Source organism: Dipodomys merriami, unplaced genomic scaffold, assembly GCF_024711535.1.
Source record: "Dipodomys merriami isolate MVZ:Mamm:240054 unplaced genomic scaffold, mDipMer1.0.p SCAF_10, whole genome shotgun sequence".
In the NCBI taxonomy this organism is placed as follows: domain Eukaryota; kingdom Metazoa; phylum Chordata; class Mammalia; order Rodentia; family Heteromyidae; genus Dipodomys; species Dipodomys merriami.
Window position 1 is genome coordinate 21,047,076 of NW_027202271.1, and position 69,638 is coordinate 21,116,713.

General features: G+C 43.6%; 3 protein-coding genes across 13 annotated transcripts in view; 1 reads left to right on the plus strand and 2 right to left on the minus strand.

Annotated features, from left to right (window-relative positions):
• Nucleotides 1-3,119: 3,119 nt before the first annotated feature.
• On the minus strand, nucleotides 3,120-17,083 carry Naca (nascent polypeptide associated complex subunit alpha). Of its 6 annotated transcripts, none has more exons than XM_070043393.1 (8): nucleotides 16,985-17,083; nucleotides 16,221-16,292; nucleotides 6,005-6,090; nucleotides 5,628-5,705; nucleotides 4,720-4,866; nucleotides 4,302-4,430; nucleotides 3,544-3,666; nucleotides 3,120-3,253 (listed from the first exon to the last, which is right to left on the minus strand). In XM_070043393.1, exons 2-8 carry the CDS (start codon nucleotides 16,288-16,290, stop codon nucleotides 3,239-3,241), a joined length of 648 nt encoding a protein of 215 aa, XP_069899494.1. In that variant the 5' UTR covers nucleotides 16,291-16,292; nucleotides 16,985-17,083; the 3' UTR covers nucleotides 3,120-3,238. The 6 variants fall into 6 exon arrangements, with proteins under 6 accessions (XP_069899494.1, XP_069899498.1, XP_069899501.1 ...); XM_070043397.1 differs by having other exon boundaries at nucleotides 16,898-16,988; XM_070043400.1 differs by lacking the exon at nucleotides 16,985-17,083 and adding an exon at nucleotides 16,907-16,925.
• A 2,641-nt stretch (nucleotides 17,084-19,724) lies between these two features.
• Prim1 (DNA primase subunit 1) lies at nucleotides 19,725-40,122 on the minus strand. 2 transcript variants are annotated; one of them, XM_069986920.1, is made up of 13 exons: nucleotides 39,954-40,122; nucleotides 39,009-39,166; nucleotides 35,674-35,780; nucleotides 35,530-35,603; nucleotides 32,924-33,060; nucleotides 31,265-31,323; nucleotides 29,562-29,674; nucleotides 28,445-28,518; nucleotides 28,041-28,170; nucleotides 25,956-26,025; nucleotides 24,691-24,782; nucleotides 22,967-23,065; nucleotides 19,725-19,969 (listed from the first exon to the last, which is right to left on the minus strand). In XM_069986920.1, exons 1-13 carry the CDS (start codon nucleotides 40,054-40,056, stop codon nucleotides 19,950-19,952), a joined length of 1,236 nt encoding a protein of 411 aa, XP_069843021.1. In that variant the 5' UTR covers nucleotides 40,057-40,122; the 3' UTR covers nucleotides 19,725-19,949. The 2 variants fall into 2 exon arrangements, with proteins under 2 accessions (XP_069843021.1, XP_069843012.1); XM_069986911.1 differs by having other exon boundaries at nucleotides 28,445-28,521.
• Nucleotides 40,123-50,279: 10,157 nt separating this feature from the next.
• The window catches only part of Hsd17b6 (hydroxysteroid 17-beta dehydrogenase 6), a 22,198-nt gene continuing 2,839 nt past the window's right edge, over nucleotides 50,280-69,638 (plus strand). Inside the window, exons 1-7 of one of the 5 annotated variants that reach the window (XM_069986937.1) lie at nucleotides 50,281-50,362; nucleotides 50,628-50,715; nucleotides 58,063-58,111; nucleotides 58,436-58,626; nucleotides 62,736-63,062; nucleotides 65,736-65,994; nucleotides 67,634-67,797. In XM_069986937.1, the coding sequence (XP_069843038.1) occupies nucleotides 62,750-63,062; nucleotides 65,736-65,994; nucleotides 67,634-67,797 (736 nt within the window). In that variant the 5' untranslated portion in view covers nucleotides 50,281-50,362; nucleotides 50,628-50,715; nucleotides 58,063-58,111; nucleotides 58,436-58,626; nucleotides 62,736-62,749. Of the gene's footprint in view, nucleotides 50,363-50,627; nucleotides 50,716-51,433; nucleotides 51,735-58,062; nucleotides 58,112-58,361; nucleotides 58,627-62,735; nucleotides 63,063-65,735; nucleotides 65,995-67,633; nucleotides 67,798-69,638 lie in introns of those variants that run through there. The other 4 variants (XM_069986941.1, XM_069986930.1, XM_069986940.1 and 1 more) reach the window with 4 other exon arrangements.

Genomic DNA, 69,638 nt, shown 5'->3' on the forward strand with positions numbered 1-69,638 from the left:
ATTTTGAAGCCAGCCCTGGCCAAAAAGCCTGTGACTTTTTCTTTTTGCTGGTTATGGGGCTTGAATTCAGGGCACGGGTGCTGTCCCTGAGCTTTTTTTGCTCAAGTCACACTTTTTAATTTTTTGTCGGTTATAGGGCTTAAACTCTGGTCCTGGGTGCTGTTCCTGAGCTCTTTAGCTCAAGGTGAAGGCTCTACCACTTGAGCCACAGCGCCACTTCCAGGCTAGCACTTACAGTGATACTTCATTTTCTGGTGTAATTGAAGTCTCACAGACTTTCCTGCCATAGTTGGCTTTGAACCGTGATCCTCAGATCTCAGTCTCCTGAGTAGGTATGATTACAGGCGTGAGCCACAGGTGCCTGGGTTCCATGACACTTATCTCTAACAGTTAAAAGAGCCTGAAGTGGAGCTGTGGCAAGTGGTAGACTGCTAGCCATATGAATAAAAGCTCAGGGATAGTGCCCAGGACCAGAATTCAAGCCCCAGAACTGGCACCAAAAAGAAAATCAAGAAAATGAAACAAAAGCCTTATCTGAAGATTTGGCATTACAAACCTTCCCAGTCTTGAAAGTATGCTAGGACTAGTATAACACAGGATAGGCCTCTGAGAGCTTGAAGGCAACATCAAATGAAGGGAATGTAGCTAAGAGCAGTATTTGTTGTAGAACCCACAGAAATGTTCCCAAATGACAAAGTAGGTATATTTAGGTGCCTGCACAATGAAAATGGCAAGTGTCCCTATCCAATGGCTTGGTGAGATGGTACATTCACCAGGCAGAAAATACCGTGTGACGACTTAATGGATTCACTGTGGGGGCCTCTGGCCCTGCAATATCTGCAGGCACAGGCCCCTATAGATTGAGAAACGTTTGGTATCCAGATGTTGTGGTAGAATCAAATGTTCCTCAAAAAAGTCAAGGATAACTTGTCTAGTGAAGTCCAGGCAACAGGATCTTGAAGGCTAGGGATTGATTGATAGGGCTACTGAGAAGGCGCCAAGCTTGATATGCTGGAGAATCAGATACCCAAGGAGCCTGATAGGATATTGTATCTGTGAACTCTTGGGGCACATTAAAATCATAGTATCCAGTTTGTGTAGCATTACTACTGTTAACACAAGAGATTAAGATAGACTAGGAATATGGCTTAGTGGTAAAGTGCCTGCCTAGCATGCATGAAGCCCTGGATTCAAACTGTCAGTACCACATAAACAGCAAGAGCCTGAAGTGGGGTTGTGGCTCAAGTGGTAGAGTGCTAACCTTGAACAAAAAGCAGCTCCCGGACAGTATCCAAGCCTTGAGTTCAAGCCCTAGGACCGGCCCCCCCCCCAAAAAAAAAAGACATCAATGAAATACTTGCTTTTTGGTATTGGGGCTTAAATACAGCTGCCACTCAGGTTTTTTTGATCCTCGCTGGTGCTCTACCATTTGAGCCACAGCTCCGTTTCTGGCTTTTTCTGGCTAATTGGAGATAAAGAGTTTGGAGGATTTGCCTGCCAAGGTTGGCTTTGAACTTTCTCAGATCTCAGCCTCTGAGTATTTAGAATTACATGTGAGCCACAAGCACCTGGTCACTAAAATGCATGATGGAACACCCCACGTTTTGGTGGATTGATTTAGATCTGCTAAAGTAACTGTAGCAAAACAGCCTGGACAATGTTTTGAGACAAAACCAACTAGAATTAAGAATGGACTCTAGGTAGGTGACCTAAGACTCCAGGAGGACAAAGGGATAAACTTAGATCAAGTGGTAAAATCAACCTTTCCAGGAACCAAAGGCTTCCATGGACTAGTTGACCTAGGACTCCTGGAGGATAAAGGGATAAACTTGTAACAAGTGGTGAAATCAACCTCTCCAAAGGCACCAAAGGCTTTCTTCTGACAAGGCTCAGACCAACCTCAGACCACTGCCTAATTATTCATACTTCCTGCTCCCCCCACCCTTGCTTTGTCTCTTTATTTCACCTTAATATTGTTTCAAACAAGAAATGACTATTCAGCCGGGCGCTGGTGGCTCACGCCTGTAATCCTAGCTACTCAGGAGGCTGAGATCTGAGGATCGCGGTTCAAAGCCAGCCCGGGCAGGAGAGACCGTGAGACTCCTATCTCCAATAAACCACCAGAAAACCGGAAGTGGCGCTGTAGCTCAAGTGGTAGAGCGCTCGTCTTGAGCTGAAGAGCTGAGGGACAGCGCCCAGGCCCAGAGTTCAAGCCCCACGACCGACAAAAAAAAAAAAAAAAAAAAAAAAAAAGACTATTTATTCATGTCAATCTTCTTATAGAGGTAAGCATAGAGAAATAGGGTAGCCCAATATATATATATATATATATATTTTTTTTTTTCTTTTTTTTGTCGGTCATGGGGCTTGTACTCAGCCTGGGCCCTGTCCCTCAGCTCTTCAGCTCAAGGCTAGCACTCTACCACTTGATCCATAGGGCCACTTTCAGCTTTTTCTGCTTATGTGGTGCTGAGGAATTGAACCTAGGGCCTCATGAATGCAAGGCAAGCTCTCTACCACTGAGCCACCTTCCCAGCACCCCCAATAAAATTTAGAAATAAAATTGGTAGATAATGGCTAAGAGTAGTGGGAGGAGTTTAGGATACCAGGGATTTTATTTTCAGAGCTGGGGATTAAGGCCAGATCTTTGCATATGCTAATAAGCAGGATTGAATCACTGTGCCCAGCTGAATATATTCTTTCTAATCATTATTCCTTTTTTTTTTTGTTGGTCATGGGGCTTGAACTCTGGGCTTGGGCGCTGTTCTTGCGCTCTTCAGCTCAAGGCGAGCACTCTACTGCTTGAGCCACAGCGCCACTTCTGGTTTTCTAGTGGTTTATTATACTCAACCTCCTGAGTAGCTAGGATCACAGGAGTGAGCCACCAACGCCCAGCTTAACTTGCTTTTATATATCTATTTGAGCTGAGTGCTAGTGGCTCATGCCTATAATCCTATCTTCTCAAGAGTCTTGAGATCTGAGGGGCTTTTCCAGCAGGGGCAAGAAAAGTGAAAGTTTTAGCTCCATAAATCATGCTATTTGTACTATGGCCAAAAATCTCCCTTTCATGAGATAGCTTTTCATTGACTGTACTTTTTGGGAACAGACCAAACACCAGGTTCATCCAACAAGAAGCCATAACTTTATTAATGATAGAAACAGTACAAATTTCAAACCAAGCTTCAGTTACCCTCTTGAAACACAGACACACAAAAAAAGGGTCCTTGTTTTCATATGGTTACATTGTTAATTCCTGTAAAAGAAAAAACAGAAGTAGTTAAAGGCGAAGTACAAATTCTGGTCATTAAAACCTAAGGCTACTAAAAGTAGGCTTTGGAAAGAGGCTTTTAATTTAGGGTCTATCATACAGAGAAAAGTCATTATTAGCCAAGGCAGAAGCTATTTAGGCATAATAAACTGTGTTGGTGCATGTTTGTAATCCTAATACTTGAAGGCAGAGACAAGAAGATCCAATGTTAAATGCTACCTTAGGATACATACAGTTTTAGGATATTTGGGCTCAGACAGTAAACAAAAACTTACCATTATAGCATTTACAATATCATTACTATTATTCTTCAGGGCTCGGACTGCCTTTGCTCTTGACACATTTGCTTGTGACATGACCAATTCTATGTCCTTAACTTCCACACCTGTTTCATCAACCTAAAAGAGAGAAAAATCTTAATAAAAGGTAGTTCTTGGAAGAACTAGTTAATAAAGTAGCTTTTGGAAGACATCTTTTAAATTTAGTTCAAATAAACCAAAACCATGTAATTCTGGGGGAGTTTAAAAATTTTTTCGTGCAAGTACTGAGGGTTGAACTCAGGGCCTCTCTAAGCTTGGCTTTTCCGCTGCAGACTGGGGCTCTACCACTTGAGCTCCTACTTCCACCTCTGGCTTTTTGGTAGTTCATCAGAGCCAAGAGTCTCATGGACTTTCCTGACCAGGCTGCTTTGAACCACAATTTTCTTTCTTTTTTTTTTTTGGTCCGGTCGTGGGGCCTGAACTCTGGGCCTGGGTGCTGTCCCTCAGCTCTTTCAGCTCAAGGCTAGCACTCTACCACTTGAGCCATAGCGCCACTTCCAGCTTTTTTTTTTCCTGCTTATGTGGTGCTGAGGAATGGAACCCAGGGCCTCATGCATGCAAGGCAAGCGCTCTACCACTGAGCCAACTTCCTAGCCCTGAACCACAATTTTCATATCTCAGTGTCGTAAGTACACAGAATTTCAGGCATGAGCCACCAACTTTGAACTAAAACATTTTGCTATACAGAAAGGTTTTAAAAGTTCCTAGTATACCTCTTCTTCTTCACTCTCCTCTTGTACAGTTGGAGTCTGTGTGTTTTCTTGAATGTTTGAGACAGCTTCACCTTGAACTTTGAATTTCTCAGCAGCTGCTAACTGTGCTTGCTGAGATAAGTCTTCAATCTACAGGGAAAAGAATACATTCATGTGAGTAGATCAGTTTTCAATACATTAAAAGGAAATGTGTACCTTTCAAAAATCACTCAAAATTCATTTTAGGTATCTTGCAATGTACCTGTAAACCGCCCTCATTCAGAGTGTCACTATAGAAACAAGGATGATTTTATCCCCCAAGGGATATTTGGTAGTATCTGGAGATTTTTTGTAAATGAAGCTGCTAAATGCCCTTTTTCAAGATAATGTCAAATAGAGTTGGTTTGGATCAACACTTAAGAAAGTGTTACTCTTTTACCTTGGCTTCCCCAAAAACTATGTAGGTATCTGAAGCTGGGCTCTTGTAGACATCTGGTTTTGTGATGACAAAGAGAATATTCTTTGATTTCCGGATAGTGACTCTAGTAACTCCTGTTACTTGCCGAAGACCCAGTTTGGACATAGCCTACGAAATAGAACATCAAGTTTTTAATTTTAGAAGGAAGCTTTAGAAAGCAAGGAAAGTTAATAACTCAACATTTTTTTTTTTTTTTTTTGTCGGTCGTGGGGCTTGAACTCTGGGCCTGAACGCTGTCCCTCAGCTCTTCAGCTCAAGGCAAGTGCTCTACCACTTGAGCTACAGTGCCACTTCTGGTTTTCTGGTAGTTTATTGGAGATAGGAGTCTTACAGTCTCTCCTGCCCGGGCTGGCTTTGAACCTCGATCCTCAGATCTCAGCCTCCTGAGTAGCTAGGATTACAGACGTGAGCCACCAGTGCCCGGCACTCAACATTTCTAATATAGACCTTCTACTATAAAATTGCTTCATCATAACCTTTTTTTTTTTTTTTTGCTCAAGGCTGGTGCTTGAAACCACAGCTCTATTTTTGTCTTTTTGTTGTTTGTTTTTTTTGGGGGTCCGGTCAGGGGCCTGAACTCTGGGCCTGGGTGCTGTCCCTCAGCTCTTCAGATCAAGGCTAGCGTGCTACCACTTGAGCCATTGCACCACTTCCGGCTTTTTCCCCCCTGCTTATGTGGTGCTGAGGAATCGAACCCAAGGCCTCATGCATGCAAGGCAAACACTCTACCACTGAGCCACCTTCCCAGCCCTCTATTTTTATGGCTTTTTGCTGGTGAACTGGAGATCTTAAGATCTTAGCCTCCTGAGAAGTTAGCATTATAACAGACATGAGCCACCAACATCCAGTTTCTTTGTAATTTATCTTACCTTTCGTGCCTTCTTTTCACTCCGACTCTGTTTTGCTTTACTGACTGGTTCTTCATCAATTTCTGCTGCTGCTGCCAGCTAAGAAGATAGAAGCGTTTTAAGTTAAATGACACCTAACATCTGGACACCACAATCTTCCATATGGTTTTCCTTCATAAAGGTTCCAAATTCCAAATACAAAAGCTCTATCTGGCCAACCTTGGCTCTCTAGTTCTTCCTTTTGAGACACACAGTCTTTGCTATGGAGCCTATGCTGGCCTTGAACTTAAAATCCTCCTACTTCAGACTCCTGAGGTGTTGGAATATAGACCTGCATGACCCTATCTGGTGTTTCTAACATTTCTTTGATGCAATTACTAGAGTAAGAGAATACCTACTTGGGCTTGTTGTGTGGCTGCTTGTGTGGAGTCTTGTTCCTCGAGCTCTGGTACTGATTCATCACTGTCAGATTCTGTTCCAGACCCTAAAATGACAAGAATTTTCACTATTTTTATAGCAGAGGTTTTAAGGAGGAATTTAATTAATCTCACCCTGGTCTGCCTAAAGTAGAGCACACTGATTTCTGCTAGGCCTTACAAAGTTAACGTAAACGAAATGGCTTATATGAAGCCAGCTTGACAGTCTCCAACTTATAAACCAGCAATAAAGACCTACCCTCAGAAATGAGGGACAATCTTGAGACTTAGCCAAACAGCTTATGTATGTAACTGCTTTTCCCCCCCCCCAAGGTCTTCATTTCTTGGCACACATACCAAGCCCTCTTTTAATTCCAAATTTTACTCTATAGCATAAACCATCCCAGTAAAGTTCTGGCCAAAAGGTACCTCTACAAATTAATATCACAGTACAGAGGGAAAACAGGCAGTGGCACTTTTTCCTCATCTTTTAAACTGGGTCAGAGGTCAGAAGCAGTTGTATACATACTCTGGCCTTCTTTCATAGTCATACTAGCAATTGAATCACATCATCACTGAAAATTCTCAATTATGTCCAGTTCTATAGTCAGCTTCTCCACTAGTGACTCCCACAATTTCTTCCAAACATAATTTGTCTCACAATTGGAAGGCCAAGCATCAACAGATACTACTGGGGAAGGGGAGGGACATAAAGCATACACTGGCACCATTTTCAGGGAGAAAAACAGACCTCTACATTTTTAAGGGAAGGGAATCCCTGGGCAATTGGTCATTACTATGTTTAAGTAAAAAGGAATATAAGTATAGCTACAGATGTCCCAATATTTTAGTAAATCCCAGGCCCAGGGATAAGGTTAAGTTAGTGATAAGGATTAGAGCACATTAAAGATTTGGTAGATCTTGGCTTTCAAGTCAGATCACTTAGGTAAAAAGGATAGATCCAGAGGTTAGTCTGGACATTACAGAAGACACAAAATACTATCTGAGATGATGAAAACCAAGATTTAGTTTCACATTCCTAGAGCTTTTGAACTATCATTCTATGTACTATGTGCAAACTCAAGCAGATATATATACTGGACAAAGGGGCGCATCCTAAGGTTAGTACTGGTGGGTAGCCCCCCAAGAGGGGTGTGGGCAACACACCATGCACACGGCAAACCAAGGCAAATACCCTTGTTGTTCTTCAAAACAGGCTGCTTGGCAGAGGGGGTTGGGACAGGGATCCCAGCAGGTTTGGGGGTGGGCATGTTGACGAGGATCGGCTGGAAAGGCACTCCCCCAGAGACTGGTTCCGGGGGAATCAGAGGCGGCAGCTCATCCTCATCAGCAGGGGTTGGGGGCTTAGAGGGCAATTCCAGCACCAGTCCAGGTGAGGATGGAAGAAATGGCTGTTTAGGAAGCAGAGGGGGAACTGGGGAAGGAGCGAGAGACAGAGGGACTTGTGGAGTGGGTCCTGGAGAGACAGATGTTGACTCTGCTTTAGGAAGGACATTCTTAGGGGCAACTGATGCTGGAAGGGTAGATGTCTTAGAACTAGCAGACAAGGGTCCCTTTGGAGAATGCAAAGAATCTTTGCCTTTTGCAGGACATATAGGGTGGGTTTTTGCAGTCTTTGAAGTGTCTTTCTGCACTGGGATGGTCACTTGAGAGACTGGAGCCACTGTAGAAAGGGGTTCTTTAGTCTCATTCTTAGCTGGGGGATCTGAGCACTTAGGAGATGTAGAATTCTTGGCTCCTCCTGGGCCTTTCTGAGCAGGAGCAGTGATGTTTGGTGTACTTTCCCGAGCTGGGTCAACAGGTACTCCTCCTTTGAGAGACGTAGGACCTTTCTTTGTTAGAAGCCCTTCGAATGTCTGAGGGGTACTGGTACCCATGGTACAAGTGACCGACAGTGGGGGAATAGGGGAACCTTTGGGTAAGGGAGGAGCAATGGCTGAGAGAATGGAGGACTCTGAGGATGCAGCCTCTTTGTGAGAGGAGACAGTCTCAGCTGGGAGAGTTTTTGGAGGGGAAGGAGTGATGACTAATGGAGTGGGAACTACTTTGGAGGTTGAAGCTTCTGGGACTTCTTTGGGGGAAGGAGTCCCAGCTGGGACAGTGGGGGTACCTTTGGGAGATAGGGTTGCTGGAGCCTCTTTGGGGGAGGGCAGAGTCACAACTGGGGCAGTAGGAGTGCCTCTGAGAGATGCTGCTGTAGTTTCTTGGGGGGCTGCAGTTGCTCTGGCCTTTTGTTGGGAAGGAGTAATAATTGGGCCACTGTTGATCTCTTTGGGGGCTGCAGTTGCTGGGGCATTTTGGGGGGACATCTCAATGGGGACCCCTTTGGTGGATGGGGTGGCTGAGGCCTTTTGTGGGTAGGGAGGAATCTCAGGTGAGGAAATGGAGGCCTTTTTGGGAGTTGAAACTTCTGGGACTTCTTCGGGGACTGAAGTAGCTAGGATTTTTGGGGGGGAAGGGGTTCCTGAGTCCTGTTTGGAAGCTGAAGCTGCTGGGGCCCTTTTAGGGGGTGGGATTTCTTCTGCCTTTTTGGGGACTGCAGTGGCTGAAACCTTTTTAGGAGGTAGGATTTCTGGAGCCTCTTTGGGGGTTGTGGTCTTTTTAGAGGATGACATTTCTGATGCCTTTTTTGGGGATGAGGTTTCTGTCTCCATTTTGGGGGCTGCAGTGGCTGGAGCCTTTTTAGAGGGTGAGGCTTTTGTTTCTTTGGGAGCTGCAGTGGCAGGGGCCTTTATTTGCGGTGTGTTTTTTTGAGTGTCTTTTGGAACCACAGTGGTTGGAATCTTTTTGGGAGATGGTGTTTCTAGGAGCTCCTTGGTGGCTGCAGTGGCTGGGGGCCTTTTAGAGGGTGGGGTCTTTTTGAGCGATGGAGTTTCTGAGGCTTCTTTGGGGGCTGCAGTGGCAGGAACCTTTTTGGGAGATGGCGTTTCTGGGGCTTCTTTGGGAGTCAATGTTGCCGGGGTCTTTTTGGGGGACACATTTTCTGGGGAACCTAAAGGAGCTGCAATGGCTGGAACCTTTTGTGGTTGGGTCTTTTTGAGAGATGAGGTTTCTGGGGCTTCTTTGGGGGCTGCTGGGGGATTTTTGGGAGATGGAGTTTCTGGGGCTTCTTTGGGGGCTACAATGGTTAGGGCACTTTTTTGGAGTATGGTTTCTCTGGAAGCTTCAGTGGCAGAAGCCTTTTTAGGAGACAGAGATTTGGGGGCCTTTTTGGAGGATGGGGTTTCTGGGGCTTCTTTGGGAGCTGCAGTGGCTGGAGCTTTTTTGGGGAGTGGAGTTTCTGTGGCCTCTTTGGAGGCTGCAGCTGGAGCTTTTTTAGGGGGTGGGGTTTGTGGGGCCTCTTTGGGAGCTGCAGCAGCAGGAGCCTTTTTGGGTGACAAAGCTTTTGGGGCCTTTTTGGAGGATGAGATTTCTGGGGTCTCTTTAGGGGCTGCAGTGGCTGGTGTCTTTTTTTGGGGTGGAGTTGCTGGGGCCTCTTTGGTAGTTGTGGTCTTTTTAGAAGGTGAAGTTTCTGATGCCTCCTTGGAGGCTATAGTAGCTGGGTCATTCTTTGAGAGTGAGGTTTCTGGGGTCTCTTTGGGAGCTGTAGTAGCTGGGGCCCTTTTAGAGGGGTGAGTTTCTGGGGCCTCTTTGGGGGTTGTGGTAGCTGAAGCCTTATTTGGGAGTGGGATTTCTGGGGTCTCTTTAGGAGTTGTGGCTGGGACCTTTTTCTGGGGTGGGACTTCTGGAGCCCCTTTGGGGGATGTTACTTTGGCCTTTTTCTGAGGTGGGATTTCTGGGGCCTCTTTGGGGGTTGTATCTGGGGCCTTTTTATGGGATGTGGTTTCTGGGGCCTCTTTGGGGACTGCAGTAGCTGGGGCCTTTTTTTTGGATGAGGTTTCTGGGGCCTCTTTGGGGACTATAGTAGTTGGTGTCTTTTTGGGGGGTGAGGTTTCTGGGGCCTCTTTGGGGGCTACAGTAGCTGGTGCCTTTTTTTGGGGTGAGGTTTCTGGGGCCTCTTTGGGGACTACAGTAGTTGGAGCCTTTTTTGGGGGTGGGGTTTCTGGGGCCTCTTTGGGGGCTGCAGTAGCTGGTGCCTTTTTTGGGGGTGGGGTTTCTGGGGCCTCTTTGGGGACTACAGTAGCTGGAGCCTTTTTTGGGGGTGGGATTTCTGGGGCCTCTTTGGGGGCTGCAGTGGCTGGTACCCTTTTCTGGGGTGAGGTTTCTGGGGCCTCTTTGGGGGCTACAGTAGATGGTGTCTTTTTTGGGCATGAGGTTTCTGGGGCCTCTTTGGGGGCTGCAGTAGCAGGAGCCTTTTTCAGAGGTGGGGTTTCTGGGGCCTCTTTGGGGGCTACAGTAGATGGTGTCTTTTTTGGGGGTGAGGTTTCTGGGGCCTCTTTGGGGGCTGCAGTAGCTGGTACCTTTTTTTGGGGTGAAGTTTCTGGGGCCTCTTTGGGGGCTGCAGTAGCTGGTGTCTTTTTCAGAGGTGGGGTTTCTGGGGCCTCTTTGGGGGCTGCAGTGGCTGATACCCTTTTCTGGGGTGGGGTTTCTGGGGCCTCTTTGGGGGCTGCAGTAGCAGGAGCCTTTTTCAGAGGTGGGGTTTCTGGGGCCTCTTTGGGGGCTGCAGTAGCTGGTGCCTTTTTTGGGGGTGAGGTTTCTGGGGCCTCTTTGGGGGCTGCAGTAGCTGGTGCCTTTTTTGGGGGTGGGGTTTCTGGGGCCTCTTTGGGGGCTGCAGTAGCTGGTGCCTTTTTTGGGGGTGAGGTTTCTGGGGCCTCTTTGGGGGCTACAGTAGCTGGGGCCTTTTTTGGGGATGAGGTTTCTGAGGCTTCTTTGGAGGCTGTACTAGCTGAGGCCCTTTTTGGGGTTGTAGCAGGGACATTTTTGGGGGGTGAGGTTTCTGGGACATCTTTGGGGGCTGCAATAGCTGGGCCCTTCTGGGGGGATGGGATTTCTGGAGCCTCTTTGGGGGCTGTAGTGGATGGGGCCTTCTTGGGAGATGGGGTTTCTGAGGCCTCTTTGGGAAGTAGTACAGTTTCTGAAGTATCTCTGGGGGCCTTAGTTGCCAGGGTCTTTTTAGGACATGGGGTTTTTTGAGCCTCTTTAAGAGCTGCAGCAGTTGAGCCCTTTTTGTGATGTAGTATATCTGGGGTCTTTTGGGGGCAAGGAGGAATCTCAGATGGGGCAGTGGGAACTCCTTTGGAGGTGGGAGTTTCAGCTGTAGGAGTAGGGGCCACAGTTGCTGGTGTCTTTTGGGGGAAGGGAGGAATCTTCGTTGGGGAAATAGTGGTTCCTTTGGGGGATGGAGCTGCTGCCACCTTTTTGGGGGAGGGAGGAGTAATAGCTGGGGGATTCAGGGGCTCTTTAGGGTTAATTGTGCCCGGTACCTCTTTGAAAGAGGGAGGAAGCAAGGTTGAAGGAGTGGGCATTTCTTTGGACAATGGGGTTGCTCCTAGGGATGGAGGAGTGGAAGAATATTTGTTTAGTGTGTCTTTAGAGCCTGGAGAAGAAAGATTGGCCTCTGGAAGGAAGGAAGCCTCAACTGGAGAAAGAGATGAGAGATTCCCAGCAGGAACAGTAGAATGCTTATTGGATGGCAGTATTTTAGCCTGAGGGGACACATTAGTCTTTATAGGAGATGGGGAGTCACCTAGGTATGTCAGAGTTTCTTTGAAAGATGCAGTAACAGAAGCAACAGAGTTATCAGGGTGCCCTTCAGGAGAGGAAGCCAAAGGTGCCAAAGCTATACGAGAACCATCAACTTTCTTTGCCCCTGTAGGAAAAATCTCAACTGGGGAAGGAGCGGGAAAGTGAACAACAGACTTGGGAATTTGGGGAGCTAAAGCCATACCTGGAGCTATAGGGCAACTTTCAGAGGCTGAAGGAACCAAAGGTAAAGTAGTACCAGTTGAAGTACCCTTAGCTGTGTATTTTTTAGGAGCTAAAGAGAGTTCTTCTAGAACTGTAGTTGCAGAAGTAGAGGGACCTTTGGTAGTTCTTGCAGGATCAAAACCTTCCAAAGTAAAGGTAGCCTCAGTTGGAGCAGTGAGAGAACTTTTGAGAAGCAGGCTAGCAGGATCTGGGCTAGTATAAGGATTGGTCTTGCCTATAGAGATTGGGGAGTTAACACCCAGACAAGCAGCAGTAGAATCCGCTGGCTTGGTCACAGGGAGAGGCCCTGTAAAACCTTTCATTGCTGGAGTGGTTTCAGGTGTTTTCTCCAGAGATGATGTACTTTCAAGAGAGGGAGAAATTTTAGGGGATGTCAGAGCTAAAGGTAGTAGAGTAGGATCTTTCCTGTCAGGAAGTCCTGCCTGGGCTGGAGAAATGGGGACTCCTATGTTTGCCAATACTGAAGCAGGGCAGGTTTTGAAGTCTTCAGAAGATGGCAGAGGAGAGACTGGTACACCCTGAGTAGATGCTACCTGAGTAGGAAGCTCATTACGAGCCTCTGGTTGTACAACCAAGTTGGCAGAAGAAGTTGGTTTTTTACTACTTATGATACCTGATGAATCTGCAGGGGACACACAAGTAGCTATCTCAAAGGTAGCAGGTGACATAGAAATCATTGAAGTGTTAGTCACAACTGGGGTGGTTCTGACAGAAGCCTCTTTCAAGCCTGTTCCTGAAGAAGCAGGAATCTGGGTCATCAAAGGCTGAAGATGTGAGGTATTAGCAGAGCCTTTGAGAATGAGAGAGGCTGTAGGGGATAATAAAGAAGCTTTATCTAGGGATTCAGAAGGGTTGTAAGACGCTATACTAGTGGTGGAAGCCTGGTCTTTGTCAACAGACTGAGCTACAACAGCAGAAGCTGGCACACCCACTGGAAGAGGAATCATAGCATCAGCAACCAGCTCCTTTCTGGATAGATAAGAGGCTCCCTGGGAAGAATTATCTACAGAAATGGTATTCACTATATGATCTGACAGAGTATTGGTACCTCTCTGATCTGAAGACTGGATAGGGGAACCCAAAGGACTCTGATATACAGCCACAGGAGAGCCCAGAGAAGTGGGAGAAGCTGGGGGGATGTTGGGAGCTATAGTCTTTTGAGCAGGTACACCAACAGGCCCCTTTAGACTGAGGCTTAACATGCTTTGTGGGGTCAGACCTGAGGAAATAGGGACATTTTGAACATGAGAAGTGATGACTGGGGGACTGATGGGTAGTGTCTTAGCACAGGAGGTCATTCCAGACTGAACCGAGGCCAAGGGTGTTACAAGGTGGGAAGGAATGGTACTAACTATACCTGGAGAATCTGGAGTTGTACCTTTTGGATTAGGGATTACCTGAGAGGGATCTTGAGTAGGGGAGGTTTTTGGTTCTGAGGGAGCAATGGGAGCCGATAGGGGTGTCACCAACCCTGACATAGTTACAGTAGCTGGTGGGAGTGAGCTAACAGGATTAGGTGGGAAAACTGAACTCTTCTGAATGGAGTGAGGAGCCAGTGCAACCAGAGACAAGGGAGCTGAAGGAGAATGGGCACCTTTCAGAGCTGGACCTATCATTGGAGAGGCCAGAGCCAAAGCAGCTGGAGAGATGGGAGGCCCTATTAGGTGTGGCAGGAAAGTTGGGGTGTCAGGGGCAGTTTCCATAGTCATTCCGGAGGATGGGTGGGGAAAAGAAACTTCAAAAGGAGTTGAGGCAATAGTGGGTGAAGGGACCAGGGAAGGATGGTTAGGACATTGTTGGGAGGGCAGGGAACAAGGAGAGGAAAGGGGAGGCCCATGCTGCCCTAAGGCAGCAGTGACATTCAAGGCTGAAGACATAGGAAGCACAGCTGGAGGGAAAAAGCAAAAAAGGAGATAAAGGGAGGGGGGAAAAAAGGTGAGTTGTACAGCCCAATTGGTTTAACATGCCTCACAGGAAACAATGTAGTTTAAATCTGAGAATGAAGGTCACCACACAGGATTAGACAAAGGAAGGTGACAAACAACACCAACTTTTCTCAAACATACTTCACTGGTCAAGTGCCAAATATACTGTTCTAGCTCCACTCCCCTCTAGTTCCCACTGCCCAAGTTCTACCAAATTAGTTACTTGAAGATAGGTAAAGTCTTAGACTATCTCTAACTAAAGAACACAGGACCAGGAGTAGATTGGGAACATGCTTTCTGCCCTTTTCCAGTTGTGCCCTCTCCTGAGCGGAGAGGGAATAGATTAAAATGGACTCTCCATTCCCAAGTCTTTTCTCACAGCAATAGAATTACCACTAGAACAGCTGTGCTACCCTGTATACCCAAGGACCATAAAATAACTAAAACAGTGAAAACTGAACAAGGAAGGCAGACTGAACAGATAGAGAGTCAGAGCTAAATGAGAAAAAGCAGGTTTTTAATACTCTGGAAAACTCAGAACTTCATACTTAATGTTAAAAACCGTCACCCTCTATAAGCCTCAGTTTACTTAACAAAACCAGAAAGAAAAAAAACCACCTAACCACAAATGGGTTGGACTCCATTTTCCCTTCCTCAGGAATGTTAGCTCTTCAGACATGAATCCAAAATGATTTAGATCTCCAGAGAGGGCGCTTAGTCATAAGAGTGGGAACTGCATTATGAAATTCTAACCCAATTTATTAAACCACCCTGTAGGTCTATTTTGGAAGTGGAGAGAACTAAGAGTAAGAGAACATTCCAGATTCCTACCCTTTAATCTGGGTATTTCATTCTAGCAAAACAGACCAATATTGGATACTATATTAAAACAAAAAAAGGTTTTCTGATGGAGGGGAAAAAAATACCATTCAAAAGGTAATATTAGATTCAACTGACAAATACTGAAGGTAGGTTTAAAATAAAAGGTAAAGCTCATGGCACCCAAATCCACAATTCACTGAACCAGCTAATTTTGAGGCTCTTATATAGTATGAGACTATAGGAAAGAAAGGTGACTGAACTAGTTTTTCCTGAAGAACTGGTAAGCTGAAGACATAATTACAGTGCAAATACTTTCAAACATATTAACCAGAATTTAGAACATGGGACGTTGTCTTCTTAGTGGACATAAAGATGGGATAAAGTCCAAATCACTAGTGTTGACACTGTAACTGATTCCCTGAGCCAGCTTTTTCATTCATTAGAACAACACTAATTATAGTTACAGTCACTCCCTTAATATAAGCCTTCTGCACAAGCTTAGGACTAATAAGGAATGTTTAACAGCATTAACATACAATGCTTGTGAAGAGTTTTACAGCAGGGAACCAGAATTGCTAAATTCACCTACTTTCCAACACTTCTAAAATTAAGTTCAATGAGACAATCTTCACATTGCTCATTAAGCAGCCCAGAGGTCTCCTTTCTTTCCTAGCAGCTGTATTAATCCCTTCAGCTGCTAAAGTCAGACAGGTGGGGAGGGAGAACCTTAATGCTTTTATCTATAAACAACTTAAAGGAGACAGTTGTCCTAGAGTGACAGGTGAAACATATACATATAAATCTGTCATAAAAAAATAACAGAACCAACAAGTCTTAGGGATACCCTTCACTCAGCTCTCTACAACTGATTTAGCAACACTGCCATTTCACATTTTTTTCCTACTACTTCTCTTTCCTATCGAGACATGCTTCAACAAGAATACAAAACTTGCTTTCACAGAATTCTACACCCATTACTTTAAAAAACACCAAAGAAAAGCCTCATTTCAATCTTGGGTTCCATACAATGGTTTAGACACCATTCCAGTACACTAGAAATATCTCAGCTTACTGACCTAGCAGGACTCTGGAGCTCAGTAGAACACATTTATCACCACATCCAGCTCACCCAGACATGTGATGAAGGCGCAATGCCAAGCCCTGCTATCTAAAACCTTGATGCAACTTGCTGGCTGAACTTCCCAAAAGCTCAGTTCTTGGCCTGCCTATGTATTATCAAGTCCCAATAGGTAAGACTCTCCAAGTCTCTCCCCTCAGTTTTTCTGGAGGTGGAGGGTCCACAGAACTAATTGAGTCAGTTGACATAATGTACAAAGCAGGCTACAACTTGTCTTTATTTTTATTCCACCCCCCTCAAGTTCTTGCAACACGGCAGTTAACTTTGTGGTCTTTCTTGCCCTGTTAAAGCAACAAACCCAATCATTAATACTTTAATGATGGCAAACTCTACAAAGCAGGTACGTAATTCCTCTTTTTACCCACCAAAAGACATAATGAGCTATAGGGGGCGGGGGAGTGAGGGCCGCGCCTGTGACACCTACCTGTCTCAGCCTGGGGCTGTGGCAACTCCTGCTCAGTAGCAGGGACGGTTTCTGTGGCTTCACCGGGCATTTCTGAAGGGAATAAAAAGGAGGCCTAAATTGACTGGCATGCATTCCATCTGTCCCACCAAGAGCCAAGTATTAAGATCTCTGTGAAAGGTTAGGAAAACAAATCCCAAAGATCTGGGGGAAAACCTAGGAATAAGGCATCTCTGTCTATATTGACTCTCAGACTTCTACCAAGCGGATCACCTCTCAACCAAGCTGCTTCACCCCGCGGTGGCAGTGTCCAGGTCTCGCTGTATTCCAATTACTGACTCACAAAACCAGAAATCACCACTGCGTTCTCGACCCTGAGGGGGTATGGGAATGCTCCTGACGTAGAAGACCCCACTCTGAGCCCTCCTCCCTCCTAACGCCCCCAAACCCTGTCTGGACCACTTCCAAGAGCCAGGAGGTTGCCTTAAGTCACAATGGGACCGGCGTTGGGGGAGTTCTAATGTTGTGATCCCCCGTAGCCTAGCTGCCGCGACTCGGAAGCGGGCCCCACCGTAGGCTCAACGCGACTCCAGCCCGCCCGCGGCCCTTATGTCCTACTTCTCAACCGCAGACCCCCATTTTGCCCAGAGGCCCAGAGACAAGTAGAAACACTGTAGCCCCTCCCAAAGCCTCCAAACCTTCCTAACTCTTAAGTCTTCCGGGCGACCTAGCCTTCGAGGAAGGCAGATGGCAGCGGATAGAGTGGCGGCGCAGACGGCACTTACTGCGCGAAGGACGCGGAGCCAAGATGGCGGTAGAGAGAGAACTGGCGAGAGCGTGACCCACGCCTGTGCCGCAGAAGGAAGCCGGAGCGGAGGAGGCGGGACCTTGTTCTGCTTCCGGGTCGAGCGCGGCGGCCAGACATTCTTTAACGGGGCACCCGTCAGGTTGTTGTCGGCGTGGGGGCGGGGACCAGGTCTAAATAAGGCTAACAATTCTTCAGCGGACGTGCCGGCCTTGGCCGCCCTTCCCTTCCCTTGGGAGGCTCAAGCTCCGCCCGCAGTGGCCGCGGCGGTTTAGTATCCACGTCCCTGCTACTAATTCAGGAAGACATTAATAAGTAAATGCAGCTGGTGTGGTGGTGCACACCTGTATTTCCAGCTCTCAGGAGGCTGGGGTAAGAGGATCACCAGCTTTGTGCCACATTGGGAGACCATGTATGTCTAAAAAAAAACAATAATAAAAAAATTGTCAGTGGCTCATGCCTGTAATTCTGAGGATCGCGGTTCGAAGCCAGTCGCAGCAGAAAAGTCCCTGTGAGACTTATCTCCAGTTAACCACTCCAAAACCAGAAGTGGTGGTGTGGCTCGAGTTGAGCGCTAGTCTTGAGCACAGAGAGGCTGGGGGCAGCTCCCAAGCCCTGAGCTTCAAGCCCCACAACCAACAACAAAAGCAAATATCACAGATTGTATTCACATCATTAGAAAGTAGAAGCCCCAATTGTATTTTTGGACTATAGGGTAATGTAGTTATTTTGCTGTTAACTCTCCACTCCGGGGATGGGGGAGCACATAAGCACACATACAATTTTTTTTTTTTTTTGCCTATTTTGGAGAATTCTTACTCTAAAATCTTTAGGAGTCCAGGACCCTAAAAGTTGAGGGAACCATACTTCATATAGGATTCTTGAAAAGCAGAATATAAAACCAATTCTTCATTAATGAAAAGGCTACTGACTCCCATACCACAAGCAGCAGCATTGGGCTTAATGGTTTGAAGAAGTTCTCACAGAAAGCATTGAAAAGTCCCAGTTCAACAAACAAAAACTAGAAAGCTTGTATTTTTTTTTCTTTTTGTCAGTCGTGGGGCTTGAACAGCCTGGGTGCTGCCCCCCTCAGCTCTTCAGTTCAAGGTTAGCTCTGTACCAGTTCAGCCATAGTGCCACTTCCGGTTTTCTGATGGTTTATTGGAGATGAGTTTCATGGACTTTCTTGCCTGGGCTGGCTTTGAATCATGATCCTCAGATCTCAGCCTCCTGAATAGCTAGGATTACAGGTGTGAGCCACTGGCTCTTGGCTGAAAGCTTGTATTTTCTTTTACTTTGTTTCTACCCTTCATCAATGAGTTGGCAAATTAGGAAAGAGAAGTCAATAGTTTGTTTCTGTTCTCTTCAGGAAGCAAACATTAACTTCCTTTGTTTTCTTTTTTTGATCCAACAGGCATTGCAACTTAGTACCTGACACTTTCAATTCATTGGTTGGCAGACTACCACCTAAGCCACCAACTGTTAACATTGATTTTTTTTTTTTTTTTTGCCAGTCCTGGGGCTTGAACTCAGACCTGGATGCTACCCTTGAGGCTTCTTCTGCTCAAGGGTAGTGATCTACCACTTGAGCCACAGAGCCACTTCTGGCTTTTTCTGAGTAGTTTATTGGATAAGTCTCATGGACTTTCCTGCCCCTGCTGGCTTAGAAGCGTGATCCTAAAATCTCAGCTCCTGAGTAGCTAGGATTACAGGTGTGAGCTACTGGCACCTGGTAAACATTGACTTTTTAATGAGCATAGTATGTTCTGTAATTAATTTTATGGGTTAGTATTCCAGCTTTTATTCAAGGACTTCCATATTAAAGATTAATAGCAACTAGACATTTATAAAACTATAGGAAGCGTAAACTGTCTCCCTTTGAAAGGGTATTAGTCTTACTCTCTGAGCTCTTTTTTTTTTTTTTTTTTTGTCGGTCGTGGGGCTTGAACTCTGGGCCTGGGCGCTGTCCCTCAGCTCTTCAGCTCAAGGCGAGCACTCTACCACTTGAGCTACAGCGCCACTTCCTCTCTGAGCTCTTGAGATGAATAAATCTTTCATAATTTTGTACTTGAGAGATTTTTTTCCTGGGCACTGTCCCTGAACTTCTTTTGCTCAAGGCTAGCACTCTTTAACACTTGAGCCACAGAGCCACTTCCAGCTTTTTTTGTTTATATGGTACTGAGGAATCAAACTCAGGGCCTCATGCATGAGAGGCAAGCACTCTACCACTGAACCACCTTCTCATCCTGTCTCAAGTGTTTTAACAAATACAATAGGTTTTCTTTCTATTTTTTTGCTGCCAGTCCTGGGGTTTGAACTCAGGTTCCTGGGCACTGTCCCTGAACTTCTTTTGCTCAAGGTTAGCACTCTAACACTTGAACCACTGCTACTTCTGGATTTTTCTGTTTATGTAGTACTGAGGAATTGAACCCAGGGCTTCATGAATACTAGGTAAGCACTCTAATAAGCCACATTCCCAGCCCTACAATAGCTTTTATAGTGGTGAAACTGGTTAGTTTTCCTAATCTGCTACTTTATGAAGGCTAATCTAATTGCTCTAAGGGTAAAAAGATCTATCTACAACTGAAGTAGTTGTGAGCTAAAATAGAAGTTTTGGACATATTACTTCTCACTTACCTTGGCAACTGGTAGAACTGAATATTTACCCCAGAAGTCTTAGAATTATCTTTGTATAATACTAATTTTACAAAATCACCAGCAACTTGCTTATTCTTTATTTTTACTCTTTTAGGAACTTTATCACCCTCTAGTATTCTGAAAAAAAAATATCCTGTGAGCACAAATTATTTCTCAAGAAAAGAGAATTCTACTTTAAGCCTTTAAGACCCATAGATGGCTCTGACACATTTATTAAATGGCTCCTGAAATATCTGATCCTTGGTTGAAGGTAGATGATGTCCACATTAATCTGAGGGGAGTTGTCTTCAGAAATCTCTTTGTAAATCTAAAAAAGAATAGGTTTTGTCACACAGCAATAAAGGGAAAGAACATACATTTATTTTTTCCACATTCTGACTGGCCTAAGGCATCCATGAAGTTCACATCACACATAAAGATTTGCTTTCCTACAGGGAATCAGTGGGTTAGGCTGGTAATACTAGCTACTCAGAGGGCTGAGATCTAAGGATCAAAGCTAGCCTGGTCAGACAATCTGAGACTATTCCAATTAACCAGTAAAAGCTGGAAGTGGAGGTGTGGTTCAAATGGTAGAATACAAGCCTTGGAGGAAAAAAAGCTAAACAACAGCACTAGGCCCTGTCATGAGTTAAAGCCTAGTATTAATACAAAAACACAACAAGCCAGGTGCCATGGGTGGCTTACACCTGTAATCCTAGCTACTCAGAAGGCTGAGATCTGAGGATCTTGGTTCAAAGCCAGCCTGGGCAGGAAAGTCTGTGAGACTCTCATCTCCAATAAAGCATTCAGAAAACCTGAAGTGGCTCAAGTGGTAGAGAACTAGACTTGAGCTGAAGAGCTGAGGGACAGTGTTCAGGCCCACAGTTCAAGCCCCATGAATGACAAAAAAAAAAAAAAAAAAAAAAAGGCTGGGTGATGGTGGCACATGTATGTAATCCTAGCTACTCAGGAGGCTGAGATCTGAGGATCTAATTTCAAAGCCAGCCAGGGCAGGAAAGTCCACAAGACTATTATTTCCAATAAACCACTCAGAAAACGGAAGTGGAGTGGTGGCTCCACTTATTGTTGCTGGAAGTGGTTAGAGTGGTAGAGTGTTTGCCTTGCATGCATGAGGCCATGGGTTCGATTCCTCAGCACCCAGGGACAGAGCCCAAGCCCAGAGTTCAGGCCCCACGACTGGACCAAAAAACAAAAAACAAAACAAAACAAAAAAGCTCAGGGACAGTGCCCAAGCCCTGAGTTCCAGTCCCAGACTGGCAAAAAACAAAAACTAACAAAAAACCCAAAAACCCTAGGCCTTGCACATTCTAACTAGGTAATTATTCTACTACTAAGCTACAAACCCAGGCATCTCAGGATTGATTGATTGATTGATTGATTTTGGTCATGGGGCTTGAACTCTGGGCTTGGGCGCTGTCCCTGTGCTCTTCAGCTCAAGGTGAGCGCTGTACTGCTTGAGCCACAGCACCACTTCCGGTTTTCTAGTAGTTTTATTGGAGATGAGTCTCACGGACTCTCTTGCCCGGGCTGGCTTTGAACTGCGATCCTCAGATCTCAGCCTCCTGAGTAGCTAGGATTACAGGCGTGAGCCACTGGCGCGTGGCTTCAGGATTTACTCTTTTTTTTTTTTTTGGGGTCCAGTCGTGGGGCCTCAACTCTGGGCCTGGGCGCTGTCCCTTAGCTCTTCAGCTCAAGGCTAGCGCTCTACCACTTGAGCCACAGCGCCACTTCCGGCTTTTTTTTTTTGCTTATGTGGTGCAGAGGAATCGAACCCAGGGCCTCATGCATGCAAGGCAAGCGCTCTACCACTGAGCCACCTTCCCAGCCCCCAGGATTTATTCTTGAAGCAACAATAAGAGCAAAGGCAAGACAGAAAGCAACACTTTAGTCTAGAAGTCATTTATCTAGTACAACCAATTATCAAGCTTGTACAACCAATCTGGGTGTAAAGAAATTTAAATTAAAGAAATTTAAATAAGAAGCAGGCCAAGGTGTAGACTTTGTTTGGGCTCATTGTACTAGGAATAGGGAAGGTTGTTAGATTTTGAGGAAGACAGTGATATGATTTGTACTTTCTAAAAAAGGTAAATCTGAGGTGATAATGGGATAGAAGAAAGCCATGAGAGGCCAGTTGGATTATTGCCATAGAGACAATAGCATTAGAAATCTCGAATACTGGAAATCTCCAATTCTGGAAGCATCCTCGAGGCTTGGTAATTATTTCCAAGTAGAGAGGTGAAAGATGGCAGTTTCAAGGAAAGTATCAAGTGTCAAATGTAGTAGAGAACTGGTACGATCCTAGAGGATATATAACCAGGAGAAGGTACACAGAGGTAGCAGTGTCAGTGAAGTTTTCTGACTCAGAGAGACTTCACAATGTGGACCCAAAAGGAGAAAAACCAAGATGAACATTATTCAAGAAATTGGATTTTCTGGAATTATGGCAGTATTAGAGAAATATAAACTCCTTTCCCACTTGATTTTTGAATTCAATGTGTATTGCTTTATGTGGTGCCTAAGATGTTTTACTCATAATACATTCAAATATGTGCTTATGAAATAAACAACGATGACTGAACTTGAAACGGCTCCTTGAAGCTGCCTGCATTAAGTCTTCTGTATTCCCATTCTATAGTAGCTCAGCTGTAGCATGGGCTTTAGAACAAGTGAAAATAAGTTTTTTGTTTCTTGTTTTTTGTTTGGTTGTGGGACTTGAACTCTGGGCCTAGGCCCTGTCCCAACAGCTTTTCAGATCAAGGTTAGCGTACTACTACTTACGCCACACTGCCACTTACAGTTTTCTGGTGGTTAATTGGAGATGGGTCCCATGGAGGGACTGGGAAGATGGCTCAGTGGTAGAGTGCTTGCCTTGCATGCATGAGGCCCTGGGTTTGATTTTTCAGCACCATATAAGCAGAAAAAACTGGAAGTGGTGCTGTGGATCAAGTGGCAGGGCCCTAACCTTGAGCTGAAGAGCTGAGGGACACGCCCAGGCCCAGACTGACAAGACAAGACAAAACAAAACAAAACAAAACAAAACAAAAGTCTCATGGATTTTATTGCCTGGGTTGGCTTTGAACCATGATCCTCAGATCTCAGCCTCCTGAGTAGCTAGGACTACAGGCATGAGCCATTGGCGCCTGGCTGCTGGCTACTTTTAACAGCAGATTTAAGAAGATCCAGCTAAATATACTCTTAACTGACTTATATAACTGTAATTCCTCTGTACTTTATAATAATAATAATAAAATAATAATAATAATAATAAAAGATCCAACTAGGGAAAGGGAGAGAGTAGTCTTACCACTCTTCTTGAGAAGTTCTCCTTTCCGTGATTTATCCAGGTTTTCAAGAAATTGTTCAAATACTTTGACATAGGGTGCTAGACTGGTCTTCTTATAATCTGAATTATGAAGCAGGTAAACTGTAATTAGCATGTTAGCAGCAAGGATAATAAGAAAACATAATTTAAAGTGTAGGGGCTGGGAAGGTGGCTCAGTGGTAGAGCGCTTGCCTTGCATGCCTGAGGCCCTGGGTTCGATTCCTCAGCACCACATAAGCAAAAAGAAAAAAAGCTGGAAGTGGCGCTATGGCTCAAGCTGTAGAGCGCTAGCCTTGAGCTGAAGAGCTGAGGGACAGTGCTCAGGCCCAGAGTTCAGGCCCCATGACCAGACCCCCAAAAAATAAAATAAAATAATTTAAATATTATTTATAAGCACAAGTAATTATTTAAATATTCACTGACTACATGTTATATATTAAGTCCTATGCTGAATTTTAAAAAAGTATAAGTCAGCTGGGTGCCGGTGGCTCACGCCTGTAATCCTAGCTTCTCAGGAGACTGAGATATGAGGATCACGGTTCAAAGCCAGCCTGGGCAGGCAGGAAAGTCCGTGAGACTCTTATCTCCAATAAAACCACTAGAAAACCAGAAGTGGCGCTGTGGCTTTAAGTGGTCGCCTTGAGCTGAACTGCTGAGGGACAGTGTCCAAGCCCAGAGTTCAAGCCCCACGACAAAAAAAAAAAAAAAAAAAAAAGTGTAAGTCAAAAAAATATACATATATATTTATTTTTAAGTGAGTCCTGGGGCTTGAACTCTGGGCTTGTGCACTGTCCCTAAGTTCTTCAGCTCAAGGCTAGCATTCTACCACTTGAGCCACAGCATCACTTAAGGTTTTCTAGTGGTTTCTTGGAGGTAAGAATTTCAAGGACTTTCCTGCCCAGGCTGGCTTTGAACCTCAATTCTCAGATCTCAGACTCTTGAGTAGCTAGGATTACAGGTGTGAACCGCCTGTGCCCAGCAGTCAAAATATTTTATCTTAAGTTAACTGGAAGTCTGGTTTCCACACTACTGGCTTACGCCTGTCATCTTAGCTAATCACAAAAAGCAGAAGTAGAACTGTGGTTCAAGTGGTAGAGCACTAGCCATGAGCAAAAAAAGCTCAGAGACAGCATCCAGGCTCTGAGTTCAAGCCCCAGGACTAGTTCAGGCGCGCGCGCACACACACACACACACAGATTTAAATAATTATCAATGTCAACTGACAATTTAATATTCCAGTATAGATCCAGTGTTTAGAAGTTGCTTACTAAATGTATGTTGAAACATTTGATTCAGTAAAATCACTTGGGGAATTGATGAACAACAAGCACTCTTATAGCTTTACGTATTACAGAATAGCTTTCACAATAAACATTCACCATTCTGTTCTGATTCTAAGGAGAATTGATTACTGGAATGCAGATAGATATTTATACGAAAAGCTTGAATCGGTGCCAGTGTCTCACGCCTGTAATTCTATCTACTCAGGAGGCTGAGATCTGAGGATCTCGATTCAAAGACAGCCTGGGCAGGAAAGTCCATGAGACTTACCTCCAATTAACCACCAAAAAACTGTAAGTGATTCAAGTAATACAGTACCAGCCTTGAGTGAAAAAGCTAAGGGGCAGTATCCAGGCCCTGGGTTCAAGCCCCAGTAGTGGCTCAAAAAAAAAGGGTAAGTTTCAATATGTAATATGTTTACTTACTTCTGGTTCTATGTTTGGTATCAGACTCAGTTTCACCTTCTCCTTTTTCCTTTTCATTAGTGGAAATGACATCCAATTCATGGCAGATAGTGCTAAACGTAACAAAACAAGAGAAATTTAAAGGTAGTGCCTGCTACATTTGAATCCCATTGTGTTGTGGAAAATATTATGTGGTTAGGCTGTAGCCCTGGGTTAGTGTACTTGCTTAGCATGTACAAGGAAGGCCATGGGCCCCACCCCAGGCCAATTAACAAAACAAAATGAAAAAAAGTGGTGGATTAAATTTGTCTAGTCTGAAAATTATGGCATCTTAGTAAATTAAATTAATTAGGCAGGGTGCTGGTGGCTTGTGCCTGTAATCCTAGCTTCTAAGGAGGCTGAGATCTGAGGATCACAGTTCAAAGCCAGCCCAGGCAGAAAGTCTGTGAGACTCTTATCTCCAATTAACCACCAGACAACAGGAAGTGGTGCTGTGGCTCAAGTGGCAGAGCACTAGTCTTGAGCTGAAGAGCTGAGGACCGAGAGTTCAGGCCCCACAACTGACAAAAAAAAAAAAAAAAAAAGTTGTAGAGTTTTTTCAAGAATATCGCTAAAGCCTAGACAAATATGTAACAAAGATTTTTTTTTGGTGCAGTGCTAGGGATGGAACCTGGTCCTTGTAGTTACAGAAATGCTATACTACTGTTACATCCTTAGCCTAAAACTTTTGGTATGTCTAAGTTGGCATTTCTCAGGTTTATAATCATCATCATCATCTTGTTGTTGTTATTATTTTGGGTGCTGAGCATTGAGTCCAGAGTTTTATCCTGAGCTACACCCTAGATCTTCCCAGACTACTTATAATTTTTTTTTTTTTTTTTGTCGGCCATGGGGCTTGAACTCTGGGCTTGGGTGCTGTCCCTGTACTCTTCAGCTCAAGGCGAGTGCCACAGTGCCACTTCCAGGTTTCTAGTGGTTTATTGGAGATAAGAGCCTCATGGACTCTGCCCGGGCTGGCTTGGAACCACGATCCTCAGATCTCAGCTTCCTGGGTAGCTAGGATTACAGGCGTGAGACACCAGCACTCGGCAATCTTTTTATATTAGGGCATCATCAACTTATCTTACAATAAAGTATTTTCATAACCAAATATACTATTCCGGTATAGCTAGCTCTCTAAGAAGGGACCTAATATAAGTCTCCTTTGTTGGGGGGGGGGGGATAAGTCTCCTTTGAATTCAAAACAATATTCACAAATAAGGACTGATCAATGATTGAGAACATACCTTATAGTTGGAACAGTAAATGGATCAAACTGATCTACGTTCTGTAAATCAATAGGCACAGAAATGCGACCTGTAAGAACCAGAGGTTATAAATTGATGGTTATAGAGTACAAAACACTTATTTTTGGTTAATTTTGATTTTAATTTTAGAGTGCTGGGGTGGGGGGCAGGCACTAGTAGCTCATGCCTGTAATCCTAGCTATTCAAGAGACTGAGATCTGAGGATAGTTTGAAGCTAGCCCAGAAAGGAAAGTCTATGAAACACTTATCTCCAATAAACTACCAAAAAAGCGGAAGTGGGGCTGTGGCTCAAGTGGTAGAGTGATAGCCTTGAGCTGAAGAGCTTAGGGACAGCGCCCAGGCCAGAGTTCAAATCCCACAACCATAAATAAATAATGTAAAAAGAGCTTTTGTTGCCTAGTAATGTCATAGTTTTCAGTATACAGAAATGCTGTAATGTTTGCTCAATGGCAAAACAAACTAATGACATCTTTCTCAGAAAGTATCCTGTTGTTAAATGAAACACCACCCTTGATAACATCACCTTACTTTTTTTTTGGTCCGGTCGTGGGGCCTGAACTCTGGGCCTGGGCGCTGTCCCTCAGCTCTTCAGCTCAAGGCGAGTGCTCTACCATTTGAGCCACAGCGCCACATCCGGCTTTTTTCTTTTTGCATATGTGGTGTTGAGGAATCAAACCCAGGCCTCAGAGGCATGCAAGGCAAGCGCTCTACCACTGAGCCATCTTCCTAGCCCAACATCACCTTACTTTTTATAGTACATCTGGGATGCCACATTAAGTCATCATGTCTAGGGGCTAGGGATGGAACTCAGTGGTATAATACTTGCATGTGTGAGGTCCTTGGTTCACTTCTCAGAACTGGGCAGAAGCGAGGGGCGGGGGGTAGGGATTTATTTCAAAAATGACTAAAGAGGGCTGGGAAGGTGGCTCAGTGGTAGAGTGCTTGCCTTGCATGCCTGAGGCCCTGGGTTCGATTCCTCAGCACCACATAAGCAAAAAGAAAAAAGCCGGAAGTGGAGCTGTGGCTCAAGTGGTAGAGCGCTAGCCTTGAGCTGAAGAGCTGAGGGACAGCGCCCAGGCCCAGAGTTCAGGCCCCACGACCGGACCCCAAAAAAAATAAAAAAAAAAAAAAAAAAAAAATGACTAAAGAATATGAGGTAACACCTAAAATAAGGGAACTGGAAATTGTTACTTGAAGAGTAAAAAGACTTATAGCTACAAGATTTGAAAGGAAAAGGACAGCTAGGTGTTGGTGGCTCATGCCTATAATCCTACCTACTCAGGAGGCTGAGATGTGAAGATCACAGTTCTAAGCCAGGCTTAGACCAAAAAGCCAAAAGTGGAGCTGTGGCTCAGTGGGAGAGCAGCACCAGCCTTGAGTGAAAAAGCTAAGAGACAGTGCTTAGGCATTGAGTGCAGGCCCTAGTTCTAGCAGGAAAAAAAAAAAAAAAAAAGAAACGACAAAAAAATTCTGAGGGATGCATAGTGAAGAAGCCCAGAACTTGTGTACTTTGGGAACTGAATTCTGTGCAGTGACACAATTGGTTTTATGCCGTCAGATAAGGCACTTTAACCTTTCCAATTCTTGTTTTCTCATCTGTGCAATGACAGTGGTCGTGTAGCTTTTAAGATCCTTTCTAACTCCAACGGAAACACTTCAAGATAGCAGAAAGGCCTCTGGTAAGGTGGGTGCTGGTGGCTCATGCCTGTAATCCTAGCTGCTTAGGAGGCTAAGATCTGAAGATCATAGTTTGAAGACAACCTGGGCAGGAAAGTCCATGAGACTCTTGTCTTCAATTAACTACCAGGAAACCGTATGTGGCAGTGTGGCTCAAAGTTGTAGAGCATTGCCTTGAGAGGAAAAGCTCAGGCATGGCCTGAGTTCAGGCCCTGAGCTCAAGCCCCACAACTGACCAAAAAAAAGAAAAACTCTGGTAGCTACTTGAGATTGCAAAAATAATTTAGGTATGAGCTGACAGCAATTCTTCCACATTTAACATCACAGACAAAGGCATTTACATCTAATGACATGCTTGTTAAAACAGTTTTTATTTTTACAGTGTACCTGTTTTAGGATGAACACTAAAAGGACTCTTCAGTAAATGATTGATTCCTTTGCTAACATTGATATCCAGCCGTGGAAAACAATATTGGAGCATAATCTCCCAATCCAGCCAGAGTCCACAATTGCTACCCTGAAAGCAGATTCAAGGCCAGCATGAGGATCAGTAGGAATTTTTGAGTTATTTCTTTAAAGACAGTTAAAAAAACAAAAAGATTCTTGCCCATGTAATTGTAACCCCTCTGTACAGTATTTTCACAATTAAAAAAAAAAAAAGAAAAAAAAGGAAAAACACAAAAAGATCTTATTCCATTTTTAACTGACCAAAATATCAGAGCCTAATTAAAGAACTGCATAATTGTATTTATAAATATAATTTCAATAGAACATATCTGAGATGTACTGACTATTTTCTTTAACTGCTCCCAGCGCTGAAGTGAACTGTGAGACTTCTGGAACTCTCTTTGAAGTTCATCATGAATTGGTGACTTGTTAAGGAACACTCATTCAGGCGTATCAAAGAACAACTGTTTTTAGTATGCATTACCACAAGGATATCTAAACTTTATACATATATAGGAAGTTACTATTCATATCTTCTGAAATATAATGTAAATAATTAAATCCTTAAAAAATTCCCTTATAAAAATAGCAGTTACATGAAAGAATGCTAAAGTAATTAGAAGGTATCACCTGAAAGCTTTCCCTTGTCTGCATGTATTTTAAACTAAGTGATTCACGCTTATTTATTTAGTTTCAGGGTTTGGACTTAGGGCCTTGTACCCTTTAGGGCTTTCTCACTCTACCATCTTTAGGGTTGGTACTCTACCACTGAAGCCATGCCTCCAGCCAGGTTTTTTCTGGTTACCTGGAGATCAACTTCTTTTTTTTTTTTTTGAGCACTAGCTCAAGACTAGTGCTCTACCACTTGAGCCAAAGCGCCACTTCCAGCTTTTTCTACTTATGTGGTGCTGAGGAATCGAACCTAGGGCCTCATCCATGCAAGTTAAGCACTCTACCACTGAGCTTCCTTCCCAGTCCCTGGAGATGAACTTTTGATGACTTTTGTGCCTGGGCTAGCTTTGAAGCTAGATTTTCAAGCTTTCAACCTCCTGAGTAGCTAGGATTATAGGTGTGAGCCACCCCATTTCTCATTAGAGTTTAGACTAGAAATATAAAAATGTAAAAACACAGGAGATTTTTGTGCAAAAAAAGATTAACTTTATATATAATATATATGCAAGCAAACATACTTAAAATGCTACTGATACAACTAGCTAACAGAAATGTTCTCAGGAGGGCTGGGAAGGTAGTTCAGTGGTAGAGTGCTTAACTTGCATACATGAGGCCCTGGGTTTGATTCCTCAGTACCACATAAACAGGAAAGGCCGGAAGTGGTACTGTGATTCAAGTAGTAGAGTGCTAGCCTTGAGCTGAAGAGCTCAGGGACAGTGCCCAGGCCTAAAGTTCAAGCCCGATGACCAACAACAACAACAAAAAAGAAATGTTCTCAGGAAAGGATATATTTTTCAGGAACAAGGGCTAAAACTTTATCCCAGCTTTCTTTGTTTTCAAGAATATTTTGATCCACCAAGGCATATTCTTCAAAATATTTTTTAATTATATTTATAGATTTTCTGTAGGAAGAATAATAACAAAGGTCCCAATACTATTAGCAACCCTTATTACATAGATGCTAATGCCACTGGGTGGGGGGGGGTATTGCTTATTTTTCCTGAATTTCTAGAACTAGGTAAAGTTTATAGAATTTAAAATATTACTGGAAGAAAACCAGCACGGAACCTGGCACACAAGTATTCAAAAAATGTTTTTCATTTTTTTGCTCAAGGAACGTTTACTTCTTAAACTTTATAACCTAAAAGACTAGTAGCATCACACACACAAAAAACAAAGGTAGAAAGCAACCAGCACAGGATAATATATCAATATTACAATAGGAGATACACTTCTACAGTTTCTACTCTGAAAAATGAGTTTTAAAATCTCTTCAAGTAGCCGGGCGCTGGTGGCTCATGCCTGTAATCTAGCTACTCAGAAGGCTGTGATCTGAGCATCACAGTTCAAAGCCAGCCCGGGCAGGAAAGTCCATGCAACTCTTATGTCCAGTAAACCACCAGAAAACTGGAAGTGATGCTGTGGCACAAGTGGTAGAGTGCTAGCCTTGAGCTGAAGAGCTGAGGGACAGTGCTTAGGCCCAGAGTTCAAGCCCTATGACGGACAAAAATAAAATAAAAAATAAAAAATAAAAAAAATCTTCAAGTGAGCCAGGCATTTGGGAGGCTGAGGGAATAAGAGTTTGAAACCAGCTACCCAGAAAGGGCTACCAGAAAGTTCCAGGTCAACTCAAGCTACAGAGAGATACTGTTTTAACAAACCAAAAAGCAAAAAGCAAATACAAACAACTCAAAAAATTAAGTTTGCAATCTGCAAATGTATCTCACACCTATTGTTTCATCTTTCCTACAACTCTGATAGGTATTAAGCACATACTGTTCTCTATATCATGCAGGTGGGGAAGAAGGACCCCTAACATTTTATCAAGTCCATAGTAAGTGACAGAATAGGGATTTTTCCTCCCAACATAATGAATACACTTTCCATCATTCTAGTAGTTAATTCAATGTAAAAATCATGGGCTTGCGAGTTGGGCAGTCAAGGATATGAGTTACATTGTATGTTAAATTACTTGTGTGAAGCCAAAGAAATGATATAGCCTTTCTAAACTCATTTTCCTCATTTGCAAATGGAAATACTATCATGTCTCTCACAAGTTGTAAAGACCAATGGAAATAATTATAGAACCTATCAAGAACATAAAATAAGGCTTTCAACTACCTGTAGCTATTGTTATAAAATGCTACCTGTTAAAAACTGACAGAAAGGGGGCTGGGAAGGTGGCTCAGTGGTATAGCGCTTGCCTTGCATGCATGAGGCCCTGGGTTCGATTCCTCAGCATCGCATAGCAAAAAGAAAAAAGCCGGAAGTGGTACTGTGGCTCAAGTGGTAGAGCGCTAGCCTTGAGCTGAAGAGCTGAGGGACAGCACTCAGGCCCAGAGTTCAGGCCCCACGACCGACCCCCCCCCAAAAAAAAAAACCACCACCACCACCACCACCAACAACAACAACAAAAACTGACAGAAATTCTAAAAGTAATGTGAGCAGATCAGGTACAATGTAAACTTGTGTCTGAGTCTTTTCCAACAGACCTGACAAAAGGGTGAATTTTTTCAGTTAGATGAACTTTCTTTTTAACATCTTGTCCTCCCTGAAAAACATCACAAAAGGAACTTTATGAATATTACATAAGTAAAATAATTAAAATAATTTTAATGTGTCCTATTATTCTATTTAAAAGTTTATAAATTCAAAGACACTGTCTAAATTCTGTCAGAGTAAAGCAGTATAGATGCTATTTTATATCATCTCACTACTGTAACTTTCTGGGTTAATTTTACTTGATACAATTAAACTAGAAAAGTAAATTAGGGGGCTGGGAAGGTGGCTCAGTGGTAGAGCACTTGCCTTGCATGCTCAAGGCCCTGGGTTCGATTCCTCAGCACCACATAAGAAAAAAGCCGGAAGTGGCACTGTAGCTCAAGTGGTAGAGTGCTAGCCTTGAGCTGAAGAGCTGAGGGACAGTGCCCAGGCCCAGAGTTCAAGCCCCACAACCGGACCCAAAAAAAAAAAAAAAAAAAAAAAAAGAAAAGTAAATTAACCTTCCTTTTGTCACAATTAAACTAGAAATGTAAATTAACCTTCCTTTTGTCACAAAGGATACTTAACAGTAAAATAAAAAACCATTTTTTTGGTGCCAGTACTGGGCCTGAGTTCTATCCCTTAGCTTTTTCCCTAGTGCTCTACCACCTGAGCCACAGCTTCCCTCACTTCTACCTTTTTGGTAGTTAGCTGAAGATAGGAGTCTCACAGACTTTCCTGACTAGGCTAGCTTTGAACTGTGATCCTCAGATTTCAGTCTCCTGAGTAGCTAGAATTACACACATAGCACCTAGTTAAAATACTTTTTTTTTTCATTCCCTCCCTCCCCCTGATTTGGGGCCTTAACTCTGGGCCTGGGTGCTGTCCCTCAGCTCTTTAGCTCAAGACTAGCACTCTACCACTTGAGCCATAGTGCCACTTCCAGTTTTGTTGGTTTATTGGAGATAAGAGTCTCAAGGGGGCGGGAAGGTGAGTTAGCAGCAGAGTGCTTGTCTCCCATGCATGAGGCCCTGGGTTTGAGTCCTCAGCACCACATAAGCAGAAAAAGCTGGAACTGGCACTGTGGCTCAAGTGGTAGAACGCCAGAGCTGAAGGACAGTGCCCAGGTCCAGAGTTCAGGCCCCACAACCAACCAACCAACCAACCAACCCCCCCCCCAAAAAAAAGTTTCAAGGACTTTCCTGCCCAGGCTAGCTTTGAAGTCAGAGCTCAGCTTCCTGAATAGCTTGGATTACAGGCATAAGCCTGTAAAAATTAGGTTACTAGCTGGGCGATGGTGGCTCACGCATGTAACCCTAGCTACTCAGGAGGCTGAAATCTGAGGATCGTGGTTCAAAGCCAGCCCAGGCAGGAAAGTCCGTGAAACTCTTATTTCCAATAAGCCACTAGAAAACTGGAAGTGGTGCTGTGGCTCAAGCAGTAGAGCGCTTGCCCTGAGCTGAAGAGCACAGAGACGCGCCCAAGCCCATGACCAACAAAAAAAAATAAATAAATAAAAAAATTAGGTTACTATGATTTTAAATGATTGGTAAGACCATCAACTCTACAATGAAAATGTGTAAGTACAGTTTAATTTTCTGTGTTACTAAACATATAGGCTTGGTATCATCTAATAAACGAAGAAATGTAAATTATAATGAAGACCTTACCTTTACCACACTCAAATACTCAACTATCCCAGAACGTACTGCAGAGGATAATTTCCTAACTGATTCATCACACACCCAACAATGAACACCTCTCCTTCCAGAATATACCCAAAGACGATGCTTAAATCCAAAGTCCTCTGAAGAGGGAAGAAATAATAGGTTTTAGGGCAAATCTGTATACTTCTAGTTCTTACTTACTGTTAATTTCATATTTTACCTATTTCCACATATGTACACTTATTATATATTGTGCCCCCATGTTCTTCTCTTTATAACTTTACCTACTTTGGTCTCTGTCAAGTATTTACATCCATAACTCTATACCTGAACAATTGCTATTTATCTTAAAAAAGAAAACCCTGAGAATATTGTGGTAATGTTCATGGTATTTATAATAGTGCCTGAAATACAATAACCCTGTATGTAAGAGTTAGATATCAGCATAACTCTTTTAGAAAGCCTTAAAAAAATTAACAAAAATGCTGAAACATTGTTTCACTAGGTAGTCTAGATTGGCCTCAAACTCTAGATCCTCTCGCCCCTGAGGGCTGGGATTACAAGTGTGTTGTCACCATGTCCAGATGAGGATTTTTTTGTTGTTGTTGTTTCTTTCTTTCTTTTGTGTTGGTACTGAGGCTAGAACTCAGAGCCTGGGTGCTGTCCCTTAGCTTTTTTACTCAAGGCTGGTGTTCTACCATTTGAACCACAGCTTGACTTCTGGCTTTTTGCTAGTTAATTGATAAGAATCTCATGGATTTTCCTGCTCAGACTGCCTTTGATGCTGAGATGCTCAGATCTCAACCTCTTGAGTACCTGGGTGGGATTACACTCAGGAGCCACCAGTGCCTGGCTCTGATGAGTTGTTTTTTTTTTTTTTTTTTTGTCGGTCGTGGGGCTTGAACTCTGGGCCTGGGCGCTGTCCCTCAGCTCTTCAGCTCAAGGCGAGCGCTCTACCACTTGAGCTACAGCGCCACTTCCGGTTTTCTGGTGGTTTATTGGAGATAGGAGTCTCACGGTCTCTCCTGCCCGGGCTGGCTTTGAACCGTGATCCTCAGATCTCAGCCTCCTGAGTAGCTAGGATTACAGGCGTGAGCCACCAGTGCCCGGCTTGTTTTTTTGTTTTTTAAATCTGATCTTTGCATATTCTTGTATGTACTCTTGCTATTTAAGACATTCTTAGAGGCTGGGAAGGTGGCTCAGTGGTAGAGCGCTTGCCTTGCATACATGAGGCCCTGGGTTCGATTTCTCAGCACCACAAAAGAAAAAAGAAAAAAGAAAAAAGCTGGAAGTGGCGCTGTGGCTCAAGTGGTAGAGCGCTAGCCTTGAGCTGAAGAGCTGAGGGACAGTGCCCAGGCCCAGAGTTCAGGCCCCATGACCGGACCCAGCCCCCCCCCCCAAAAAAAAAGACATTCTTAGATGTCTTCTTAGATTATGTAACCCATTTGAGGAACAACTGGTAGCTTTTATGTTTTCCTCATTGAGAACAGTACTTAACACAGTTTCTCAATAGAAGACTGAACTGGAAAAAGCACATAAGTTTGTTCAACAGTTTCTCAATAGAAGACTGAACTGGAAAAAGCACATAAGTTTGTTCAACAGTCGTATTAAAGTTTCCACTATAACTTTTCTTTTATTTTCCCTTTATGTTTTAAGGAAATATTAGGAATTTTTGAGATTTGATTATAAAATACAGAGATTACTGGGCACCAGTGACTCATGTCCCTAATCACGATATGATTCAAAGCCAGCCCTGGGCAGAAATTTCCATAAGTTTTTTTTTTTTTGATGGTCCTGGGGTTTGAACTCTGGGCCTCGGGGGCTGTCCCTCAGCTCTTCAGCTCAAGGCTAGTACTCTACCATTTGAGCCACAGTACCACTTCCAGTTTTCTGGTGGTTAATTGGAGATAAGAGTCTCAGACTTTCCTGCCTCGGCTGGCTTTGAACTGTAATCATCATATCTCAGCCTCCTGAGTAGCTAGGATTATAGGCGTGAGCCATTGGCGCCTAGCTCCAAGAGCTTTTTTTTTTTTCCCAGGGCTGAAGACCCAACCCAGGATGTTGCGCCCGCCGGGCAGGCGCCTTTCCGCTGGGCTAAACCTCCAGCCCCTCCAAGAGCTTTTTATCTCCCATTCACCCTCAAAAAACTGGAAGTAGCTGGGGCAGGGCTGGCTCATGCCTGTAATCCTAGCTACTCATGAGGCTGAGATCTGAGGATCCTGGTTCAAAACCAGCCCAGGCAGGAAAGTCCATGAGACTCTTATCTCCAATTAACCACCAGAAAACCAAAAGTGGAGCTATGACTCCAGTAGTAGAGCGCTAGCCTTGAACTGAAGAGTGCAGTGGCAGCACCCAGGCCCAGAGTTCAAGACCCACAACCAACAAAAAACAAAAGCAAAAACAACCTGGAAGTAGAGCTGTGGCTCAAATGGTAGAGTACCAACCTTGAGCAAAAAACTAAGGGACAGCACTCAGGCCCTGATTTCAAACTCTAATACAATAATAATAGTGATAATAATAATAATAGTAATAAAAATAAAATACAGATACTAATATTCAAAGGAAAACAGATTTCCATTTCACCCCGCTCTGGGACTGCTGATACTTGCCCTTCAAGGCTCGGTCGATGATGCGTATGGCCATTGTCATGAGGGTCCAGCACTTAGAACATATATCTGCAGAACTGAGCAGAGTTATCATTACTAACTGTTGGGGATGTCACCCACCCTAGCAGTGTGGTACGTGGTACTTACCTACAGCATCTCCTAACATCATCATAGTCTGTCATGTCAATGTCAAACACCAGTTCTTTTTCTTGAGCTTGGAAGGCTCCCAGCTTTACTGTATTGTGTTGATTAGGCTACAGATACAAAATATTGATCAATGTAAGACTGTCATGCTGTTTGCTTATTTTCTATGCACATGGAAAAGGTGGCCAAGAAGAAATGAAGAAACTATATAATTTCAGGTCCATGTCAATTAAGGAGTTCATTACTATGTTTTCTTTTTCTTTTTTTGAGTCCGGTCATGGAGGTGGGGCCTGAACTCTGGGCCTGTGTACTATCCCTCAGCTCTTCAGCTCAAGGCTAGCGCTCTACCACTTGAGCCACAGCGCCACTTCCAGTATTTTTTCTTTTTGCTTATATGGTGCTGAGGAATTAAACCCAGGGCCTCAGGCATGCAAGGCAAGCGCTCTACCACTGTGCCACCTTCCCAGCCCAGGAGTTCATTACTCTGGATCCCACAAATTCAGAATTAGGTTTGACAAATGTATATCCACTAAATATTGGTTGATGGGAAAAATAAAGCTATTTTAGGCTTCTGATAGGAAACTATACACATAGCTGAAGACTGATCTGGCTTGGCCATGTTACTAGGGAATATGAAGTCAGTTTCTCTAGATTCTTGATATAATGAAAATTCCACTAGCACAGAAATCTTTGCCTTGGTCACTAATTTATACCTAGAACAGGATCTGGCAAAGAGCTAATTGCTTTTAAAATAGACTTTGAAGCCAGGTGCCAGTGGCTCATGTCTATAACCCTAGCTTCTTAAGAAGCTACAATCCGAGGATTGCTGTTCAAAACCAGCCCAGGCAGGAAAGTCTGTGGGACTCTTACCTCCAAATAACCTGTAAAAAATCAGAATGGGGCTGGTTCAAGCCCAGTACTAGCACACGTTAAATAAATAAATATATAAATAAAACTGACTTTGAAGCCAGGCGCCGGTGGCTCACGCCTATAATCCTAGCTACTCAGGAGGCTGAGATCTGAGGATTGTGGTTCAAAGCCAGCTCGAGCAGGAAAGTTCGTGAGACTCTTATCTCCAATAAACTGCTAGAAAACCGGAAGTGGTGCTGTGGCTCAAGCGGTAGAGCACTCGCCTTGAGCTGAAGAGCACAAGGACAGCGCCCAGGCCCAGAGTTTAAGCCCTACCACCGACAAAAACAAAAACAAAAACAAACAACAAAAAAACTGACTTTGAGGGCTGGGAAGGTGGCTCAGTGGTAGAGCGCTTGCCTTGCATTCATGAGGCCCTTGGTTCGATTCCTCAGCGCCATATAAGCAGAAATAGCCGGAAGTAGCGCTATGGCTCAAGTGGTAGAGCGCTAGCCTTGAGCTGAAGAGCTAAGGGACAGGGCCCTGGTCCAGAGTTCAAGCCCCACAACCGGCAAAAACAAACAAACAAACAAACAAACAATAAAATATAGTAGAATGTAGTAGAAAAGAAAATTTTAGGAAATGTACCAGAAAGTAGAGCAAAAAGAAAGATAGGAAGTATAATTAGAAGATCAGTCCAAAAGGTCTAACTTTCGGATGTATGCTTTTCTTCTTTTTGGAGGCACTACACAGGGTCTCACTATGTAGCCCAGACAAAATTAGTATGTAGCTCAGGCTGGCTTTGAACTCACGACCCTCTTGCCTCAGCCTCCTCAGTATTGGGATTAAGGTGTTCACCACCATGTAAACATGACTTTAGGACTTTTAAAGAGACCAGAGAAAACAGATAACAAAAATTATGTTAAACAGGGGCTGGGAATGTGGCTTAGTGGTAGAATGCTTGCCTAGCATCCATGAAGCCCTGGGTTCAATTCTTCAGTACCACATAAACAGAAAAAGCTGGAAGTAATGCTGTGACTCAAGTGGTAGAATGCTAGATTTGAGCAAAAGAAGCTCAGGGACAGTGCCCAGGCCCTGAGTTCAAGACCCAGGACTAGCAATAAAAATATATAATGTCCTTAATTTCCTCTGCTCACCCCAAAAAGAGTTTCCTCAGCATTGAAGAAAACAAGTTCGTTATTGCAAGGGCCCATCAAAAATCTAGCATAAGGCTGGGAAGGTGGCTCAGTGGTATAGTGCTTGCCTGGAATGCATGAAGCCCTAGGTTTGATTCCTCAGCACCACATAACCAGAAAAAGCTGGAAGTGTTGCTGTGGCTCAAGTGGTAGAACTCTAGCCTTGAGCTGAAAAGCTGAGGGACAGAACCCAGGCCGAGTTGAGGCCCCATGACTGACAAAAAAAAAAAAAAAAAACTAACACAATAACTTAGTCACTGGCAACTCATGCCTTTAATCCTAGCTCCTCAGGATTCTGAGACCTGAGTGAGGATTGTGGTTTGAAGTCAGATAGGACAGAAAAATCTATGAGACACCATCTCCAATTATACCAAAAAAGTTGAACTGGAAGAAATAGCTCAAGTGGCAGAGTGAAAAAGTTAAGGAATGGTGCCTAGGCCCTGAGTTCAAGTTCTAAGTTCACTACATATATATGTAGTATCAAAGGGATTTCCTAATAAAACCAGTATAAAAGTGCAAAAGACAGAAACCAAGAATAACTGTAAACGCTGGGAGAGAATACAGTTCTATATTTCTCAAGCTATGTTGACTTCTTGTTTTTTTGTTTTGTTTTTTTTGGGTCCAGTCGTGGGGCCTGAACTCTGGGCCTGGGCGCTGTCCCTCAGCTCTTCAGCTCAAGGCTAGCACTCTATCACTTGAGCCAAAGCGCCACTTCCAGCTTTTTTCTTTTTGCTTATGTGGTGCTGAGGAATCGAACCCAGGGCCTCAGGCATGCAAGGCAAGCGCTCTACCACTGAGCCACCTTCCCAGCCCTCTTTTTTGTTTTTGTTGGTCATGGGGCTTGAACTCTGGGCCTGGGTGCTGTCCTTCAGCTCTTCAGTTCAAGGTTAGCATTCTACCACTTGAGCCACAGTGCCACTTCCAGTTTCTGAGTGGTTTATTGGAGATAAAAGTCTCACAGACTTTCCTGTCTGGGCTGGCTTTGAATGTGATCCTCAGATCTCAGCCTCCTGAGTAGCTAGGATTACAGGCATGAGCCATCAGCACCTGGCTATGTTGACTTTCTTATTTGTCCTTATTTATCCAGATATTCAATTTTTTTGTCCTGTTGAGAATGCAACCAACTACTAACTCACTTCCCAATGACTTCTAGTCAAGGACATATAGTGTTAAAAACAAAAACAAAAAAGTGATTCACTTGAAAAAAGTTAAGTGTGGACTTCAATTAAAACTGAAGCTTTAAAACCCATCTTGGCTAATAAAACAACAAAATCCATTAAAAAAAATTCTTACTCTGTGGGAATATACAGCGCCTATATCAATCTTGTATGGATTCATTTTCTGCATCTCCTTCTCCAGTTCATTCTGGTTGTTGAAGGACTGGTAGCGGACGTAAATATCATCTTTCAGTGTGAATGAAAACTCACGGTGTTGAAAGTAATTCTTTACCACTGGAAAATAAATGGACATTTTAGTTTATTTGAAAGTTCCTTCGATTTAGGAAGACTTAAAAAAAAAAAATCGGTCGTGGGGCTTGAACTCTGGGCTTGGGCGCTGTCCCTCAGCTCTACAGCTCAAGGCGAACACTCTACCACTTGAGCCACAGGGCCACTTTCGGTTTTCTGGTGGTTTATTGGAGATAAGAGTCTCAAAGACTTTCCTGCCTGGGCTGGATTTGAACCGTGATCCTTAGATCTCAGCCTCCTGAATAGATGGGATTACAGGCGTGAGTCACCGGCCCCTGGCTAGGAAGACATTTTTAAAGATCCTTTGCATCCAACACCGTTCTCCTGGAGAAAATAGATAGGTCTCAGTCCCTGACTTGAAAGGCGCTTACCATTCCACCCTGGCTAGGGAAAAAAGAGAAAAGGAGGACAAAGGGATGCAGTACTTTAAATATGCAATGTCACCAGCCTTTCCTCGGTGGGTACTAAGAGACGCTGCTATAAGAAATAAGAAATGTCTCCTGTCGGGAGGGTTTTTGGGACCCCGGGGCAGATCCCGCCTCTGAAGGTGGCCAAGTAGTCCCCTTGTGGCTAGCCACAGGCGGGTCGTTAGGTCACTCTCTGCCCTTCTGCACCTCAGAGGTTATGGGATGGGATGAAGACAGCGCAGGAGAAGCATCAGGCATACAAGACTGGCGCCCAGGAGAGCTTCACATAGTCATCTGAGGACCCTAGGCCCGGAGCCCTCCACACTCCCGCCCCCACTCCCCATCCCAGGTGCAGCCTCCATTACCTCCGCCATAGTTGAGCCAGCGATAGTACTGGGCGTAGGGAAAGAGCCTTCGGTAATAAAGCTTGAGTAGCTCCGGCAGCTCTGCAGGATCAAACGACTCCATGGACAACAGAACTTGACCCCAAACTGGAGTAATCCAAGAATTGGCGGGAACCCCGCCACACAAGACCGCCACTGCGCAGGCGCACTGAGGCTAGGGCGCTCCGGCTGCAAGGGCCGCAGGGAATTGTAGTTCTTTTCGCCTACAGCAGGTGCCGGTCTCCACCCACCTTCCTTCTCGGATGCTGGAAACCTATACATTCCAGGAAGAACGTCTTCTCTGGGATGGACAGATCTGTAGTATACTGACGTACACTAACTACTAAAATAAAATAGATGTCATACGCAAGCCTTAGGAATGTTTTAAAGAGCTTTAGGAAGATCGTGATTCATAGAGTTACTAGATCAAATATTGGGAATAAATGAAGAATTGAGAAAAGGAAAGCTAGCCGGGCGCTGGTGGCTCATGCCTGTAATCCTAGCTACTCAGGAGGCTGAGATCTGAGGATCGCGGTTCAAAGCCAGCCCGGGCAGAAAAGTCCATGAGACTCTTATCTCCAATAAAACCCTCCAGAAAACCGGAAGTGGCTGTGTGGCTCAAGTGGTAAAGAGTGTCAGTCTTGAGCTGAAGAGGTGAGGGACAGTGCCCAGGTCCAGTAGTTCAAGACCCATGGCCGACAAAAGAAAAAGAAAAGAAAAGCTATTTTATTCAAAATTTGATATGGCTAAAGAGTCAGGCACTGCCACTTGAACATGTTAGAAACTCGAAGGAAGGCAGAGAGTGTATAAAAAGTTGTGCTCTGCTAGAAGGCTGTTGGCCTTGAGGGCTCTCTAGGCTAGGAGTGTGTGTGTGTGTGTGTGTGTGTGTGTGAATTATTTTTCTTTGATTGGACCAAAATTGGAAGTAAGGACAGGATTAGGAAAACTGTTAATTAGTTCAGGGCCCATTACTATGGTCAATATTGTTTTTTCTCTACATCATGCCTAGAGAGCAGTCTGACTTTTTTTTTTTTTTTTTTTTTTTTTGGTCAGTCATGGGGCTTGAACTCTGGGTCTGGGCGCTGTTCCTCAGCTCTTCCACTCAAGGTGAGCTTTCTATCACTTGAGCCACCGTGTCACTTCTGGTTTTCTGGTGGTTAATTGGAGATGAGTCTCACTGGACTTTCTGCCTGGGCTGGCTTTGAACCACGATCCTCAGATCTCAGCCTCCTGAGTAGCTAGGATTACAGGCATGAGCCACCAGCGCCCTCCTAGCAGTCTGACTTTCTACAGGTTTGGCTTATGGCAGACTAGCTTCTTGGGCTGTTTATTATAGGCAAGGAAGTTGATCTTCTTGAGTTGTCATCACAGTGCATATGTGTGTGTGTGTGTGTGTGTGTGTGTGTGTGTGTGTGTGTGATACATGTATTTAACTTTTTTGAGCTAGGGTTTCACTATGTAGTCCATGCTGGCATTGAACTCAATAGCCTCCTGCCTTAACCTCCCAACTTCTGGGTTTATGGGTTATGTATCACCATGTCTTTTTTTTTTTTTTTTTGAACCCAGGGCCTGGGCACTATCCCTGAACTTTTTCGCTCAGCTCTACCATGTTGAGCCACAGTTCCACCTCCTGTTTCCTGGTGGTTAATTGGAGATGAGTCTCACTGGACTTTCTTGCCCAGGCTGGCTTTGAACCATAACCCTCAGATCTAAGCCTTCTGAGTAGATAGGATTACAGGTATGAGCCACTGATGCCTGGCATTGTAATAACCAGCAGGGCCCAGATAATCAGTGGGGGCCCAATAATCAGCAAGGCTCTGTGGTCAGGCCTGCTGGAGGGAACGGGGCATCAAGAGGTGAGTCTGACCACCAGCCTGGGCAGGAAAGTCCCTGAGACCGGCCACGGGGTGGGGTGGGGTGAAGGGGTGGGAATGGGGTATCTAGAGTCTGAGGAGGGCTGGAGGGGTGTGTCATGCCTCAGAAAGAGGCAGGATATGCTAATGAGGGGATGGGGTGTTGAGCCCCATATGGAGAGCTATCAAGAAGTGATTGGATAGTGGGCATCTTGAGGGAGGGGCATGAATAGCAGTTGGAAACAGTTCTGTGGGAGTGGGGGAGGGGTGAGGCCTATATATAAGGTCATTTGGCATCTCCTCAAGGGGCCATTTGGGACCTTCCTCTAGAGAGGCCTGTGAAGAGGCCCTTCCCCCCGCCCAGCAGAGCAGGGCAGGCCTGTGGAGAGTGGAGAGGCCTTCAGAGAAGGAGGAAGGGAAGAAAGGGAAAAGCCTTACCCTTTGGGGCTTTGGAGCTTTGGAGGTCTGAGATTTGGAGGTTTGTAGACGGATTAATTTGTGGTTTGCAGACCAGCTAATAAATAGGTCAGGGCTACCCATTGGAGGCTTGGAGGTTCGGTGGTCGAGGCTGCTCTTGGTTCTGGGTATCTAGCTCAGGACAAAGTAGTCGCAGGCACCCTTCCTGGTGTAAATAGTGTAAATAAATTTGTCTTTAACCGTGCCTCAATGGATCGTCTCGCTCTTTAGAGGTCATAATTGCATCTCTGCTTTTTGTTTTTGTTTTTACTTAAATAAATTGGGATTGAACCCAAGAAGCATAAAGGATTTTATTCTTTACTTTTGGCTGCATAACATTTCTTTGTGTATATACACAATATTTATCCATGAATCATTTATGTTGCTTCCATTTCTTTACTATTTATATAGTGCTGCAATAAACATATAAGAGCAGATATCTCCAATACACTGATTCCTTTCTCTTTATATACACTCAATAGGTACAACTCTAAACATATAGAGTAGTGTTTTTTTGTTTCCTTTGGCCAGTTCTGGGACTTGACCTTCAAGGCCTGGAAACTGTCCCTGAGCAGCTTTTTGCTCAAGGCTAGCACTCTACCACTTGAGCCACAGCACCACTTCTGACTTTTTCTGTTTATGTGGTATTGAGGAATCAAACCTGGGGCTTCATGCATGGTAGGCAAGCACTTTATTACTAAGTCACATTACCAGCCATATATGGTAGTTTTGATTTTAGGGTTTGTTGTTGTTGTTTTTTGGATCTGGTTGTGGGGCCTGAACTCAGGGCCTGGGTGCTGTCCCTCAGCTCTTCAGCTCAAGGCTAGTGCTCTACTACTTAAGCCACAGCACCACTTCCAGCTTTTTTTGTTTTGTGCTTATGTGGTGCTGAGGAATCCAGGGCCGTAGGCATGCAAGGCAAGTGCTCTACCACAGAGCCACCTTCCCAGCCCTTGATTTTAGTTTTTTTAAGGGATAGCTATACTTTTTTTCCCCATAGAGATTGGACATTTATATTTGAACCAAAAATATATAATTGTTCTTTTTTCTCTTCGGCAACATTAGTTTTTCATGTGTGTGTGTGTGTGTGTGTGTGTGTGTGTGTATTTGTGAATGTGTGTTGGTCCTGGGGCTTGGATCAGGGCTTGGGTGCTGTCCCTGAGGTTCTTTGCTCAAGGTTAGCACCGTATCTCTCTAGCCATAACTCCACTCCCAGTTTTTTTTTTTTGGTGGTTATTTGGAGGTAAGTCTCATGGGCTTTGCTACTCAGGTTAGCTTTGAATCTTGATCCTCAAATTTCAGGCTCTTAACTAGCTAGTATTACAAGTGTGAACCACTGGTGCTTGGCTTGTGTGTGTGTGTGTGTGTGTGTATGTGTGTGTGCACGTGTGCATGTATGTGGGGGGGGTGTGTGGGTGTGTGTACTCAGGGCCTGTGTGCTGTCCCTTAGCTTTTTGTTTTTTAACTCTACATTAGTGCTCTACTACTTGAGCCATACCTCTACTTCTGACTTTTGGTAGTTAATTGGAGATAAGTCCACAAATTTTCCTGCTTAGGCTGGCTTTACATTGCAATCCTTATTTCTCAGCCTTCTGAGTAGCTAGGACTATAGGTGTGGGCCACTATAAATCCCCAAGCATGTGTTTGCTTTTATTACTTGTGCTTTTGAGGTCCTATCCAAAAAATAAATTAAAAAATCTTTATATTAGATAGGGACGTGTGGCTCATGCCTGTAATCCTAACTACTTAGGAGGCTGAGATCTAAGGATCACTGTTCAAAGCCAGCCTGGACAAGGAAAGTCCAATGAGACTCTTATCTCCAATGAACCACCAGAAAACTGGAAGTAGCGTTGTGGCTCAAGTGGTAGAACACTTGCCTTGAGATGAAGAGCTCAGGGACAGCACCCAGGCCCAGAGTTTAAGCCCCATGACAGACAAAAAATACATTAAAAAAAATCTTTGTATCAATATCCTGCAGTGTTTTCTTTAGGTTTTCTTCTAGTAGTTTTATAGTTTTGTTTTTTTTTGGTTGGGTCGTGGGGCCTGAACTCTGGGCCTGGGCGCTGTCCCTCAGCTCTTCAGCTCAAGGCTAGCACTCTACCACTTGAGCCACAGCGCCACTTCCGCCTTTTTTCTTTTTGCTTATGTGGTGCTGAGGAATCGAACCCAGGGCCTCATGCATGCAAGGCAAGCGCTCTACCACTGAGCCACCTTCCCAGCCCCAGTTTCATAGTTTTTTGTTTTTGTTTTTTTTTGTTGGTAGTGGGACTTGAACTCTGGGCCTGGGCACTGTCCCTGAGCTCTTCAGCTCAAGGCCAGTGCTCTACCACTTGAGCCACAGCCCCACTTCTGGTTTTCTGGTGGTTAATTCGAGATTAGAGTCTCACAGACTTTCCTGCCCAGGCTAGCTTTGAACTTTGATTCTCAGATCTCAGCCTCCTGAGTAGCTAGGATTATAGGCATGAGCCACTGGTGTCTGACCACTTTTAGCTTTTTTGCTAGTTCATTGGAGCTAGGCGTTCCACAGAATTTTCTGCCCAGGCTGGATTTGAACTGGGATGTTCAGATTTCAGCCTCCTGAGTAGCTAGAATTACAGGCATGAAGCACCAGCATTTATCTTGAGTGATTTTTACATTTAATAAAAGATATAAGTCTAGTTTATTCATCTAGTTTCCCCAGAACCATTTACTGAAGAGATTGTCTTTTCGTCAGTGTATGTTCTTGGCAACTTAAAAAAAAAAATCAGTTAGCTGTAAATGTGTGGATTTATTTCTGGGTTCTCACTTCCATTGCATTTAGAGTCCTATTTTTATAAATGGTCTGGCCATGATCTGTTTGTATATTTAGTCTCTCAAACAGAATACCCAGGAATACTAAAATATGAATTAGAAGAAGGTTATAAAATCATAGAGCACTTTACAAACATGAAGGAAGCCTGTATTCCATTGTTGTGCAGATCTTCCAAACAGTTTTGCTACGTAAAAAGTTAGTTCCTTGGGCTGGTAATGTGGTAGAGTACTTATCTAGGATGCATGAAGCCCTGGGCTAGGAAGGTGGCTCAGTGGTAGAGTGCTTGCCTTGCATGCATGAGGTCCTGGGTTCTATTCCTCAGTACCACATAAACTGAAAAAGCTGGAAATGGTGCTGTGGCTCAAGTGGTAGAGTGCTAGCCTTGAGCTGAAGAACTCAGGGACAGCACCCAGGTCCAGAGTTCAACCCCCCCCCCCCATGACCGACTAAAAATAAATAAACTGGGCAATGGTGGCTCAGGCCTGTAATCCTAGTTACTCAGGAGGCTGAGATCTGAGGATCGCAGTTCAAAGCCAGCCCGGGCAGGAAAGTCCATGAGACTCTTATCTCCAATAAACCACTAGAAAACCGGAAATAGTGCTGTGGCTCAAGCTGTAGAGCGCTCGCCTTGAGCTGAAGAGCACAGAGACAGCGCCAAAGCCCAGAGTTCAAGCCCCACGACGGACCAATTAAAAAAAAAAAAAAAGCCTGACATTGCTCTGGGTCTCAAGTGGTAGAGTGCTAAGCCTTGAGCACAGAGAGGCTCAAGGACAGATCCCAGGCCCTGAGTTCAAGCCCCAGGACCTGTAAAAAAGAATTAACACATTGTTGTAACAATGAAATTACCCAGTGTATAATTAATATAAGCAAATAAACTTTAAAAAGGGTTTATCTTATTGTAATTATGGACTGGGATGGGTAGTCTGATAGTCACATCTAACTTTTGTCACTTGAAAATGATCATTTTAGTGAATTTTATTTTTACAGTAAGATTAGAAGAAGAGACTGATCAAAGTCAGCCTGGAAGGAAAACTCTTGTGAGACTCTTGGCTCCAATTAACTAGCAAAAAGTTGGGAAGTGGGGCTGGGAAGGTGGCTCAGTGGTAGAGTGCTTGCCTTGCATGCCTGAGGCCCTGGGTTTGATTCTTCAACACCACATAAACAAAAAGAAAAAAGCCGGAAGTGGCGCTGTGGCTCAAGTGGTAGAGTGCTAGCCTTGAGCTGAAGAGCTGAGGGATAGTGCCCAGGCCCAGAGTTCAGGCCCCACGACTGGACCCAAAATAAATAAATAAATAAATAAATAAGTTGGGAAGTGGAGAGAGGGCTCAAGTAATAGAGAGCCACACTTAAGCAAAAGTCCTGAGTTCAACCCCAGCACTGACACACACACACACACACACACACACACACACACACACACACACACACACACACACACACATATACACAGAAAGAGAGAGACAGAGAAAGAGAGACAGATAGAGAGATAGAGAGACAGAGAGAAATTAGAACCTCTAGTAAACTACTACTAGTCTGATTCTGAAAATATGTATGTATGGTCTCCTAATTCCTGTGGACTAAGTGTCCAAATAGGCCCTAGTCATTTGGCATCCTCCACAAAATGCAGTTTTCCAACTTCCTGTTTGGGTAGGGTGAATTACATTGCTGGGAAGGGAATAGTATAGTGGGTGATTTGCTTTACTTTTTTCTAAATCTAAATCTGCATCCCTTGCAACTTCTCTGGTTTTGTTTGCATTTTTAGAAGAATTTGGATATGGGGCTGGGAAGGAGGTGGCTCAGTGGTAGAGCGCTTGCCTTGCATGCCTGAGGCCCTGGGTTCGATTCCTCAGCACCACATAAGCAAAAAGAAAAAAGCCGAAAGTGGCACTGTGGCTCAAGTGGTAGAGCGCTAGCCTTGAGCTGAAGAGCTGAGGGACAGCGCCCAGGCCCAGAGTTCAGGCCCCACGACCGAACCAAAAAAAAAGAAGAATTTGGTTATATAGCAAAGACTACCTTGAACTTGGGGTCATTTGCTTCAGTCTTCTAAGTGCTGAGATTACAGGCATGTTCAGTTCCCAGAGACTTCAGTTGTTTCTGTGCTGGGTATTGAACTTAGGGCCTTATGCATATCAGGCATAAATACTGTACCTCTGAACTGTAGCTCCAGCCTATCCCTGAGATTTTGTGTGTGTGTGTGGGGGGGAGGGGCAGGGTACTAGGGCTTGAACTCAGGGCTTGAGTTCTGTCTCTGAGCTTTTTGCTCAAGGCTAGCCTTCTACCACTTGAGCCACAGCTAAGCTTTTTTTTTTTCTTCTGGTTAATTGAAGATAAAAAGTCTCATGGACTTTCCTGCCTGGACTGGCTTCAAACCATGATCTTCAGATCTCATCCTCCTAGTAGTTAGGATTACAGGCTTGAGCCACCAGTGTCCTGGATTTTATAATGGAGACTCCTCAGCTTTCTTGTTACTGCCTTTGGAAACCGACTTGTTTGGGCTTTTTAGAAGTTCTATATTTAAATTGCAGGCTTTTGAATCAACACATTAAGAAGCTTAGACATAAGGAGAGAAAGCAAAGGAAGTTCTATTTATTCAGTTCCTGTTACCAAAACGAGTCTTGTTTTGCCAGCTTCACATATGCCTATCACTGAAGAAAGGAGTTTTGCAAAAGCAAGTTTATTCAAGAGGTAGCCAAATGTGAAAAGGTGGGGATCTTCTCAAGGCTAAGGTCAGGGTATATATGGGATAAAGGAACAGGATGGTGTGAAGCATGGGGAAAACATTAAAGCTGAGAAAAATGAAATAATCAAAGTTCTGTATATGCACAAATGTCAGGGAAGGTAGCTTTAGCTCCCTGATGTCAAAAGGTCACCATCAGACAATTGGGCAGGCCGAAGTGAAGCATCCGTCTCTTCAAAAGTTTTGTGTTATTTATTTATTTATTTGTTGTTATTGGTCAAGAAGCTTGAACTAAAGGCCTGGGTGCTGTCCCTCAGCTCTTTTGCTCAAGGCTAGTGCTCTACCACTTTGAGCTACATCGCCACTTCTGGTTTCTTGTGGCTAATTGGAGAGAAGAATCTCATGGACTTTCCTGCCAGGCTGGCTTTGAACTGCAATTCTCACATCTCAGCTTCCTGAGTAGCTAGGATTACAGGTGTGAACCACCAGTGCCAAGATGGAACTACTTCTACATTCCTAAAAATAACTTAGATAATGATTATAATCATGACCTATACATCAAATGTGTTACCTACACCAAAAGTAATGGGAGTAGATTGTTTAGAGGTGTGACTGCTCAAGTTGGTGATAAAAGTAATGAAAAGCAAATGAAAGCTGAGAAAGAGTCTGCGAGACTCTTATCTCCAATTAATCACCAGAAAACTGGAAGTGTACTGTTACTCAAGTAGTAAAGTGCTAGCCTTGAGCAAAAAGAACTCAAGGACAGTGCTCAGGTACCAAGTTCAATCCCCATGACTGACCAAAAAAAAAAAAAAAAAAAAAAGGAGCAAGTGAAGTCCTGAGGTTTATCAGGTTTTCCTTAGGTTTTACTCCTACTGCATGCTTGCTATGATCTGATATGTCTTCTCAAAATTCCTATATTGAAAGCTAATTGCTGATGAGACGGTATTAGGAGATGGGGCTATTGGCCTTAGGTCTTGAAATCTCATTTAATGGGATTGGTGCCCTTATAAAATAGGCTTCAATGGGGCTGGGAAGGTGGCTCAGTGGTAGAGTGCTTGCTTTGCATACATGAGGGTTCCATTCCTTGGCACCACATAAGCAAAAAGAAAAAAGGCGGAAGTGGCTCTGTGGCTCAAGTGGTAGAGCGCTAGCCTTGAGCTGAAGAGCTGAGGGACAGTGCCCAGGCCCAGAGTTCAGTCCCCAATGGGCTTCAATGGGCTTCAAAGAACTGTCATCCCCTTCCGTCACAGGAGAACACAGAAGATATCACATAGCTGGGTGCAAGTGGCTCATACCTGAGTTCTCATAGTTGAGAACTGGCAGATTTGAAGGTCAAAGCTAGCTTAGACAGAAGAGTACTTGAGACCCATCTACCTCTCCAGTTAACTATCAAAATGCTTGACTGCTGGTGTGGCTCAAGTGGTAGAACTCTACTGAAATCTGTGTGAAAATGTGAGGTCCTGACTTCAAGTTCCTATACTGGCAGGAAAAAAAGCACCATGTACAAACCAGAAAAGCAGACAGTGAATCTCCTGAATGTACTAGCACCTTGACCTTGCCTATATAACTGTGAAAAAGAAACTTTTGTTGTTTATGAGCTCATCAGTGGTATTTTGTTATTGCAGCTTGATGGACTAAAACAATGGATGATTTACTTAACATGTATTTTCTTATAAGAAAAGTGAAATGATAATAGCTTTTGCCCAGCTACCAAGTATTGTTTTAGGAATTTGTTCCTCATTAGAATTCTATGTAGTAAATACTAATATTCCTACTTTCCACATGAAGAAATAGCAGAGAACTGAAGTAAATTTGACCAAGGTTACTAACGAAGTGAGAATGAAGTAAATTTGACCAAGGTTACTAACGAAGTGAGAATGAAGTAAATTTGACCAAGGTTACTAACCAAGTGAGAATCATTAGATGGAAAATCAGCCTGGCTTCATAGTCTCTCTAATTCCAGAATTCCATGCTGTGTCTACAAGTGGTTGTTGGGAGGTTCACTAATTAAGGAGTTACTGCAGATAAAATCTGCAGTGAAAAACTATTCCTTTACCAGTGTTTTCTGGCATCAAAGCCTCTATTCTAATTGCCACTAGGGGACACTATTGCCACTCTTTTGGTTTCTTGTTGAAGTTTCATCCTAGAGCTGCACAACCCTGAAGCCTATGTTACTTGGCAATACTAACCTCTATCCTTTCAGGGTAAAGATATCAGCTCTAAGTCTCTCTTCTCAAGTTCTTTGAACACTTGGACCCTTTCTCAGTTCAATTTCTGGATGTTTTTAGTATTTAATTGTTGGGAGCAGTTGGGAGCTGACAGTAAAGCTTAAAGGTCATCTTGACCCCTGTGCTCGCTTGGAGACACGTACAAGGAACTGGCTTACTTAAAAAACACCAGGTGCCCGGGATTGCTTTACTATGTCTGCAGAGTTTGTTTTTTTTGGATCCGGTTGTGGGGCCTGAACTCTGGGGTCTGGGCATTGTCCCTCAGCTCTTCAGCTCAAGGCTAGCACTCTACCACTTGAGCCACAGCGCCACTTCCGGCTTTTTTATTTTTTTTCTGCTTATGTGGTGCTGAGGAATTGAAGCCAGGGCCTCATGCATGCAAGGCAAGCGCTCTACCACTGAGCCACCTTCCCAGCAGTTTGTTTTACTTTCTACCAGTTGACCTTGTCTTGTTTTACTGCACTCTGTTTTTATTGAAATTTTCCTTGTTTTTCTGAACTATTGTAATGTTATGTTGTCTCTTGACTTCTAATAGTATATATTAGGAAAGTAAAAAATAAACGGTGCTGCAGTCTTGAGCTGCCGACCTCCCGACCCCATCCTTTGTCTTATGTCTTTATTTTTCTGCATCCTCGCCCCCTAATTCAGGATTCCCTTTCATTGCCGGCAGACTCCGACAAGTGGTGCCCGAACAGGGACCTGAAAACCTGGGATCACGGCAGAGGACCCCGCTAAGGTAAGAGGACGTCCAGAAACTTAAAATAGAGAGCAGGAGAGAGTATAGTTGGGAGTAAGAAATTATGGGGCAAGGTAACAGCCACACGCTTTATGTGCAGGCTCTCAAGGGCTTCACGCTGGAGGAGTGAAAGTTAGACAGAGTCAGTTAAATGTTTCTTTCACTTTGTTGAGGAAGTATGCCCCTGGTTCCCGGAGGAAGGAACCATTAGTTTAGAAACTTAGCCAAAAAGTGGAAAAAAGGACTCAGGGACACTATGATGCAAATGGCCGGTAAATTAAAACATTGCTGCTTTGTAATTGTCTGGTATCTGTGTAGCCTGCAGGTTCTGTATTGGGGTTGGCAAGAGCTCTTGGCGGAGGTGCTATAAACAGCCAACGGGCTGGTGGGAGACGTTTCCCCTCCCCCCCATCCCCATCAGGGTAAACTATCCACTAGTGGGGACATTTGGGCCCGTCTGTAGTCCGGCACTTTCTGTCTGACAGTCTACAACGCGCATGCAGTAAATGTATATTGTCTCAATGTTAGTGTGTATGTATTCTGGAATTCTTGGAATGTTTCTCCTCTCAGATTCATCCTGATGCGAGAGCCTGGAGGAGACTGGCTAACAACACCCCCTTAATATCTGTATCTCTCTAGCTCCTTCGTTTTTACTTACACTTTAAACTGACCCCCCCCCCCTTTCTGCCCTTCACTGCCACCTCCTCCACCCTCTCTGGATCCAGAAGTGGGGGTGGGGGTGAGAAACCTGGCGGATCTAACAATAACTTAAAAGGGCTGGCAGGGAGAACTCGCAGCCTATGAAACTGCCACTGACCACCTGCAAGTAGCACCAGCAAGATCTTAGCCTCGGGCCTTGGGCCTTGGCCCACGGGGTCTGAGTATGGGGGAAAACCTGTCAGTCTGAGGGGACGGCCACTAGGGACTTCTTTCCCTTGCCCCAAGATGACTGGGAAATCTCCACTTAGAAGGCCCCTGGGTCAACGTTTGCAGGAATCTAAAAGAAAAATCTTCTGGAGGTAAGTAGAGGGGGTTCTAGTCCTCTGGTAAATGGATTTGAGTCCCACTTGTGAATGTGGTAAGATGTTGCCCCATTCACTGAGACCTGATTTTGTCTTTGTGGCCACTTGTTTGTCTTGTTTACTTTGGTGTGTTTTCTGTTCTATGTTTTCTGAGGTAGGGATAAACTGGGGGCCTATTAGCCCCCAACTCAGCCTTTGGTTGTTGTCTTGTCTAGTTCTGTTTTAGAATTGGTACCAGTTTTAAATGTACGTACAACTGATTATGATTTTTGTGCACTTTAAGATCTGTGTGTGTTTTGTATGTGTTTATGAACATGTTCAAGATAAGAATTGTCAGCATGCTGTAGCAATTGGGTGAGTTTAAGTTTAAAATTCAAAAAGTTATGAGGTTTGGACATTACCAAAAATTTAAAAAATTTTTCACATTGTTTTAAATGACTTTTTAAGGATTCTTTAACTTAAAAATAAAAAATCTGGTATTTTAAAATGCATAAGGCTGTTTACACTGTAATCAAGTTATCTGGCTTAACAAAAATGCATTGGTTGTTTGAAATTTAGTTCCCTTGGCCAAAATTTGGGGATAAATATTAAAAATTTAAATATAAAAGTTTGTTTAACACTGTCAAAGACATTACCTGTTCTGTCTGTCTAAAACTATGTATTTTCATTCAAAAACCAAGAGATAAAAAAAAGAAAAAACTTAAAAGCCAACAAAAACCTATCTTTAGGGGTAAGGGATAAACAGGCAAAAGTGCAGTTCAGCTGGTCATACATGGTGGGACGGGTCATGGGAGGAGTCCATGCATGGTAAAAGAGGACAAGCTGGCACAAACGCAGTTCATCTAACCCTAAAGAGTGAGATTAGGTGCATGCGCATTCCATAGAGGGGCCAAGTGGCCCATCTTTGTTCTATCCTTTTTCTCTACAGATAAATACTAAAAACATGATGGTAAAAATTAGTGATGTGTGGCTGGGATGTAGCTCAGTGGCAAACTGCTTGCCTAGCAAGTGCAACGTCTTGGGTTCGATCCCCAGTACCAAAAAAGAAAAGACAAAAAAAAAAAAAAACAACAGTTAAAAAATAAAACCCAATGGGGCTGGGAAAGTGGCTCAGTGGTAGAGTGCTTGCCTTGCATGCATGAGGCCCTGGGTTCGATTCCTCAGCACCACATAAGCAAAAAGAAAAAACCGGAAGTGGCACTGTGGCTCAAGTGGTAGAGCGCTAGCCTTGAGCTGAAGAGCTGAGGAACAGCACCCAGGCCCAGAGTTCAGGCCCCATGACTGGCAAAAAAACCCAAACAAAAAAAATTAGTGATGTGATGATCTGATTAGTATTGCTAAAACTGGCCCTTGGACTTAAAAAGAGGGTTAAAAAATGTATTTGTATAATGTGACTTGCTTTTAATGATGTTCTACAATTAGGATATGTTTTTTAAAGTCATAAAGGTGTTAAGTCTAGCTTCTTGGTACAGTGATGATGATTGTAATTCTTACATTAAAAAATTGTCATTTGAGTTTAAAAGTTTTAATGTGTATCTGTTTTAAAACAAGCAGCCAAGAGACAATGAATGACACTTGGCCTCAAGATTTTAAGGGATTTTAAAAAAAATGTAACTAAAAACTAAAATATAAAATAATAAAAGAGATTAATAGGAAGGTTAAAAAATTAAGAATAAATTTCTGGATATAAAGTTTAAAAGTAAAATTGTTCTTAACATTTGCCTCAAAGTAAAAAAAGTAGGATTACCAAAATAATTACTTAATTGCTATTTCAGTTTGTTCTTATAGGATTTTTAAGTTTCCAACAAGCCCAGAGCAAAACACAGAGGATTCTTACAAGTTTGTCAGATGTAACTTTGGCTCTTAACAAGTTTCAGTCTGTGTAAAAATTTACAGTCCAAGATGAGGTGTGACAGTCCCTTGGAGCCACTGAGAGACCCTGCTGCTGCTGCTACAACCTGACAGTTACCTGGAGGAAATCTACATCGTTACCCTGACCACCTCCACCATAAAAAAAAGTAGACTAAACTCCTGCCTGATTCCATCTTTTGGATGGCTTTGCTTTGTCCATGTTACCATATACCTACTCTAATTTTATTATGGCTGCTCCTCCTGCCGGGGAGACTAGCAAACATTGTATTGTTCATTCCCTACACTGCTTTGCCACTATGGGACTTCCTAAACATATTAAAACTGATAATGGTCCAGGATATGTCAGACAAGCTTTTCAAACTTTTTGTAAATCTTACCTGTAGGTATTCCCTATAATCCTCAAGGACAAAAAATTGTTAAACAGGGGGAGGGGGGAGGCTGGGAAGGGAGGTGAAGGGTAAACAAAGGAGGAGGCTGCAATGCTTGGTAGGAAATGTCTGCATTATCCTGCCCATGTAATTGTAACCCCTCTGTACAGTATGTTCTCAAATAAAATAAAATAAAATTAAAAAAAATTGTTAAACAAGCCAACGGGCTGTTAAAACACCAAATTTTTAAATTAAAAGGGGAGAATTATACCCCTTCTTTCCTGTCAATATTCTTCTCACACTTTATTTGTACTAATTTTTTTTTTTGTTTGGGTCCAGTCGTGGGGCCTGAACTCTGGGCCTGCGCTGTCCCTTAGCTCTTCAGCTCAAGGTTAGTGCTCTACCACTTGAGCCACAGTGCCACTTCCGGCTTTTTTCTTTTTGCTTATGTGGTGCTGAGGAATGGAACCCAGGGCTTCAGGCATGTAAGGCAAGCGCTCTACCACTAAGCCACCTTCCCAGCCCCTGTACTAAAACATTTTTTTTTTTTGGGTCCAGTCGTGGCACCTGAACTCTGGGCCTAGGCACTGTCCCTCAGCTCTTCAGCTCAAGGCTAGTGCTCTACCACTTGAGCCACAGTGCCACTTCCGGCTTTTTTCTTTTTGCTTATGTGGTGCTGAGGAATGGAACCCAGGGCCTCAGGCATGCAAGGCAAGCACTCTACCACTGAGCCATCTTCCCAGCCCCTGTACTAAAAATTTTAAGCTTAGATTGTAATGGCCTTTCCCCAGCACAGCAGTTTTGGGAGAAAAAGAGAGCAAAGAGCTTTTGCCCAAGTTAAATTGAAGGATCCTTTAACAGGTGATTGGCATGGACCCGATCCAGTTTTAACATGGGGTCGAGGACATGTTTGTGTTTTTTTCGCAGGAAGAAAATAAATCCCGCTGGTTGCCTGAACATTGCGTTAGGATTGTTTGTGGAGGCTCATTCAGATGACACAAACGCTGACACATTGGGCTTACGTGCCGGATCCCCCGATTGTGCACCCTACAACTTGGGAGGGAGTTGAAGTACTCATTCATGTCACTAGAGCAGCATACAGTACAGCCCCAGATCCCTTCATCCAGCACACCGAGATGGGAAATATCTCAGCTTCAGGAATTAAAACTCCTTTATGCTTTACCACCAGCTCTAAAGGCTCCATTCCAAGCTGTATTATAATGCTATCCATGACTCATAAAATTTGGATCCCGGACAAAAATAAAATGTACAATATACAGATGACATCTTTGCCAACTGGGCACCCAGTTTATACAAATTCTACTCCCCTATATGATACCCTGTTACATTAATTCTTCACAAATAGTAGAATCTACAGGAGAACTTCATCCAATAAGGTGCAGGCATAAACAACCATTTGTTACCATTATTTCAGGAACTAATTCTCAATTAATGGACTGGTCTGGAGCTAATCTTACTAATAAGTACAATCTTGGACTGTGGTGGATGAAGGGGCATCCTCAACATCATGTTTGGATGCTGGTGGCTGCACTCAACAACATAACCTGGCCCAGTTCATCCTTTTTAAAAAAAATTATGAGTTGTGTATCACCACCCTATGTCATTATGTATGGACCGTTTAATATTTCTGTAGGAGCTAATTATTTTAATGTTACCTGCTCTAATTGTTCTTTTACTAATTGCTCATATAGCAGCATAACTAAATCCATACTTATTGTTAGACAACCACCTTTTGTTATGCTTCATGTAAATATTTCTAAAACTTGATATAAAGATTCTGGCATTCAGGTGTTAAGACAATTGAAAGAACAAATGCGCCCTCGTCGATTTATTGGGCTACTTGTAGCTGATGTTTTGGCCTTTATTTCGTTAGCTGCCTTTGCAGCGGCAGTTGCTGTGGTTCTAACACAAAATGTACAAACTGCCCATTATCTTAATCAGCTTGCTCATAATACTACACAGACTCTACACTTTCAAGGCCAGGTTTATGACAAGGTAAAACAAAAAACTAAAAGCATTATATGATTCAGTATTATCTTTAGAAAAACAAGCCCTACCTCTGGACTCTAAAGTGGCAAAAACTGCTAAAAAACTGTTTAAACAATTTCAACACTATATCCCTTCCCTGACTTATGTTAAAGGATTACTAATGTCATTGATTGGCCTGGGAATGCTTTTGCTGATGGTTTTTCTTTTTCTTTTTCTTTTTTTTTTTTTTGGGTCCGGTCGTGGGGCCTGAACTCTGGGCCTGGGTGCTGTCCCTGAACTCTTCAGCTCAAGGCTAGCACTCTATTTTCATTTTGGCTTATGTGGTGCTGAGGAATCGAACCCAGGGCCTCAGGCATGCAAGGCAAGTGCTCTACCACTGAGCCATCTTCCCAGCCCTGCTTATGGTTTTTCTAGGCCTTCCTTGTATTATACGTACACTGCAAAATTCTCTTATGAGTTTAGCCAGCCAGCTACATAAAATCAAGCTCCACATAAAAGAATCCCCCCCACCCCCCCCACCCCCGGAGGAAAACTACAGCCAGTCTGACCAACCTAAGACAGGGCCTTCAGCTTTGCTCTAAAAAAGTTCCTCAAGACGGGTAAGACAGACAAGACAACCCACCCAACCGAAGACAAGCAGGTTCGCTTCTTTAAACAAAGACAGGGAGATGTTGGGAGCAGTTGGAAGCTGACAGTAAAGCTCAAAGGTCATCTTGACTCCTGTGCTCCCTTGGAGGCACATACAAGGAACTGGCTTACTTAAAAACACCAGGTGCCAGGGATTGCTTTGCTATGTCTGCAGAGTTTGTTTTACTTTCTACCAGTTAACCTTGTCTTGTTTTACTGTACTCTGTTTTTACTGAAATTTTCCTTGTTTTTCAAGACTATTGTAACGTTATGTTGCCTCTTGACTTCTAATAGAATATATTAGGAAAGTTAAAAATAAATGGTGCTGACTTCTAATAGAATATATTAGGAAAGTTAAAAATAAATGGTGCTGCAGTCTTGAGCTGCAGACCTCCCGACCCCATCCTTTGTTTTATGTCTTTATTTTTCTGCATCCTCGCCCCCTAATCCAGGATTCCCTTTCATTGCCGGCAGGCTCCGGCATTTAACAGAATGATTTAGCCAGGTGCTGGTGGCTCATGCCTGTAATCCTAGCTACTCAGAAGGCTGAGATCTGAGGATTGTGGTTCAAAGCCAGCCTAGACAGGAAAGTCCATGAGACTCTTATCTCTAATTACCCACCAGAAAACTGGAAGTGGTGCTGTGGCTCAACTGGGAGAGCGATAGCTTTGAGCTGAAGAGCTGAGGGAGAGTGCCCAGGCCCAAAGTTCAAGCCCCATGACTGCCAAAAAAAAAAAAAAATAAATAAAAAATAAATAAAAGAAAGAAAGAAAGAAAGAAAAGAATGGTTTAGGGAAGGGAATGTGTCTTAGTGGTAGTATGTGTACCAAGCATCCATGAGGCCCTGGGTTCCATTCCTTGGTACTGAGAAACCTAATGAGAGAACAAGAGTAACTCTATCTTGCTCAGGCGACGTTTTATGTTTCACTTTTTGCCTTTGTTCTAAGTACTGTTGACCAAGGTGTTTCTGAGAAGTGTCATTATGCAAAGAGGTATTATTAAGTTAAAATTAACCAGAACCTGCACAAATTATGGGAAAGAGCTATGTGTACCGTGATTAAGTCAGGTGTTTGCCCCTGAGTGACTTAGGGCTAAGAGTTTCAGTTAAAACTATATAATGTCCCAACCAACAGGTTCTTCAGAGCTCAGGATGAAACATGCCATGCATATTGTTGGACCATGTGTGACTCATAACCATTTGTAGTTAAGCTATGGAACAAGGATATTTTTCTGTAAAGGTCAACCAATCATATTTGTCCAGCTTAGCTTGCTTTAAAATGTTAACCAATTATGTAATTTCTTATGTAAAATTCCTTCTCTGGGTACTACAATACCACATAACATAAAATGAACAATAATAATAAAAAGAATGGATTACTGTATATGTAAGGTTCATTCAGCATTTTTTTAATTATCTATTTAATGAGATATCTTGTTATGTTTTCCAGGCTGGTCAAACTTGCAATCCTCACATTTCAGCCTCTGATTGAATTACAGGTATGGACCACCATTCCTGTCTAGTATTTCTGTAATTCATTCATTTATTCTACAATTAATAAAGGAGCATATAACAGGTAATTTTAGAAATCAACTCAACCAGATTAAGCAACACCTAGCATTACTTCTGGGTATGTTTGGGAGGGTGTTTCCAGAGGGTATTACTGAATGAATAGGTGGACTGAATGGGGAAGAGCCATCCTCCCAGTGGGCGGGATCATCCCATCAACCATAAAGTCCAGAAAGGTCAGTTGGTTGGAAGGTATTTTCTCCTTTTTGGAGCTGAAACACTTTTTCTCCTACCCTTGAATATCCAAACTGTAGGCTCTTGGACTTTTGGATTCCAGGACTTATACCGGTGGCCTCCTAGGTTCTCCAGTCTCTGGGCCTTAGATTAAGTGAGAGTCATACCATCAGACTCCTGGTTCTGAGGCCTTGGACTTGAACTGAGCCACGCTACTACTGGCATTATAGGAGACGACTATTGTGGGATTTCTTTCTCAGTTTCTACAATTGTGAGTCAGTTCTCTAGTGTATCTTCTCTCATCTATCACTTTCTATATATCTTATTCTTTTTCTTCCTTCTTTCCTTCCTTCCTTCCTTCCTTCCTTCCTTTTTGCCAGTCATGGGGCTTAAATTCAGGGCCTGGGCACTGTCCCAGGACTTGTTTTGCTCAAGGCTAGCACTCTACCACTTGAGCCACAATGCCACTTCTGGCTTTTTTTGCTTATGTGGTACTGAGGAATCGAAACCACGGCTTCAAGAATGCTAGACAAGCACTCTACCACTAAGCCACATTCCCAGACTGGAAATTTAAGCCAGGGCTGGGAAGGTGGCTCAGTGGTAGAATGCTTGCCATGCATGCATGAGGCCCTGGGTTCGATTCCTCACTACCACATAAGCAAAAAAAGCCAGAAGTGGCCCTGTGGCTCAAGTGGTAGAGTGATAGCCTTGAGCTGAAGAGCTGAGGGACAGTGCCCAGGCCCAGAGTTCAGGCCCCATGACTAACCAAAAATAAATAAATAAATAAATAAAAGTAAAAGACTTAAACTGTAACCTACCTGTTAACTAAAATAATTAGATTAAAATAGTGACAGAGTAGGATATTTTCTGAATCTGATAAACTATCAGACTAACAATAATCTTAGGCCACACTAACAACAGAAAGTGGCTACTGTCTGAGGTTGAGTAGACAGTAATCTGGCAACTGTCTTTGTAGTAGCTCCTTGTAGATTAGATTGTGAAGGCCACTGTCCAAATTCCTGGGCTGGCAGTCTGGTGGTAGTTATCATGTGTAAGGACTTTTTTTTCTTTTTTAAATCACCTCTTGGCTTTAGTCATTTGTATAGGGTAAACACAAAAGACATCATTTTCACTTTTATGACTACTCTTTTTCCCTTTTAATTGTCTATATATGACTTTTATGACAACCCCTACTCTCCAATAAGACAACCTCCCAAGTAGCTAAGATCATTGGCATAACTCTCTGGTGACTTTTTTTTTAAACCAGATTAGTTTTTTTTTTATTTTTTTTATTTAAATTTTTATATTTTATATTGTGAAAATACTGTACAGAGGGGTTACAATTACATGGGCAAGATAATGAGTACATTTCTTATCAAGCATTGTAGCCTCCTTTGTTTCCCCTTCCCATCCCATCCTCTCCTCACCCCCCCAACCCTCCTGCTCACCGCCCCCCCCCCCCCCCCCCCCCCCGCCACCGAAGTTGTAAAGTTCATTTTCAACATGACTTGTAAGTCTCATTGTTGTAATGGGTTCACCTGTATCCCTATTTAAATTTTAACCAGATATGTGTGTGTGTGTGTGTGTGTGTGTGTGTGTGTGTGTGTGTGTGTGTGTGAGCACATGCGTGTATTGGGGTGGTGGGGCTTGGATCTTTCAGCTTTTTTGCTTACTGCTGGAACACTCATACTTGAACCACAGTTCCAGGTTTTTGCTGGCTAATTAGAGATAAGATACTCTTGGAAGCCGGGCGCTGGTGGCTCACGCCTGTAATCCTAGCTACTCAGGAGGCTGAGATCTGAGGATCGCGGTTCAAAGCCAGCCCGGGCAGGAGAGACCGTGAGACTCCTGTCTCCAATAAACCACCAGAAAACTGGAAGTGGCGCTGTAGCTCAAGTGGTAGAGCGCTCGCCTTGAGCTGAAGAGCTGAGGGACAGCGCCCAGGCCTGGAGTTCAAGCCCCATGACCGACAAAAAAAAAAAAAGATACTCTTGGATCTCTCTGTACTAGTTGGCTTTGAATCTCTATCTAGAGTTCAAGCTCCTGAGTGTTAGGAAAATGGATGAGAACTGAAAAGGAATAGGCTGGATTAGGCAGTCAACAGGCTAGCACTGTTTATTGATAGCAAGGGGCACAGATCTTTCTGCAGGTTTGGAGGTTGTGCGAGTGACTGGATTTGGGGCCAGGCTTAATAAGGAAGCAGAAAATAAAAAATAGGCAATAGTCTCTTGGGGGCCAAGGGCAGTATCCCAGGCTAGGTCCAGAGTGGAATGCTCTGCCTGGAGCCAGGTGGGGTGGAATTTCAGCTAAACCAAAGTTGGAGTAAAATGCCTGCAGACAAGCATGTGAGTACACACCTGGTGCTTTGCTTGACCTGGAGGAATAAGGCAGGAATCAATCCTTCAATGAGTAGCTAGGATTACAAGTGCGGACCACAGATGCCTGCCCCTACCAGACTTTTACTAAGTAACTACATATTCCATGGGTTCCCTTGCTATTCATAATCCTAGCCTGCAATCCTAGCTACTCAGGAAGCTGAGATCTGAGGATCACAGTTCCAACAAAGCCAGCCTGGTCAGCAAAGTCTGTGAGACTCAGTTTCAGTTAACCTGCAGAAAGCTAGAAGTGGAGCTGTGGGTCAAGTGGTAGAGTGCCAGTTTGAGTGAAAAAGCTAAGGGACAGTATCCAGATCTTTCATTCAAATCCCAGTACCAGCTTGAAAACAAAACAAAACAAAAACCTTTACATAGCTTTCTCCACAAATTGTTTACAATAAAGAATAGGACATTTTAAGTCAAAATATGACATCGAGTCTTGTTCTTTCACAAGAATTAAGATTCCATTCTCCCTTTCTTCTCTTTTCTTCTCTCTGCCCTCCCTGCCATACCTCTTGAACCATGCCTCTAGTTTCACAATTTTCAGATTTTGTGTTGATTATTTGGAGAGTTTCAAGGATTTATCTAGATAGCTGGCTCTGAACTTTGATCTCAGATCTCAACTTCCTGAGTAATAGGATTATAGGTATGAACCACCAGCTCTCAGCTTTCTCATATTCATATATATATATATATATATATATATATATGTATATATGTATATTTCAGTAGTAGCTTGAACTCAGGGCCTGGGCATGGTCCCTGAGCTCTTCAGCTCTAGCTGAGCACTCTATCACTTGAGCCACAGCGCCACTTCCAGGTTTCTGGGTGGTTTATTGGAGATGAGTGTCTCACAGATTTTCCTGCCTAGGTTGGCTTTGAACTGTGATCCTCAGATCTTAGCCTCCTGAGTAGCTAGGATTATAGGTATAAGCAGCTTCCTTCCTTCCCTCCCTCCCTCCCTCCCCCCCTCCCTCCCTCCCTTCCTCCCTTCCTTCCTTCCTTCCTTCCTTCCTTCCTTCCTTCCTTCCTTCCTTTTCTCTCTCCCTCTCTTCCTCTTTTTAAAAAAAATTTTTAGAAGCCGGGCACTGGTGGTTCACACCAGTAATCCTAGCTACTCAGGAGGCTGAGATCTAAGGGTCAGGATTCAAAGCCAGCCCAGGCAGGAAAGTCCGTTTGACTCTTATCTCCAATAAGCCACTAGAAAACCGGAAGTGGCACTGTGGCTCAAGTGGTAGAGTGCTTGCCTTAGAGCTGAAGAGTGTAGGGACAGTGCCCAAGCCCAGAGTTCAAGCCCCACAACTGACAGAAAAAAAAAAAATTGGGACTGGGAATGTGGCTTAGTGGTAGAGTGCTTGCCTAGCATGCATGAAGCCCTGGGTTTGATTCCTCATTATCACACAAACAGAAATAACCAAAAGTGGCATTGTGGCCCAAGTGGTAGAGTGCTAGCCTTGAGCACAGAGAGATTCAGTCCTTGAGTTCAAGCCCCAGGATTGACAAAAACAAACAAACAAACAAAAAACCCAACAACAAAAATAAAACAACCCAATTTTTAGAATTGTGGTACTAGGGAATGACCCAGGGTCTCTTGAGTGTTAGGCAAATGCTCTACCACTGAGTTATATCCCCAGTCACTTTTTAATTTTTTTTTTTATATATTTTTTGGGTCTGGTCGTGGGGCCTGAACTCTGGGCCTGGGCGCTGTCCCTCAGCTCTTCAGTTCAAGGCTAGCGTTCTATGACTTGAGCCACAGCGCCACTTCCGGCTTTTTTCTTTTTGCTTATGTGGTGCTGAGGAATTGAACCCAGGGCCTCATGCATGCTAGGCAAGTGCTCTACCACTGAGCCACCTTTTTTGAAAATTTTATTTTGAGACACATTTTCGTAAATTGCTCAGGCTAGTCTCAAAATTTTGATCTTTCTCTTTCAGCCTCTGAGTAGTTAGAGTTACTAGTGTGTATGTACTACCACAACCAGTGAAAGCTGTTCTCTTTCTATTGAAGGACGTACCTTGGCAATGTGGCTCTACTTTGTGGTCCTCGTGGGTCTATACTACGTGCTGCGCTGGTACCGAGAGAGGCAGGTGGTGAGCCACCTCCAGGACAAGTATGTCTTCATCACAGGCTGTGACAGGGGCTTCGGGAACCTGCTGGCCAGACAGCTGGACATGCGAGGCTTGAGGGTTCTGGCTGCATGTCTGACGGAGAAGGGGGCTGAGCAGCTGAGGAACAAGGCATCAGAAAGGCTGGAGACCGTGATCCTAGATGTCACCAACACAGAGAGTATTGCTGCAGCCACCCAGTGGGTGAAGGAGCGCGTGGGGGACAGAGGTATGAAAAAAAATCTTTTCTTCTTTCATTTAGTCAGGGAGATACAAAGGATTAGAACTAGAGGCATGACTCAGCAGTAGATTGCCTAGCTTGCAAGCTCAAGGTCCTGCCCTTCAGCAGAAGTTAAAAGGTTGTTTTTATCATTTGAAGGAATGTCATGATGCATTGCAGTGTTTCATTTCCTTAACAATGCTCTCATGGAAAAAGGAGATCTATACTTTTTTTTGTTGTTGTTGGTCTTGGGGCTTGAACTCAGGGCCTGGGCCCTGTCCTTGAGCTCTTCTGCTTAAAGCTAGTGCTCTAACACTTTGAGCCACAGCACTATTTTGAGATCCATACTTTTGAGGTTGTCATCTGACCTCAAAGTGTTAAGTTGAGGTCTTGTGAAAATTTTGCTCTGGGGCTGGGAAAGTGGCTCAGTGGTAGAGCACTTGCCTTGCATGCCTGAGGCCCTGGGTTAGATTCCTTAGCACCACATAAGAAAAAAGAAAAAAGCCAGAAGTGGTGCTGTGGTTCAAGTGGTAGAGCACTAGCCTTGGGCTGAAGAGCTGAGGGACAGTGCCCAGGCCCAGAGTTCAAGCCCCATGACCGGAAAAAAAAAAAAAAGAAAAAGAAAAATCCCTGTGTTCCACATGCTTATCATCCCAACACTGGGCAATCTTTATTTCCCCGTAGTTTTTCCTTTTAAAGAATGTCATATAGTTGATATAATATTACATGTAGTCTTCAATTAGCTACTTTCATTTAACTACATGCATTTAAGATTCCTCTATGCTTTGATATATGGCTTGATTTATCTTTTCCTTGTCCCATAATATTTCATTGTATATATGTACCTGTTGATAAATTCCAATTCTTGACAATAGTGAATAAAATTTCTTTTTCTCTGCCTCTCTCACTTTTTTTTGTGGGTCATGAGGCTTGAACTCTGGGCCTGAATGCTGTCTCTCAGCTCTTCAGCTCAAATATTGCACTCTACCACTTGAGTCACAGTGCCACTTTCGGTTTTCTGAGTGATTTATTGGGAGATGGAGTCTCATGGACTTTCCTGTCTGGGCTGGCTTTGAACTGCTATCCTCAGATCTCAGCCTCTTGAGTAACTAGGATTATAGGCATGAGCCACTGGTTCCCAGCTTCACACTAAATTTTTTATTCCATGTTTTCTGCAACTACTTTTTTACTACTTAAAGTAGTATATTTGCTTAGTTTTTCAGAAATTTTTTTTTGGGGGGTCCTGTCGTGGGGCCTGAACTCTAGGCCTGGGCGCTGTCCTTCAGCTCTTCAGCTCAAGGCTAGCACGCTACCACTTGAGACATAGCACCACTTCCAGCTTTTTTTTTTCTGCTTATGTGGTGCTGAAGAATCGAACCCAGGGCCTCATGCATGCAAGGCAAGCGCTCTACCACTGAGCCACCTTCTCAGCCCCGTTTTTCAGAAATTTTAACTGCTTATTTATCAACTTATTAACATCTTTCTCCAAGGCCCTTGGAATTTTTGAATACCAGTTTAATGAAGAGAGTATCTTTTCTTTTTGGTGGTATCAGAATTTTAATTCAGGGTTGTGTGCATGCTCAGCTTGGTTGCTCAGCTGGTGCTCTACTACTTGAGTCATATCTTCAGCACTGCTTTTTGTTGGCTAATTGGAGATAGAGTCTAGCAAACTTTTCTGCCCAAGCTGGTCTTGAACTGCAATCCTCCATGTCGTAGCCTTCTGAATAGCTAGGATTACAAGTATGCACCAAGTATGCTGAGATCAGACTCTGTTACTTAGGAGACTCTTTGACTTTTTTTTTTTTTCTTTTCTCTTTTTTCCCTTCCTTTTCCCTTCCTTTCTATTTCTTCTGAGTGTATATATATTGAATTCCAATTTCACATTGGTTGGCAAGTTCTGTCAAATCAAAAGCCAGCAATCTAGCTGTGCAGAAATCAGAAATGGAAGATTAGTAGAAGGCCAAGGCAAGCCTTGCAGAAGAGTTGGTGAAATATTATTTTACAAAACAAGCTGATTTCACTAATACATGAGTATGGAATCCCAGATTATGGGGCAGGAAGAGGGAAAGATAAGAAGGTCTTGGTTTATGGCCAGCCCTAGGTAAGGTGTGAGACCCTATCTGAAGAATAAGCTAAACAAAAAGGGCAGGGATATGACTCAAGGGGTAGAAAACCTGACTAGCAAGTGTCTAGTCCTAAGTTCAAATCACAGGACCACCACTCAAAAAAAGGAAAAAAAAATCCAGTAATTAGTTTTTGATTTAACTTATGTGTATATATTTATCAGTACCAGGGCTTGAACTCAGGGCCGGGGTGCTGTCCCTGAGCTTTTATACCCAAGTTCTAGCACTCACTTGAGCCACATCTCTACTTCTGGCTTTTTTTTTTTTTCTGGTTAATTGAAGGTAAGAATCTTACAGATTTTCCTACCTGGGCTGGCTTTGAACCATGGTCTTCAAATTCCAGCCTTCTGAGTAGCTAGGATTACAGGTATGAGCCACTGGAACCGCACTGATTTTGCATTTTTGTTGTTGTTCTTAACTCATAGACACACTTAAATACATTAACATTTTTCTTCTTTCTCTACCATCTGTAGTTGTTATTAGCAGGAAAATAGGTCAAGGTAAACATTGTCATTTTTTGTCTGAAACACAAGTTCTGATCTGAATTTTATTATTTTAGGGCTTTGGGGCTTGGTCAACAACGCAGGTGTTTACCAACCAATGGCCTACCTTGAATGGCAGAAGTTTGATGACTGTATGAACATCCTCAACGTGAACCTTCTTGGTTTGGTACAGGTGACCTTGAGCATGCTTCCCTTGGTAAGGAGAGCAAAGGGAAGAATTGTCAATGTCTCTAGCATGTTGGGAAGAATTGCTACATCTGGAGGATTCTACTCTATGTCCAAGTTTGGAGTTGAAGGGTTTTCAGATACACTAAGGTAAGGAAAATATAAACAACTATTATTATTATTATTTATTTGTTTATTTTGTCAGTCGTGGGGCTTGAACTCTGGGTCTGGGCACTGTGTCTGAGCTCTTCAGCTCAAGGCAAGAACTTTACTATTTGAGCCACAGCACCACTTCCAGTTTTCTGGTGGTTAATTGGATATTAGAGTCTCATGGACTTTCTTTCCTGAGCTGGCTTTGAAGTTCGATCCACAGATCTCAGCCTCCTGAGTATCTAGGATTATAGGCATGAATCACTGGCGCCCAGCTTTATTATTATTATTTTGATGACATTACTGGGGCTTGAACTCAGGGCCTAGGCACTGTCCCTTAGCTTTTCTCTCAAAGCTGGTGCTCTACCACTTGAGCCACACCTCCACTTTGGGGTTTTGGGTATTTATTGGAGGTAAGTGTCTCACAGTCTTTGCTGCCTGGGCTGACTTCAAACCTCCATTCTCAGATCTGTCTCCTGAATAGCTGGGATTCTGGTATGAGCCACCAGTACCCCGCTCATTCCTCTCCTTTCTTCACATGAAGATTTGGCCTTTATCCTTCCAGGTTCAGCTGAAATGTCTTCTTCCCACTGAAGCTTGACTGTCTTGAAGATCTATTTGCATTTCCTATCAACTTCCATAACTCATTCAGTCCTCCTCCTCTTCCTCCTCCCCTCTTCCCTTCTGCTTCTTTCTACTTATGCTGGAGTCAAACCCACTACACCTGGTTCTGTAATTATTTTGAGTTATATTGTGCATACCTATTGAGTTTTTCCTGCTGTGAGTTTTTGAGGTGAGGGACTGATTGGAGATTGTGTATATGCTTGTTATAATAAATGTTGACTTATTATTATTATTAGTCTTCTTTATACCTCCAGTATTTACAACTCTGGATACTTAACTCTTCATTTAAAGAGTAGGAGTATGGGCTGGGAAGGTGGCTCAGTGGTAGAGGGCTTGCCTTGCATGCATGAGGCCCTGGGTTTGATTCCTCAGTACCACATAAGCAGAAAAAAGCTGGAAGTGGCGCTGTGGCTGAAGTGGTAGGGTGCTAGCCTTGAGCTGAAGAGCTGAGGGACAGCATCCAGGCCCAGAGTTCAGGCTCCACAACTGACCAAAAAAAAAAAAAGAGTAGGTGTATGCTGGGCACTGGTGGCTCATACCTATAATCCTAGCTGCTTAGGAGGCTGAGATCTGAGGATCCTGGTTTGAAGCTACCCCAGTCAGCAAAGCCTGAGAGTTAACTCCAGCTAACCAGCAAAAAGCTGGAAGTGGAGGTGTGGTTAAAGTGTTAGAATGTCATCCTTGACTGAAAAAACTCTAGTGAAAGTGTGAGGCCCTAGTTTAAGCTCAGCTCCTGTGTTGGGGCGGGCGCAAGCGCCACACACACACACACACACACACACACACACACACACACAAATCACAAATGATTATGGTGGCTTAGTGGTTGGTATAATATTTCAATTGTTAGCTCTAAGAATGTTTAACTTTTTTCTTTCTATTTTTTCTTCAAAATTTTCAGTAAATGTGTCTTTATAAAGATATATTTATTATGTTTTGTGTTTTCTTCCCTAAGAACAGTGAAATAGTGATATTTTTTACTTCAAAGGAATTAACTTGTGGAGTTTCATTTCAGGCGCGAAGTTAAAGGTTTTGGAGTAAAAGTCAGCATAATTACACCTGGTAGCTTCAAAACGGAAATGACCAATCTGCAGTTGTCACTGAACAGACTGGAGCAAACCTGGAAAGAAATCCCTATGCATATTAAGGAATCCTATGGACAGCAATTTTTTGACTTCCGTAAGCTTTCTTTCTTCTTTGTTTCTTTGTTTCTTTCTTTCTTCCTTCCTTCCTTCCTTTCTTTCTCTCTCTCTCTCTCTCCCTCCCTCCTCCCTCTCTCTCTCTCTTTCTTTCTTTCTTTTTTTTTTTTTTTTGGTTAGTTGTGGGGCTTGAACTCTGGGGCTGAGTGCTGTCTCTGAGCTCTTCAGCTCAAGATTAGAGCTCTACCACTTGAGCCACAGAATCACTTCTGGTTTTCTGTGGTTAATTTGCGAGAAGAGTTTCAGGGACTTTCCTGACCAGGCTGGCTTTGAACTGTGGTCCTCAAATATCAGCCTCTTGAGTAGCTAGGATTACAGGCCTGAGCCACCAGTGCCTGGTTTAGCTGTTTTCTTTTGATAGAGTTAATGGACAGTGTTGTATAAGAAAGGAAAAGATAAGAACTGGAGACTTTGGGCTTGGCATGTGGCTTAGTGGTAGAGTGGTTGCCTAGCATGCATGAAGCCCTGGGTTCGATTCCTCAGTACCACATAAACAGAAAAAGCTGGGAATGGCACTATGGCTCAAGTGGTAGGACTAGCCAAAAAAAAAAAGAAAAAAAAGACTGGAGGCTTGCCACACATTGTAGAGTACTTGGCTCTCAAGTGTGAGGCCCTGACTTCAAATCCAAGTATCATTAAAAAAAAAAAAGTGCATTCCAGGCATTGGTGGCTCATGCCTGTAATCCTAGCTACTCAGGAGGCTGAGACTTGAGGATTATGGTTCAAAGCCAGCCCGAGCAGGAAACTCCCTGAGACTCTTATCTCCAGTAAACAACCAGAAAACTGGAAGTTGCACTGTGGGTCAAGTGGTAGAATTCTAGCCTTGAGCTGAAGAGTGCAGGGACAATGCCCAGGCCCAGAGTTCAAGCACTATGACTAATAAAAAAAAGAAAAGAAAAGAAAAAAAATTGTGTGTGTATGTGTATGAAAGAGAAATTGATAGAAATTCACTGCTTGATCCTTGAGAACAATGTTCCTTTACCAAAGTCCTCCTATACAGGAGAGGCTTAAAAGGAGAGGTCTCTTTGCTGAGTGCCTCTGGCTCTCAGGAGGCTGAGATCTGAGGATTTTGGTTCAAAGTCCAGCTTTGGCAGAGAAGTCCATGAGAGTCTCATCTCCAGTGGATCACCAAAAAGCTGAAAATGGAGCAGTGGCTTAAGCTGTAGAGTACTAACCTTGTGCACAAAAGCTCAGGGAGAGCTACAGGCCCTGAGTTTCAAGCCCCAGGACACACACACACACACACACACACACACACACACACACACACACACACACACACACGCACGCACACACACATGCACACACACACACACGCACACACACACACACACACAGGAAAAAAGAAAAAAGAAAATCGAGCTTTTACAACGTTGGTGCGAGGGGGGGGTAGGATTGGGTGGGGGTGTGTATGGGGAGGTTGGGAAGGGATGTGAAGGGTAAATAAAGGAGGAGGCTGCAATGCTTGATAAGAAATGTTCGCATTATCCTGCCCATGTAATTGCAACCCCTCTGTACAGTATGTTCACAAAATAAAATTAAATTAAATTAAAAAGAAAGAAAGAAAGAAAGAAAGAAAGAAAGAAAGAAAGAAAGAAGGTCTCAGTTGAGAAGGACCCAACAATGAGGCTGCTATGAGTTGTTTGCTGAACTAAACTGCAGTCTTTTTTTTTTTTTGGGGGGGGGGTCCAGTCATGGGCCTGAACTCTGGGCCTGGGTGCTGTCCCTCAGCTCTTCAGCTCAAGGCTAGCGCTCTACCACTTGAGCCACAGTGCCACTTCTGGCTTTGTTCTTTATGTGGTACTCAGGAATCAAACCCAG

Coding starts and splice junctions, on each gene's coding strand:
- Naca (XM_070043389.1), bottom strand. CDS start 13,788: ATGTCTTCAGCCTTGAATGTCACTGCTGCCTTAGGGCAGCATGGGCCT. Junction 6,091..7,217: donor TGTTTTGAAGAACAACAAGG/GTATTTGCCTTG, acceptor TTGTCATTTTAG/GGTCTGGAACAGAATCTGAC. Junction 5,706..6,004: donor CAGCCACACAACAAGCCCAA/GTAGGTATTCTC, acceptor CTATCTTCTTAG/CTGGCAGCAGCAGCAGAAAT.
- Prim1 (XM_069986911.1), bottom strand. CDS start 40,056: ATGGAGTCGTTTGATCCTGCAGAGCTGCCGGAGCTACTCAAGCTTTAT. Junction 35,781..39,008: donor GCGCTGTATATTCCCACAGA/GTAAGAATTTTT, acceptor TTGTATCTGTAG/CCTAATCAACACAATACAGT. Junction 28,522..29,561: donor AGCCCTTGTTCCTGAAAAAT/ATATCCTTTCCT, acceptor TTAACAAGTCAC/CAATTCATGATGAACTTCAA.